This window comes from Lates calcarifer, linkage group LG20, assembly GCF_001640805.2.
Source record: "Lates calcarifer isolate ASB-BC8 linkage group LG20, TLL_Latcal_v3, whole genome shotgun sequence".
Lineage (NCBI taxonomy): Eukaryota > Metazoa > Chordata > Actinopteri > Centropomidae > Lates > Lates calcarifer.
The window spans coordinates 14,584,875-14,645,822 of NC_066852.1; the positions used below are offsets into that span (position 1 = coordinate 14,584,875).

Genomic DNA, 60,948 nt, shown 5'->3' on the forward strand with positions numbered 1-60,948 from the left:
CAGACAGTAATAGATATAGATTTGTATAAAATCAGAAACTGTTATTTTTGGCGAAAGCTTCAAGCTGAATAGCTGCAATTTGTACCAATTTACAGTAGCCTAGCTCTGACCTCATATCACAATACTATATAATTAAAAAGTGAGGGGGGCAAAACAACCTATACTTTAAAGATTTCATATAAAAGAGGGTGAAAAATCATTTGACTATACAGTAACACTAAAAATGTGAAGGAAATGAGACATATGACTTTTTCTACAGGTGGGTCACCAGCTCCTTGAGGCAAAATGAGTCTGGTGTACACACTGACACCAGTTAAGAACATGAAAATGAAGGGATCGCCATCCTGCTTGACGCTGACAACCATGTCTAATATCTGGTTTATTTATTCATTTATTTTTTCCACTTGAAGGCCAGTATCATCCCAGCTCATCTGCAATTCATCGGCCTTACCCTTATTCTACTGACCACCAGCTGATTCTGGGTAGGCCTCGGTTAGTTATCCTTACAGCACAGAGAGGCCTGCATAAAGCAGCGTGTTAAAGCAATGTGTGAAAAAAAAAACCCCAGATCTTCCTCTTTGCACACGAGATCCTACTTTATCTGTCGTCCCGTCCCCTCGGTCCAGCTGTCAGATTCTCAGAAATGTCTGACTGGTGCGTCAAAACCTCGCCATTTGCTCGTTTTATTACATTTTGCCATTTTGCTTTGCTCCCACCTCCCCTACCTGCCCCTCCACCTATACCACCCCTTCTCCCCTCGAGCATCCCTCCATCCTTGCTTCCTACACACCCCTCGCTATCCTCCATTCCTCCAGAGGTAAATGCCGGAATGCTCCATCAGTCGTTTCACCTTCACCGCCGAATCAATAACATGGCCACAGCGGCTTTGCGCGGTCGGACGCTGGCACGCGCGGCGCAGCTTACACCAGCCATTTCTCCCCCTCAGCACCGCCGCTCCTATCGAGCATCCGTCATTTTAGCACCAGAGCAAAGGGAATTACACGATTCGCCACGGCCGAAGCCTCACAAATTCACTTGAAGGCTTGCGATGCACAAAATGTGAAGGACACAGCCATGCCCGCGCCGGGCTGCTGATGCAACCCGCGATATATACCCCATCTGTCGGTTTTATTCGGTGAATGCTTTAGGGTGATGGAGTGTCGTATGCATGAAAAATGATGACGGACATGGAGTCAAGCAAGATACGGGACGTCGACATCACCCCAGCCGCACTCTTGTAATTCCACTCTCGGGCGACTGGCCACAATGTCAGCGCTGCGAAACCAGACGGATAAACGCGCACGCATTCTCCCCTCTCCCTCTCTCCCTCTCACACACACTCTCGCACACACGAACACTCTCACACATGCACACACAGCTACTTACAATTCCTTTATGAGCATTTTTTGGCGGTGCAGTATATCCCAGAGGGAAGCAGCTCAATACAGGTCCAGAAACAGGGTCGATCCCTCCCTCCGTTAGTCTCTTCTTTCTCCGCTTGCTTCTCTCCCACCTCTCCCCCTCTATGTCATTCTACCTCCACAGTCGCTTATTTTCTTCAAATTCACTTCCTGATCGGGGCCGCGGCGCGGCGTTGCTGTTGCGCGCAGAGCACAGCGGCCTGTGCAGAGCAGACTACACACGGAAAAGGATGGTTCACCAGGGGGTGTTTATGGTCGTTGACATGGGTCCATACAGCTTAGACATAATGACAGACAGAGCCAAGCTGAGCCATCCAAAATTTTACAAATAGAAAATCAAATTTAAAAAATAATTGACACTGACAACAAAAATGTATAAATGATAACTGGCCAGTTCTGCTGGTTTAGGGGGAGCTCACACTGACACCCAAACTTTACAAATTAAAAGATTTGGGAGCAAAAATAAACTTATAAAAAAATAAAGTTAAAGTTTGTAATTTAAACTGTAGGTTAGTACAAGTTTTTTTAGGCTGAAATGAAATTTAGTTTCTATAAGAACAGGGTATGTAACACTACATATCCTAAATTTATTCAAACACAAAACAGCAGCACCAGAGTATAACTCATAGGTTACAAAATATCACACTTATAATGAATTAGACAATCCTCCTGCTGCTCCTACGATCCTGCCCAACACCTGCTGTTACATTTAAAATTATTAGTCTTACTTCCAGTCTTATTATTATTATTACTACTTTACATTGCTATGTGGAATATACATTATGCTACGTTCACTTTCTTGTTCATCTGTGTGCTACGTAAATAGAATTAACTTGAGAGAACAATCAATGATTATACAACACGTAAGATCAGGATAATATCAGGCTGATGTTAACAGCCATACATATACACATCAGAGCAGAAGGATGCCATTTAACAACAGCTGGATAGTGGATTGAAAATATATAAAAACCCACGAAACATCAGACAAATTTTAAGAAATAAAGGACTTTAAATAAATAGATAAATAACACAAAATATCTACGCTTCTGCCATGGTACAGGCCAAAATAGGTTTCTATGAACCGTTTTTCTTGTGAGTGTGCTACACCCTCTGCGTCATCGCAGTCCCAGTGACGTAGAAACGTGGTTATTCACCATCAGAGTATATATGGGCATGACACGGGGACCACCACCGATGGCACAGACGCACGGTGCGTCAGTTCTCTAAGCCCTTAAAACAAAATCCACCGCATCAAACGTGATTATCTTCTTCCAGAAGTTCCAACCACCCTCCCACTCCTGTCCACCAGATACCTGTCACTGGTGACTTTCGTGACATCATTTGTTTTGCATCGCAACGGCTTTCAGATGCATTTCCAGTCACGATCACATACAGTGTGAACTGTGAGATGTAATAGTGGAGGGGGGCTTGTGCAGCCATCCTCATAAATCCACACAGGAAATTACAGGCAGATCGAATCTGTAATTCATTCAAGGACCCCTGGAGGTCCCTTGGCCACACTTTGGTCCACCACCCACGGGTCTATAGGATGGTGTTGGCGCACAGGTCCCTAATCCAGTCCTATGTCCCGAGGATCGCCGGATGCTATTGCGTGTGTGTGAGTCTAAAATTATGTAACAGCGCGCTGCTGTTGTATTTATAGCGCATCTGTATCCGTCTGCCAACATCCGCTTATCGTTCCCCTGTCTTTTCATCTTCTACTGCTTCTAATAAATATACAGTGTAATATAATGCAGTGAAAGCTATCTATCTATCTATTGATCTATAAAGTGTGTTATATTACAGTATATTGCCTAGTTACCTTTTATCTTTTCCCACTATTTGTCTCATTGGATTGTATAATCTGATAAAGCACAACAGAGAAAAACATAATTTATGGTCAAATTGTTCAACAGAACATGCTGTGACTGATGACTCCTCGTTTAACAGCGAGTTTAGGAGGCAGTGGTCTCATGTTGTGTCTTTGAACTGTGTCCCTGGACAAACCTCCGGGGTCATCCAGCCAACAAACAGTTGCTTCTCCAGCAACAGCAGCACCAGGCCAGGCAAGAGCTCCACGAGCTGCTGTCCCTGAGTGAGAGAGTCCCTGTGAGTGACGTTCTCTCAGATCTCTTCTCAGGTGATGAGAGGGGCTGAGGTGTCAAGTGATAACCATCTGCTGGAGTGTGGTATCAGATGGCGGAGCAGTGTGCTGACAGACCAGCTAAAAACCAAACACATAGTGAGAGTGTGTGTGGGAACATCTGGTGTTAAAACGCTGTTCAGAATTAGTCTTAATCTCACCTCCGAACAAGCTTCCTGGGGGACGTGGAGTCAGTAGATCAGTTCTTAAACACTGTTGTTAAAGCAGATTAGCATTTTTGAATGTGAGCGCTTTCTGGATGATTAAATCGTGTTTTACAAATGTAAACTGCAACACAAGAACTGTGTGTGCTGAAAACAAAAATGCACATCAATTAAGATCAGAGAGCATGTCTTATTTTCCAGGTTTAATATAAATGTTTGGGAAAGAGTTTCTGTCATCTGTCAGTGTGTTTCAAACTCTGATGTTTGTGCATCAGAAATGAAGTAAAATGTAACTAATTCAGTTGCAGTTAGGCCTAAATGACAGCATTTACCATGGCTTCGTCATGCAGTGAAGATGGTAGGGCCCATTAAACGCAGGCTGCTAACACTGACCTCTGGTGGTTGGTTGAAGAATGACCGAAAACTCAAACAGCTGCATTCTTTGAACACCTTTTCTGGCATTATACCAATTTTCTAATTCCTACAAACACAAACTTCAAACACAGGCACAAACTCTACATTAAATCACAAGCCTAATATGTGTAACAGTGTAACAGTGGATGATTACAGAATTACAGAGTTATTGATTAGTGGATCATTTCTCATCAAACTTCCTGCTTATGAAAAAAAAAAAACAAGCAAACCCTGTGCTATCTGGTCTAGGTTAAGATCTTCTCTGTTATAATGTCACCACTCTCAGAATGACTGAGTATTAAATAGCCACAGTTTCTTCAACCAGGTAAAAATTACACAGATAAAGTTACACAGAGTCATGTAATGTAGCCTGGTGAACGGTGAAAAAACAATGAATGGGAACAAACATTTAAAGAGATCAGTACATCTTTATTAACCCCCACAAATTCCCCCATATTAAACAGGAGCACCTGTATAACAAAACATTGCTACATTAGAAGAAAGAGCTCTATGCAAACAACACAGTATATGACATGTGTGGTCGCCAGCACAACAAAATTTAAATACATCATGAAGGTTTATGATGGAAAAGTGAGTTTGAAATAAAATAAATACTCATGTGATGAAAGGAGGAGCTCAAAATCAAAGTGGGACTATTTCTCAAGAGAGGCATCGGGAGAAAAGTGCTGAAATGAGCAGATGTGTGTGATGTTTAAAGGGGTTTACTTGGAATAAAGTGCTGCATTTCACTTAATACTAGGCAGACTGATTGAATGAAATACTGACTTTAAGCTAAGGCAACTGAGTGAAGATGGTTTTATGGATACACTTAATGGACACCTTTAAGTATATCTACATGTTAAATGTACTGTATGTGCAAAAGGTTCAATAGAACATACTGCCCAATTAACAAATATTTTCTTTTATATGAAAAACCTCTGGTAAACCTCGAGTATAAAAAGGAAAGTAAAGAAAGCAGGAAATAAATAAAATCTAAACATACATGAACATTTTGCTTTTAGCAAAACATGTCACTGTCTGTTTGATGTCCCTCTTACAGAATACAGTCATAAAAAAACTGACATTCATCCAATACTACAGTATATTCTAAGCTACAGTAGTAGTAGTGATAAGATGTTAGCCTTGTAAAAGAAAAAGAAAAAAGAAAAAGAAAATAGCCTCACAATCAATCATTATGACTGTTTTTTCTTCTTGCTCATCATCAGCAATAAGGCTTGTCTCTCCTCCCTGTCACTCGTTAATGCCACTTAGTCCACACTTTACTCACACCATCTGTCAAACAGTCCAACTGATGAATAGATAGGTAGCACTGTGTTATAGGGTTCACAATCAGGATGATTTAAAGTCAAAAAAAGAAAAAGACAAAACTCCTAACAATGGAATCGCTCTCTAATAAGGTTGGTACTTGTGATGGTTGCAGTCCTGCTGGTTCTGTGAATTTGTTAGCTAAACAAGCTTTCTTCTTCCTTTCTCTGCTGGTATAGGGAATATTAAAACAGTCTCATGTGGAATGGAGCTGCACTAATGTGCTGCTCAGAGAGGAGGGAATAAGAAGAGAAGTCAGAGGATTTGGGGGGAATGCAGAGGGCTAGTGCCTCTTTCCTTTCACAGTCTTTTCCTCTCTCTTGTTCTTCTTCTCCTCTCCATGTCTCACTTTTCTCCTCGGCAAATGTCCGATGGACCCGTTTCCGTGACAACCGCAGCATCAGTTTATTTTGGTGGGAAAAATGGAGGAGACAGTCTGTTTTTGTGTATGTGTGTAATCAATGGATAAATGTGGTATTTGAGATTTCAGTTGTCCTCCTAGATGTGTATGTGTGCATGTATCGCTGGATTGCCAGTGTTTCTCAGTGAGAAATCTTCATTTACTCTTCTCTAGACGAAGGCCTCAGGGATGTCGCTGCCATTGATTTTGATGTAGATCTTAGCATTGTCCTCCTTCTGCTGCTGCTCTCTGTGGAGCGTCCGTCTGTAGCAGATCAGGTAGAGGGGCAGCAAGAAGCCCAGCATGCTGAGAGCAAAGAGTCCGACATTGACCTGGAGGACAACACCAGAATTAGCCATGCCTGGGGGGGGGGTATTTGCGTGTGAGTCTGTTTCAGTGTGTGTATTCATACCCAGAGTGGATCTCCCTTCAGGGGTCCCATCATAGCCAGAAACAGGGGTTGCTGCAGCAGAGCAAATACAGCACTGACCAGAGACTGCATGCCTGTTAGACTGCCAAACTGGGAGGAGGGATACCTGGAGAGAAAGGAAAGGTAAACTTAGTCTCTCAGTTTGGACAAGACCAGGATGATGATGATCATGATGTGTGTGTGTGTGTGTTAATGGTACACTGAGACTTACACAGCTGCATACAGGCCACCAACAGCAGAATGAATAAATCCTCTCACCACAGTGTGTAAGACAAATGACACGATCTGAAATAAAAGATGAAAGTAGAAGGAATCAATATTCATAATTGTTCAGATAGCGTGGGGCAGCACGGTGGTGCAGTGGTTAGCGCTGTCTCCTCACAGCAGGCGATATAGGTAATGGATGGATGGATGTTTAGATAATGCAGTCATAAAGTTTAGAAGGGCCTTGAAGGAACTGTTCAACATTTTGAGAAATATGCATTTTTAGCTTTCTTGACTTGTTAAGATTAATATCAATCTCATATCTGTCCATTAAAAATGAAGCTGGAGTTGGTTAGCTTAGCTTAGCATAAAAGCTGGAAATGGGGGAAACAGCTAGCCTGGCTCTGTAACAAAATGTAACAAAATCCATCCATCCATCCATTAACACGGTATATCCTATTTGTTTAATCTGTATCCACTTCATGCTAAATTTACTTGTAACTGTAGCCTCATATTTAAGAGGCAGATATGAGTTGTACTGATCTTCTGAGCTTGTTTCCCCAAAGTGTCAAACTATTCCTTTCAAAGTTCTACATGAGAGGTGAATGTCACTTATTGCCAAGTCTACATTAACAGTATGTAATGTTGAATGAACTGTTAAAAAAAACATTGCTGAATAACTGAAACAATAAAGATCTTGGGTTTTATCTCATTTTGGAACTGGATGCTGTAATTACACACACTAATGACGTTAAACACATTGACTTTTACATAACTGACTGTCTCTGCTGCCAACAGCCTGTAAAACGTGGCTAATCAGTAACTCTAAAGAAAAACTCTAAAGGCCACAAAGAGACACTGATAACTTGTAATCCTGAAACACTTGTGTGTAGCTCTGACAGCTGAAGTGGACCACTCACCTGCAGGGGGAGATTGGGCACTAGGCTCGTGATCCCAAATCCTACCAAAAGGACATTTGTGAGGACGAAAGCTCGCAGGGCATTGGTCACCTTCTGGGTCTTTTTGTCTCTGCGCTTTTTCTTGGTCTCCCCCCTTGTGAATGAGGAGAAGTCCGATTATCAGGCACTGATAAAACAACTCTATTTAACATTAAAGATTAATTTCTTGCTTCTATTCACCACACAGGCAAACACTGTAAATATTAATGCCTGGGTCTTTAAATGCCAAGGGGTTGAGACAGAGGGTTCATCCTTCATTGTAAGGGATTGCTCGAACTTGACTCACGTGCCGCAGGGTTCCTTTTCCCCCTCTCCATCATCACAGTCCTTCAGCTTCCAGTCCATGATCTGACCAATCACAGGAGTGGTCATCAGGCAAAGCAGCTGCAGCACGCCAAAGATAGAGGAGTATAGACTCACTGAGAGAGAGAGAGTGAGGACAAAAAGGTTGTTAAAGAAAAACAGAGAGCACAATGAATTCTAGAAATTGGGGGAAAAAAGTAAATAGGAAGGATTAGAGGTATGGATAAAAAGATGACAGAGATGGTGGCTTCAGGTCTGTGTTCTACCTTGTTAATGACTATGATGGTACAGTTAATTATTAGTCTTAGCTGTTGGAGCCATATGGAGAAAACAACTGTTCAAAAGTCAATATGATGCCATCACGAGGGAGATTTTTAGCCTCAGGAACTAATAGCAAATGAAAAATGTGTCATGCGAAAACTACTCAGATGATGTGTTCTCCTTGCTGGTACTGAGGGGCAAAGTTAGTTAATGAGTACATTAAATGGTACCTGTTGTTTTCAGATTAAAGCTGAATGACATCTGAAGGACTGGGTTATTGACTTGGACGACAGCCAAGGTCAATTGATGATTTAACAAAAAACTAGCTAAGACAGTTTTATAGTGAGTAGTGGTGGTTGATCTAGTAAGCATTACACAGCGGTGGCAGAGCCGTACAGGGCTAGAGGTTAAATTCTAATTGCTGATAGTTAACAGTCTAATGGTTCAGTAAACTACTGATACAATTACAGGCTTCAAGTCTTACCAACTTCCATTCTCTCCACTGAAAATTCAATTAAAACCAAGTAAGTCAGGCTGTTTTTAAGTCATGAATCAAAGTTACAGAGTACTCTGTGTCATATTTTAGCAAAAAAAAAAAAAAAGCCCCAAAAAAATAAAGCAACAAAACAGACCTGTGTTGAGGTCTCCATCACTGAGAGACTCCAGGACGCTGTTCATGGCCCCCATGTAGAACAGGAGACGAAGCTGAGTGACAGACATGGTAACCAGACTGAGCAGAAAGATAGGGCTGATGATACTTTTCAAGAATGACTGGGCTACAGGGGAGAAAGAGAAATAAAGGACGTGCATTAGAATCAAAGATAGTTTACTAAAAAGTTCACATTAGGAGCGTTTGAATTCTGCTCTCTTACACTCTTCTTGTGGTTTGCACTCCATTTCCAGGTCCATGGTGGAGAGGCAGAGCTTGTGGCCGTCCTTGGTGGCCAGCTCCTTCTGCTTCAGGCTGTTGCCCACGCTCAGACGACGGCCCACGGTGGTGACTTGGCGGTAGAACTGCTTCCCTGTGATTTTGTGGTCGAAGCCCAACCAGCTGAACTTGATCTTCACACTGAGAAAGCGGAGGAGGTAAGAGCGAAGTAAGTGTGTGAGGGAGGACAGAGGATAGTTAAGGAGGGGGGTCGTGGAGGAATAGAAAAGATTTTTAAAAAATAAGTTAATATCATAAATAAAAGATGGTAATGATGAGAATTGATGTGAATCAGTCTAGTGGAAAAGTTTGCTGCTGAACAATCGAAAATATGACCTTTATTAACAGGGATTTACCACGGGGATGAGTTCAGGTGATGAGTGTGATCATTAGCAGATAGACTTTAACCTGGCTGCAATGCACTGTGTATGTTACATAATTATTTGTCAAACAGTGTCAATGAAGATGACTACTTCATAAACTTTGGAACCTACGTCTGGCTGTTATTACTGCATTAGTGCAACTAGTTTTGTCTCTAAAACCATTTAAGGTCCAAAACTTATTTTTAGCTTTATTAACAAGAATCCCTGTTTCAATGCAGTGCAAATTGGAGTGACACTAAAGAGTGCAACTACATATGATAATATAATGTATCTGTGGCACTAACGTGTAGTCCATGTCCTCTGGTCCTGGGAATGGTTCCAGTGGCCAGTTGAAGAAGCAGTTCAGGAAGACCAGTCCAGCACAGGCTGCCCACACCACCAGAATAGTGATGAAAGGTATGCCAAGGTCATAGATCACCTGTGAACATCCAAACATGATCAATAAATACACAATACAGAAGAGAGAACGAATCCAAGGAATACGAAAAGCTTTCAATGTGGGGTGGTGAAAAAACAGTGCGTCAGCAACATGGCATCAGTGCAGGTGTGTGGATGCGTGCGGGCTGATTCAGTGATTGTTACCTTGACGCCAGGGAAGGTGACTGCGGAGGAGGCATAGGAGCCAATCATCAGGGCAATGAAGGTGGAGCGAAGGTCCCCAAACATGTTAGGCAGCTAGAGAGAGAGAGGAAAAGAGACAGACTAGAGATTATCGTATTATATTGACCTTTCCTTTTTATACCTTTCTGAGCCAGAACTTTTTGTGTAAACCTGCGTTTTAACAAGTGAAACAAAACATATTTCATCCTAAATATGAGTATAAAGGTTAAACCATCTACTGCCAAGATCATGGTGATCTCAGCTGTGCTGTAGTTGCTCTAAGCTTGAGGCCGGGGACAGATTGGGGACACTATGAGGATGGTGCCTACTGACACCAGGGGTCAGGGTGGACAGTGGGAACCAATTAGCAAGCGGACATGGCTCTACAGAGGGGACATCAGAGAAAATAAAAGCACAACAAAAACGACACGAAACACAAGCAAAAGCAACATAAAACAGCATCACATAACACACACAGCTGTCCACAAACGCGGTGCTGACGAATTCTATACAGCTGGAACAATGAGAGGGGGCGACTGAGGTGAGGTGACATTCAAGGACACAAGAGGATATAAGGCGACAAGAGATGAGAGTTCATACATGCTTCACTCCAATCTGAGGAGAAAGAAAAGAGAGGTGGGAGATAAAGCAGAGAAAACAGGAGACAGCGGGTAGCAAAGCACCCAAACACAAAGGCATTCACAAGCTGTTCTGTTTTCAAGAGACTGAACAACAACAAGCACATTCAATTACATAAGACTGAGGAAGCTGAGGAAGAGGTATGTGTTTGTGTCTACTAAACTGAGAAAGCATGCACACTGAAGCAACAAAGTTACAGTATTTTCCAGCAGTTTTATCAGGAGAGATACAGGAAACACTGCTTCAATAAATATCTATTTTTTCAAACATGACAGATACATTAGCAGCTGCTGGGCAAACCTGGAGTGGAAAGGTGACCCGGCAACTGACATTGGCAGGGAGCCAGTGGTGGCCGCTGAGGGCAGCTGAGTGTTACCCAACACCCTTCAGATGAGAATGAATGTCTGTAGGTCTGAGGTGGAGTCACAATTAAGGAGTCAAGGAGCAATGTAGAGTCTAATTATTAACCCAGCACCGAAGCTTTCGAGTATAGTACGTCGGGTTGCGAAAGAGATGAAGTGAAAGGAGGTGTGAGGGGGCAACATGGTTTTATACATAGAATCTGGAGGCCTCCTATGGGTTGAAGCCTACAGGAAAAGAGGAAAACAAAACCCTAAAGCATGATTTTACTACCTAACTTATCACTGACATTAAGGACAGTAGCAGCAACTAATGAGAGATTTAGGTGGATGGAACAAATACCACAGGAGACGAAACATGTAGCCTGTGGTGGTGTAGAAATGGGGTGTTTTATTGGGGGGGTTTAGAGTAGGAGTAGAGCCCCCTCTCTTGTGAACAGCATCACCATGGTACAACGCAGGACTCCTGTGTGTGTGTGTGTGTGTCAGTGTAGGCTGAGCTGATGGCAAGGGGAGGGAACAGGAGGATGAAGAATGGCAGGGAAAGAATGCAAAGGAACGGTGAGGGACTGACCCTGTGAACTCTGTGAATTCTCAGTTGTTTTTCTGTCCCTGTGTATTTGTGTGTTCCGCTCAGTCTTAAAGGGGAAGTCCACCAATTTTACACATCACAGACTGTTTACAGGTCTTGGGAAGGTTAGCTGCATATGTGGAAAAAGTTGTGTGATACTTGATAATACGGCCTGCAATTTACAGTGTTATTTTGTTATATGAATTGGGAGCAAATGAAATAGTTCCTGTTTCCTACTGGTACAATGGAGGAAAACAAGACAATGGAGGACAAGTGAGTAACAACTGGGCATTTTAGAAGGAAGGAGTGATAAATTCAACTCTTTTTGTAAATATTGAGAACCTACAGCCTAAAGTACTGGAAACAAAACTGTTTCCCCTAAAATGTCCAGTTATTACTCTATTGTTCACCACAGTCTTGTTTTACTTCCACTTTAAGTACAGGCAGGAAACAGTAACTATTATATTGGTCAAGCAATGAAATTACACTTTAAATGACAGGGTGTATTATAAAGTGTTACCAAAAGTTGTATAAGGTTTTCTATGGCTCCAAAGGAAGCTGTGTGAAATCAAATGACATCACTTGAGTCAGGTTTGGTTGGGTCTGAAGTGTGAAAATGAAAACAGTCTGGAGATGGGAGGTTAGAAAAAAATGAGCTTACCAGACCTATGTGTATCAGCCTAGTTACTAGCATTAGCAGTATAACACACCTGAATCTCTGGCTGAGCTGTCTGTGGTTGAGTTGCATTGTGGGTAATGTAGGCGCCAGTTTTTTTTGAGTGGGCAATGAGAATGTTATTTGAGTGCAATGCCAAAGTACTCTTCCCTGTAAACACAAGCTCAACCCCAAAGGGCAAATTCAGTTCTGAAACAAGAATGGGCAACTGACTGACTGGTCTTTGTGATTTTAGCTTCTGCTTGTTATTCTTTCTTTTTCTTTTTAACTCACAACACAATGTGAAACTGCAAATTAGAGCAGTAGCTCTAATGGTCCCTTTCAAGATGGATGTCGATTTTCTTGTTGTGCTCGAGTACATTTGTTTCCCAAATATGAATTAATACGATTAGTATGCTATGATGTTCTTGCCGAAGCACAATAACAAATGCAGTGGAAAGTGATAATGAACCATTGCATTACTCTCTCTCTCTTCAATCAGTCCCTGCTTCCTGCTGTTCAGAGTTGAGCTCAGTTGTCCACAGGAACACAGAGTGCACAGTGTGAGGAGCCAAAGAAAACAAAAAAAAAAAAACCAAAAACAAAACAACAACAACAAAAACAAAAGCAACACAGACCAGGAGACAGGGTGGAATGCCAGACAAGAGGGGAGGGAGAAGAGGGTGAACAGACTGGGTGCCAGCAAACTATTATAACAGCACTAACACTGACAAAAAGACCTATGAGGATAGAAAATTATGCATCTGGACAAACACTATGTGGCAGGTGCAAAGTTTCTGCAGCAGGAGAAATTTAAAGAGCACACAACCATGCACACACTTACTGTGAGAGAGGTGAAGGTCATGCACATGCCCCCGAAGCCATTGAAAGTCAGGGCAATGAAGATAAGGACAGAGAGTTCTGCAAACGATACATGTTAGGTCATGAGTTTGTCAAGAAAAAAAACACTGAACATTGTTTCAAATTGTTTCAAATACAATAAGGTGCATGTGTGTATTCTTCAGGTATACTTACCATTTGGTCGATAGGCTCCATAAGCAATGAGCAGACAGGATAATCCGAAGCATGTGCTGAAAGTAGATGAATGTGTCAAACACTTTTAGTGACAGTTGAAGTTGCAACATATCCTTTGAATTGATCTGATTGGTTAGTCTGGAACGTTTCCTCTCTTCCTTGCTCACCTGCCCAGTAGTCGTAGCTTGCGAGGCCCGTACTTATCCATGACGATCCCCAGTGGTAGCGTGATGGCTGAGAGCAAGAAGGAGCCCACGGTGAACGCCAGGTTCAGCATCTCATCCTGTTCTTTACAGATCAGCCAGCCGTTCATCCTCAGGGGCCCATCAACGGGGACGAGGGGCCTCATCTCCACTCCGTCTCCCAGGCCGACCACGGCACCCTCACTATCGTAGTAGTCAGCATACTCATCAGGTGTCGGCGTTGCCACGGGTTGGGAAAGGTTGTAGCTGGAGCTGTTACCTAATGAACATAATGAAAGGAGATAGAGTTAGATTTGGCTCAGGTTGCTACAGCATGACCACATGTCTTATTTGATCATGCTGATAAACAGTTACATCATCCACAAAAGCGGAGCGCTGTGAATAATCGTATGAGAGTGTAAGGCTGAGTTCAGCTGTGTGCTCCTATATGTGGTTTAGCGTATAGGGAGCTGTGGCTTCTTGTCATACAGATGAAATTTGAAGGTGGCGATTCTGCTCATTCACAGTACCCTGATACATCAACACGTAGTGGCTACATATCTACTGAGCACGTGCAGAGTTAGGTGTATGGAAAAACCCATATTAGAAACCTATAACATCATATCAGGGGCAGAGGCAGAAAACACGTGCACACATTTCTGCCCGTGTTCAGTTCAGAAAGATTAAAACGTGCCAACCTGCTTTTGCTGAGACGCTATTTGGATTTTATTAGCATGTTGAAATGCCAGGGACAAAAAGTGATAAGTGGCAATAAACTTTGCATAATCATATGCAATTAAAAACCTGAAAGGAGATAATGTGAAACAGTACAAAGGTTCAGGGGAAGTTTCAACTGAGGAAGCGAGGGGAGAAGCAGTTTGGGAACTTATTGGTCATGTATGAGCTGCTGTTTTCTAGATCACACTCCCTCACTCCTCCGTGGTGTCTTTGTAGTCGTAGGAGGAAAGCATGTGCGTGGCATCCCTGTGTGAAACACCATGACGTGCTTCATAACAAAGTGCCAAAGTCTTCCTCAGGAAACTAGATCACACACTCTGTTGCTCGGCGTGGAGCGAGGCCGAAGGGGACTAGGGCTAGTTGGCAAAGTGTATGTCTGAACATGCGCATAATATTTCGTGTGGTCTGGCATGCGTCGCAGGAAGGTTTGATCGGGCAGGATGGTGCAGAATGAAGAGCCTTTCACTGAGTGTTCAAAGACATGTGTTCTCACCATCAGCCTCTGACAAAATTAAGACATGCATTCAGCAATTGGCACCAAGTTTAATGGTGTCCGTGGCTTTGTGTGGGAATGGAATTCTTAAATAAAAAAGATTTAGCAAGAACACTAAAAGACTCATAAATCCCTCTTCTTGCATGCGTTCCTCACTGGCTGTATTGTGATGTCTAACTGATATGCTGCAGCACGGGGCAAAAGTGGTCAGAAGAGTGCTGAATCATATAGTTGGTTATATGGTGAAGGTGAACAGAGACAAATGGTGGTCGATGAGGGAGCAGTTACTGTGTATGAAGGATTGAGGGAAACAGAAAAACTCTTGTTTCCGTTCAAAAAAGATTCTGTGCAGCTACACGTGTACTAAAACCTGAAATGCTTGAAAAGTTTGCTTAGTGTAAATCCCAGGAGCTTTGTTTAACTGAAAACTTGCAAACCTGTGAAAAATGATAGAGGAAGTGATCACTGACTATAAAACCAAGCTTTAACCACTCCACCTCATATTTCTGCTGCATGTGCACAAAATCTCTGTCTGCACCACCCTATTTTTTTTATCTTTCATTCCGCTTTTTTTTTTTTTTTTAAACTCTCTCCCCCACCGGTTGTCTGATTTCTAGTGTTCATCACTTTGTAATCAGTCCTCTCCCCCTCCCTGCCCTTTATCAGTGGACTTTAAGCTTCTATATTACCAGTAATAAAATCCTACTGTGTTCCTACTTAGTTCCTCCATCACATGTCACATGCCTGAAAAGAGCTGAACTGGTGCTGCTGTCCTCTGCCTCTTATATCATCAGAACAAGATAAGACGGCTGTGGCAGCACTCCAGGTAGTCACCCACGGTCGTGGATGCTCAACTGTTACCTCAGTGGTGGGCGTGTTTCTGTGTGCAGCATCACAGATGAAATATTGTTGTAATGTCCTGTAAAATGGTGTACTTTTGGTGGTAAATGCAAGTGTTGCTGGATGATCCTAAGCATCAAGTTAAGTATCAGACAAAGTTGCATCACTTGCTTTTGGGATGAAGTTGGAGGAGTCTCTCAATTAAGATTAACAGAAGGAGACTGGCTGGAAATACATCTTCCAACAAATCACCAGTTGGGTAAATCAATTGTGTAAACTCCCTAGGAGACAGGACGGCCACTGGTGAGAGAGACAAACTGAATCTAACCAATAGTCTAGTGTCTTTTGGAGTCAGCAGTGCTCACCACAGTCAGGCCATGGGACACGACACAGTGTCACCTCGGGTCCAAAGGATAAGTTTGGCCTGATCCTCCCCCACCCTCTCTCTTTCTCTCTCTCTCTTTCTCTCATTTCCTTGTGCCTACTCTCTTCTAAAATACCTGACTGGAGACATTGTGTGCATCAGTCCCACCTTTGTACTTAAAAACACAAAACACTTGCCTCAAGACACTTTAGAGAAGGAAGAAGAAGAGAGGGCGAAAGGACAGCCGACGTAGTCCATCACTGCTTTGTCAGTTGCCTCTCAATAAGTCTGCTGCCACTTTAGCTGGAGTCACTGTAAATTAAAACACTCCGAGGGGCAAGCAGAATGAGACACTCTGTCATGTTTATGAGACACCGGAGCTTTTTACTCTTTTGACTTTGGACCACTTTGCCTACCTGCTCTCTCTTCAGTTTAACTTATCAGGTTTAATCTCCAGGGGTCTCTGAAAAAAAAAAACAGCTCATGACCCCTTCACAGAAAACACTTATTCTTTCCAGAGAATAGAAGAGGCAAGACGGGAGCAGTGTTGAGTTACATCTCTTAAATAAAAGCTTGCTCCCTGCTTTGGACCTAAATCAAGATGACACTTACTGACTGTCACAGTACCCATCTAGTACCCAATGGAGGTCATGTCCCAAAAAGTATGAGTTCTGCACCATAACCTCATGAAGACAGACTTCCTAGGCAACTGCTCAACCATTCGAGACAGAGCTAGGCAAAGGTGTGGAGATGAATAATGGAACAGGTGATGGAAAAATAAAGACTTTTAGTCCACAATCCCTTTGTCAACACATAAAAAAAACAACAGTTGTGACTCACCCTCCTCATTGCAGAGGTAAGAGTAGAAGCCCTCTGACTTGAGCATGATGAGGAGCGACCCCCATCCCAGGAGCACGGCAGAGAAGAGCAGATTCTCAATGATAGCGGTCACTGCCATCCACCAGCGCCTGGCGAATGCTGTGGCCAGGGTCGGAGCCATGGTTGGAGGGGAGAGAAATTAAGGGCAGAGAGGAAAGAAATGAAAGGCAGGGCAAGAAAAAGACAGAGAGAGAGAGAGAGAGACTACCAGAGAGGGAAGTAAAAGAGCAAGCTGGAAGCGCAGAGAGATCCTCCCTGACTGAAACACGGGATGAAGGATCGCTGACCACTTATCTGTGAAGAGGAAGGCACAAAGAGGAAGGGGGAGGTTTTATACTTAGCCTATCACTGAAGTCACTGAAGGACAGGAAGGTTCAGTTTTTATAAGATCACAAGATAAAACCTTTTAACTTTGAACCTTACTAGAGATAACATGTTGCACTGTACGAAATAAGAAATCTATTATATCTGCAAACTAAATACATGCTCTGTTGTTTTGATTAATTGAAAGTTTTCCCTCTAATTAAACACAAAGGGGAGGTAATGACATTTGCACTTAATGACTAATAGCAACAATGAATGGTGAATTATTAACTCCCCTGCTGGTACAAGGATTACATCACGTCACTGCTAGGACAAAGATCTTTCATCACACTTCGGGCACTAATAACTGAAGAAGCATCCATGATGGAATCACAGAGTTTCTGGTTGTTTGGTGGAAAAGAGGCAAACTGGTCCAAACTGGACTTGGAGAGCAAAAATGGGGCTCTCTCACTGCTCCCTCACCCTGCGCCCCCCTATCTCCCACCCCTACACAACCCACAACCCCCCTGAATGTCCTCTCAGACTCATCCAAGCGCAAGTTTTCCTCTGCAATTAACTGGTGGTGCATCCAAAACATAAAGGAACTGCCAGACAAACAATAAACAAATCATCCCCACACAGTCGACTTCTCTCTGCCTCTGTCACACACAATACTGTACGTGCACCCACACACAATCTGTCCCACCGGTATGATGAAAGTCGCTGCAGTGTTAGCTGTAGATCTCATGAAAAATAAATAAGCAAGTGAACATATAATCAATGGTAGCCTGTTTCTGCATATTTGTTTTTTTCATTTAATTAAAAAAACACATCTATTCCCATTGGTCCCTTAGTTCTCTACAATGCTGAGTAAATCACAGGCGCTCTATAACTTGCACAGGAAAATTTCTTTACCTCTTAAGGCTGTAAGCAGTACCATCCAACTTCAAACTCCCAGATGGACTTAAGTAGTCAGCTTTAAGTGACCAGTTATCTGTGAAAAGCCAGGTTTATATACTCAGGCTGTCCTCATATGGCGCCCCCTATTGACCATGGGCTGTCTGATGTCTGCACCTCCAGCCCACCAGCACTGAACAACAACAATAACAACAACAACAACACACACGCACAGGCCTAACACTGATATTTCAGCAATGATGAGGTTTGAAGATTGGGAGAGATTATATTTTTCTAACATGTGTTTAAACAGTAGCTGTACACTTGGAATAGAAGTGAGGATCAGATTTGAAAAAAGTTTGCGTTTTTATGAATGACATAGTTTGATTTTATCAAACTCACTGTGTAATGGGAAGTCCTAAGTGCTTTAAGTGGGTGAGTGGAAAGGATTAATCAAAATCTGGTTGAAAACATGCTTTTTCAGATAAGGATGCGTCAACAGCTGTCTGGATCAATAACGGGCATTGATAGAGAGCAGGAGGCAGACTGGGACCGGCTGTTACTCCTCTGTTTCAGCTGTTGCATAAACTGTTTGCTGATGTTTACTGTGCTTTGTTTAGTGTTTACCGAGGTATGGTCTGCTGAGGTCATACACACAGACTGGGGGAAGCAGTTGGCCAATTTAAGCCCCCACAGAGTCCATCCTACCTAGATGCTTGAATTGGGTCATTTCTGTTCACTTATGTGATGTTGTTATGTACATGTGCTACAGCTGTTTAGGGTTTAGGGTTAATCCCTAATGTTGCATTCATGTGAAGCTGAATTTTCAACATGTATAAGTTTTAAACGGAGTTTCCTTTTTTTCATTTCAGTATGTTAACACTGATTCAAGAGACTTGATTAAATCACCCACAGAATGGAAACTTCTTACATTAAAAATGTAGCTCTTATCATAACCATTTCACGTCCACTGTATCTACATTTAAACTACCTTAAGCTTTGCATGCAGATCAGCAGCCCATCAAACTCTATGTGTAAGTTAATAAACTGTTGTATCACAGTAAGTCTGCAGTGGTAAATGTCAATAAGTAGTTTATAAATGGATTTTGGCCCAGATGTCCTGAAGCCCTTTACCAGAGGGTAAATTGTAGAGACCTCCTTGATGAATTGAAGAGCTATAAGGACAGAAAGTGTTTTGCTAAAGGAAAATTCTCCACAGTAATTACAGCTAAAACTTTTTTTAAATGGCACCTCATCACAAAGTGGTACCTATTTTATTTCTATAGGACTGGACGTAAATTTGCATGAATTCTTTTTGAAAGTGAAGGTCATATTGTCGGCAAACTGACAGTGAAAACCTGTTTTCCAGGTTGGAGGCCACTGATTGTCCACTTGCAGCGTGTTATGCTGAAACTATAATCAATATGTAAATCAATCCCTGAGTGAACAGTGAGTGAACTTATCAAAGCAAACACTGACATGGTAATTTGTGCTGTTACCATGATCAATGTCTCAGATTAAAGGAAAAAAACACCTTGTTTGAAATTCAGATTTGCTCTCAATCTGGCATTTTATAGGAACATTTGTGTTGATCTGTCAGCCCTAGATAAACCAATCAGGCTGTTTGAGTGTCAGACATTAAGTGATCAACTGATCTCACATTGTTGGTGATGCTAAAAGTGCATGTCTCATGATTTAACAGTTATTTACAATCTCATTGCAAAATGCACTTAACTAATCTAGTACAGTAGTTTATTTCCTACACCTTATCAAAAACATTCATTGATCTGGTCAGCTACCTTGCTTCATACAGGATCCCACACATTTTCAAGACATGATTCAGTTGTCTGATATGTAACAGAGCTACCACAGTAAATCTGTGTAAGACAGTCAACTCTCAAATTTCCTATATGAGCTGAATATGTCCAGTTAACTGTCATAAAAGATACAAGACCTAAAAGAGCTCAACAGTGCGGCAGAGGGTCACACACAATATGACAAGGAGTTACAACTTGATGTTTTCAAATTGAATTACTGCCACCTTGTGGTGTTAGATGATATTAGCACATGAAAGAAAAATGACATCATACAGAAAATAACCACGATACACGAATATCGCAATGTTTTATTGCACATTCATCACCAGAATCAAATATTTGGTATAACAGCAAAACTAACAAAATCAACCACAGTGCAACATGACAGAAAACAGAACAACATAGGAACAGTCCACAAATATAAAAGTCATTCACTTTTGACATCACTGTACAGATCTTGGTATATTTGAACTGGCCTGATCATTGCCTGGCATTTATATACAGCACATAACCTCCACCAAACACATACGCAAAAGTGATTTTGTCCCTTGAATTTTTAAGTGCATTATTGTGGTTACACACATAATGTCCAGTGTTAGAGACCTCTCATCAGTGCAGTCCACCCGCAGCAATGAGAGCAAGTGCCAGTGAAAGCAGCAGCACCTTTATGGAGGTTTCACTTCCTGGTGCTGTAACAAGACAGATGAGGAGATAGGAAAGAAGAAAAGGAAGTGAGAAAGAATTTGTATGAGCTTCACTACAAATCTGTTAGTCCACTAACCTGAGTGTCTTTGATGCATTTTACACAAAAAGCTCTAATCCTCACCTATACCAGCATTCAAGGTCGCAGTTATTTTTTCTTTGTATAAATTCATATGTTTTGGTCTGATTAGGGCTTTAAAACAGGTAGCACTGATTTCATCCATATCAAAGTTCTTGCCCTCAAGAATTTGCACTGCATCTTTCAACAGTGTCACAGCATTAAAGGAATGCCTGACTCAACTGATATGTTTTCCCCTGTACACAATACTAGCTAAACAAAGATAGCTAACATTCAACAAAACATTCAATGTCTATTACCCAACAGCATAGGTAGGGAAAGTCCTACTTTTGACCTGTGTTGAACTAGATAAGAGACTATGCTATGGTAGTGACCAAACCAAATGAAACTATTAATGGTCCTCCAGTGGTTATGCATGTTTTACCCTATTCACTACAGATCCACAAACCACACAGCTGCGCACTCTATCAAAAAATGTAATATATGCTGTATTTTGTGCGCACTTCCATTCAACATTAGTACATCACTTTTGTTAGGGTAATGAGATTGCTGACTTTTGAAAGTAATTTTTACTGAAACTGCATTTTGATGCAGTAATAATGTAACGTAGACCAAACCTAGCAGGCATGATGGACTACAAAACATAAGCAAAAACATACAAGATTTGCAGTAATGGAATTAAACTTGTGAATACACTGTATGGTCCTTTATAGTAACATTAAGGCAAGATGATACAGTGATGTGTTTCATGTAATCACTACAGTCGTCACAGTATTTAAAAGACAAAACATCTGTTTAAAAATCTCCCTTAATATCAATAATGAAAGAAGAATTTTGAATTGAATTGAATGTAGTTTTAATAGCATGTGATGTTAAGGTGCTTACCATGTGAGGACTTTTCTGAAAATGAAAAAGACAACAAGTGAGATGTTAGACACAATCCTCTTCAGTGGATGTGTGTAAAATGTGTGAACATACATGCACGCATACACACCTTTGATGGTGAATGTGGTTTCCATGCCAGCATGGATGTGGTCAGTCACGTGACAGTGTAGCAACCACGTTCCTGGGTTCCCGGCCACCATTTCCACAGTCTGAAAAGTCCCGGGGAAGAGGTCAAAGACGTCTGCTCGGTGCACGCGGTCCATCTGAAACACACATGCAGTGCGACAAAGGGGAACAAAGAACAGGAAATAAACACTGGGCAAGGAGATTGCTTTGAGAAACTTCCTGTGTGAGCACAGAGAGTTTAAGCCAAGGACAACCACACCTAGATTCAGAAACGCATTATCTGATGAAACATCCCACCCCTCCATATGGGATGTTTCATGGGCTACAGCTCCACTTCCCAGTAAACATTGTAGTGCTTGTCTAACATTTTGCCTCGTACTGCTTTAATTAAAAATAACAGTTTGCTTTATTTGTGATGGCTAAGGTCACCTTGTAGGTAAAAGTTTCAGCGTGGAAGTGAACTGTGTGCATGTCCACTTCGTTGCCCATGCCCAGGAGATACCAGTCGACTTTCTGGCCCTGCATCATCTCTAGTCCATGGAGGTTACCGTAGAGCCTACCATTGATCCCTTCAACAGAAACATTCACATACAGAGATTACCACACACTCACATCATCACACATTGAGTCAGACACAGAAGTGCAGATGGGGTAATAGGAAAAACACTACTTAGACTTCCCTTTATGACAAATGTAAAAATCTCTTAAAAGATCTATGCAACACTTATTTAAGGCAAAGTGCGTAATGAATGACTAATATTGGCTCTAATATTGGATTTCATTGTGTGCTGAGGAGTAGTGGTATGTTCTGCCCTGTTCACATATTTAAATGATAGGTTTCATCTGTTTTATCTGAGCTTGTGTGGTAGATTTAAACATTTGTTTTACAATCACAGAGCACTTCATTAGGAACACCACACCAATATTCGGTAGGGCCACCCTCTGCTCTCAAAACAGCCTCAACACTTCGTGGCCTGGATCCCGCAAGACGTTGGATGCTGACTGCATCTCATCAGTTCTGCATATTAGTCAGATGCTGCCACTCTCCTGTATTACCACATCCTGTCCCCAGGGCTGCCGTTAACTGGATGTTTTTGCATTATTCTGAGTAAACTCTAGAGACTGTTGAGTGTGAAAGTCCCTAGAGATCAGCATTCTCAGAAATACTCAAACCAGCCAGACTGACACCGACAATCATCCCACACTCAAAGTCACGGAAATACATTTTTTTCTCTATTCTGATGTTTGATATGAACTTAAACTGAAGTTGTCAACAGAACCTGTTGGATAATTGAATGATTAAAGCAGGAGTACAAGTGTTCCTTATAAAGTGCTCCATTATGTTTTATGTATGGCAAGGTAAATTTCCTCTTGTGGAAAATAAAGTTAAAGAATAAAAGTATCAGTAGTTTTATTGTATTGGTTTACCCACACGTTTCTATCTTCCTTTTTTATGTCCACTCCCATCCTGACACACTTCCTGATGGGATAACCCCAGTAAATCTAGACTTCAACTCTTTCAGAAATCAGAGAGGTTCACGACTCCCCCTCCCTCCCTTCTTATCTCTCACCGTGCATCATGTTACTCTCTTCAAATTCTTCGTCCGGCTTGAAGGTGTCAGGGTCGACGCCAAGGTACTCCTTTATATTGTCGTCCAAGTACCAGGACTGGTTTTCGTCGTGCACCATGAAGAGCAGCGCGAACTCCTTCTCCACGTCACCCCTCTGTCTGTCGGGCTCCACACCGCGCCGCAGAATCCCGCGCCTGCATATAACCAGAGGTCCCAAAAGACCACTGTACAGATCCTGGACGTAAACAAATGAACATCTCAACTACCGAAACATGCAAGTCAACTAAAAACACACAAACACTGTGATTTATGTGCTTCCATGTGACTGTCGCTGCAGACAGACAATATGTACCTTAATGAAATCGACGTTGGAGTAGTAGGCGTAAGAGATGCAGTTAGGATCTGTGACCCCTGGACCAGAGCTTACAGGAACATCCCACGTCAGCTCGAGTATGTGACCTGAAGGCAAGAGTACAAACAAATCTCACTCCTGCTGTTTCTGTGTTTCGTAGCTCAATCATTTTGTTAGAAAACTGCATGCTTTTCATTCATTTCTTTTTCAAATTTGATTCTCACCAGGTTTGACATGAACATGCGCGCCACTGGCTTTAACTCCATGTGCACTGATCGAGTATGACCGGGTGGCTTTGTTCTTGAACGTGATCACGATCTGCTCTCCTACCTCTGCTTTGATTATTGGACCTACAGGGGACAAGAAAACCTCATGTTGTCCTCAGTCTTTTCATGGCAAAAACAACAACATATAGAGCAGCTAAACTTACCCATAACTCCCAGGTGTTGTTCGCTGGGCTGCCGTACCTTCTGAACTCTGAAGGTGTCATCGGTGTATTCTCTGTACACCACCTTCTTATAGCGTGAGCCAATTTTGTTCTTCCCTTTCTCCACAAATATGCTGCCTGGACTGGGAGTACATGTACCAATTTGCTTGCATTAACAAACAGTAATAAGTTATGCCACTAATCACAGTCTCCGGCTCCATCGCTGAAATACATCATCCTACAATTATCTTACTCACACACCTGTCCTCTGATGTGGCATGGTTCTCCAGCTCCCAGTGTCTCTCAGGTGAGTAGTCCCACTCTATTTCTTCAGCGCTGATGAAATACTGCACGATCTTGGTTGGTTGTGTTTGCGTGTTCTTCACTTTCTTTCCTGGGCAATAATCCACTCTGTACCGCTGCCTCATGCCAGCTGAGTAGTGGTCTGTTACCCTGCAGCTCACCTCGTACACACCTGTCAGGAGGAGGAATAGGGGTTAAGGAGTTGGACACATGACTGGATGAATAGTTTCGCTCCCAGCTTGACATCTCATGAGCTCCCATTTGAAGTTAAAGGTTAAAAGGTTAAAATTAGCAGTTTTTTCTTGCAAAGCTAAACTGAAGTTCAGAAGAAAACTTTTTGCAGTGTGTTAGCTTGAAACATGTAGACAGGATATTATCACACCATCGTTGTGCTCTGTGCATTAACAGCAGTGTGTTTTGTGCTATCTGAGCAATTTTAACCCCGGTCCCCCATTTTTATTTTTTGACTAGCTAATTTTTTTTTTTTTGAGTGTCTTAAAACATGCCTGTAGACACACCAGACGTATCCTGTGTACCACACCCTTTGTTATAATGAACTGTGTTCACAGTGTTTTTCTCTTGATGCCTAAAACAACTGTCTGTAAACTCTGGTGTCAATGATTTTGTGAAACAGTATTTTTCTTAAAAAAGTAAGATTCTGTAAATAATATAAAAACTACAAACAGTTATGACAATTCCTGTTTATCCCGTTGTTACTGATGCTTCCCGTGTTTAGGATTGTGTGCACGTCACAGGAAAACATTCACAAAAGGTTATCTAAACAGGCTTGTCGAGAATACATCTCCCTGTCACACAAAACCGGAAGTATGGATGAGCATGAGCGAAAAAGGATGTGGGTTTTGGGTGTCTGCACTGTATGCTGCACATGTGTGTGCATGTAAAGAGTAGTATGACACTAACCAGGAGTGTTTGGCTGCATGAAGGCAGTAGCAGTGGTGTGAGGGAACACGTTGAGAGTGTCGCGCGTCGTGCTCTGCTTCTTGAAGGTGTTCCCCTCAAAATAAACACCATGGAGGTCCACCTCTGTACCGAGCCCGAAGGTGTACCACCAAACCTTGTCCCCAGCACACATCTCCAGGCCGGCGAGGTTCCCGTACATGCGTCCATTAACGGCTGTAATGAAAGGGAAGATTTAAATGGGAAAATATAGATAAGAAAGAAGAAAACATTCAAGCAACACAGCCTAGAATTAGTACCAATCAAATGCTATTTAAGTGAGGTAAAACTACACACTCTTTACCAAACACACTGATTACCGTGCATCTTATTGCTCTCCTCGAAGTCCTCACTCTCTGGATTTGTCTCGTTGCTGCCAAACACCTCAATGTTCTCCTCCAAATACCAGCTCATGTTTTCATCCATAACAGAAAAAAGGAGGAAGAACTCCTTATCCACACCTTTCTATTAAAACAATACACACACAAAGTCTTAAGACACATCTTTGAGTGTGCAAATCAACGATGTAAACTGTTTTGTTGCCATAATCAACTTCGTACATTATCTTCTGTACAGTGTATTTTGTTCTCATCCTTGCTATCTTATCTGCAATGGCCCGGTAAGGATTATATATGCGTCATTTAACCTGATTTAATCCCAGTAGCACTGAAACAATCGTTCAATTAATCGACTGAAAGAAGATCAATCAATGACAATTCAGACTTCACCTGTTTTCCATTCTCCCCCAGCGTTCCTTTCTTGCACACGAGCAGAGGCCCCACCAATCCAGAGTTGGTGTCCCAGGCAGGATCGGTGCCAGAGTAGTACAGGTAGGGGATACAGGGGGGATCAGATGAGGACGGACCTTCTAGGACCTGCCAGGTGTAGACAAAGCTCTCATGTGGACCAATGTGGGCGCCAGGCTTTTCAGCACCTACAGTATCACACACAAAGTGAGGTCTGGTGTCAACTCAGTCATTTGTTCATTTGCGCAGACAACAATCAGAGAGACTGTTTGATGTTTCCTGTTGCTTTGCTTAGCTCCAGTGTCCTTGTTTCTTTCAAGTGTTTACTGATCATTGTTCTACTAACTACACTAGTTGCTGTTTTTCTTTTAAAATTTGAGGTATTCTGAAACTCAAACATATTCTATTGCAGGACAGCTCATGCATAGCTTTTATTTTTTGGGTCTTGGGTCAAATGAAATAAATTCAGCCAACACTAGAGGCACAGATAGGGATGTTCTCTTCAGTCTTGAAGCAATATTCATGCAAACTTAAGTCAGTCTGAATTGTTGAACATTGGCTACAGCTTCTGTTTATAGAATACAGTTTAATTAATCCTCTCCCCTTGTTATCACTCAATTTGAGTGCCAAAAAAATTAAACAACTCAAAGATATCACAGCTTCTTAAGCTGGCTGCTTCCTCACCGTCCTCATAGCTGCTTCCCTGGAAGAGTTTATCATAGTGCAGGCCATGAGGCTGGATGCTGTAATTTCTATCAGCCATGTTCTTGAATGTTACTCTGAGGGTGTCTCCTTCCTCTCCCCTCAGGACTGGACCTGGACAAATAGAACGGAACATTATAACCAGACAAAAGGTACTGAGAGAACCTGGGTGATAGACAAGATATCAGTTTATCAGTAAATAAAATACAAAAGAGGGAGCGTGATATCTGGCAAATCAGAAACAAAAACGGGAAGCCTTACCTAAGATTCCTAAATCATTTTCTGGTGGTTTTTTGGTGGTGAAGGTATCATCTGTGTACTCTGTGTATATCACTTTCATGTACTGACCTCCGATTCTTCCACCATCTCTGCCAAAGAACACCTCTGATGCACTAAGAGAGAAAGGGGTGAGAGGGAACATGCGGGAAGAGGGATATGGAGGAAGATTAGGTAACATAGGTAGCAATTCGTTGGTGAATTGGGTGAAGCAGCGTGTGGAATTTCTTACCACAGGGAAACTGAACAGAATAAACAGCTGGCCAGTCAAAGGGGTTTCACTGTGTCAGGTCAGGGAACAATAACAAAGACACAATAACAACTGTGTCACTGTCCACTCTGTTTACTCTAGACACCACAGAGCCGCCTCACCGCAGGAATGAGCAGCTCATGTATAATCAGCCCTGTCCCGAGGCCATCCGCACAGACAGACAGCAACTTTGTTCGGAGGTATTGCAAGCCTTAAAGGGATAGTTCACCCCTTAATAAAACAATTATCTGTAGAGTCAGTTAACTCCTGTACTTCCTTCTCCAAAACTACTGAGGCTGTGTTTTCTAAAGAGATCTGTTCCAGTCGCATCATATAACTCGTTTTGTGCTGACTGATTGTGAAGAACACACCAGATAAGGCAGTAAAACAAATGACCCCTGATAGCCTCAATAGCTGGGAGAAAGCTGGCAGGAAATCATGTGCTTCCAGCTCATTGTGTGTTGCAAAATACATGAATACTTCGGGCTAAATAATGTTTCACCCATTATTTGGCAGTGACCCACTCTGTTACAGTATGCTATACGCTCCTGTATATTGCTCATGTCTGCCCACCTGCCGACCTCGGTGAGGGATACATTATTGTTAATCAGATCCTTTTCCGAGGGAGCATAGTTCCACTCTACTCTCTCTGCTGCCAGGTAGTAATTCCTCACAACACCAGGCATTGCTGTGGCGTTGGTCTCACTGCCACATGACCTCACTTCATAAAAGGCCTGCATCCCAGCTGCAATAGATGTGGAGACATGCACAAAAACATTACAACAGAACATAATTCACGTGTACAAAGCCACAGCTTGAGGTTAAAGTAGACCCACAGAGGAATTTTAATAGCTGACATTCAAGGGTCATGTTTAATGCTCCATAAAAAATAAATATCCCAGGGTGCAGTTTAGACTTTGACCTTGCTTATCTTTTGTCAGTTGTCAGATTGAACCATTTCAATCTAAGAGGATCTACAATATGTAAAAGTATCAGAGGTGCAATTTCCAGGGTAAATAACAATGTCACTGAAAGGCACAGGAATAACAACAGACAATTATGAAAGCCTGGTATGATACAAAGGATTAGTATTTCACATATGTCAACATTATTTATAATATGCTGAGCAAGTGTGAGTCATTCAGGTTTTCTCTCAGTGGACTTAATGCCATCTTAAAATACAAGTCCTGGCATGTTTAGAAGAGAAATACAGGCTCTGCTGTGGAAAGACTCATAACATCACAACAATGCTTTCTCCCCCTGCCATCAACTCTGCACAACCAGTAAAGTCTCAGAGCAAAGAGGTCAAAGGTGACACAAAGGTTAAAGGTCAGGAGCCCTACCCTGCAAGTGGTCATTGACCTGGCAGGTCAGCAGCCACTTTCCCGTTGCTTTCGCAACCATGTTGGCGGTAGCGAACGTGGCTGGGAAAAGGCTGAGGACGTCGGTGCGGTGGCCGCGGTCCAGCAGTGTATTCCCATGGAAGAAGGCAGAGTGAATGTCTACCTCGTTACCCATGCCAAACAAATGCCAGGCCACAGCACGGTGCTGGCACAACTCGATCCCGGGCAGGTTACCAAACATGTACCCGTTAATAGCTGTCACACAGAGAAAAAGCACACAGAGAGAGGTTAGAGGAAAGGACAAAGAGAGCAAAATTAACCTTTAAACCTTCTTTTAGACTCTCTGTTTAAGGATAAGGTTTGATGTGAAGTGACTTCACTGTGAAAACATTTGAAGTAATTTCATGGCGTAGACAGCTCAGTTGCATAGACAGTACAGTCATTTGTGAAAAACATGAAACAAGCACTTCATTTTACAATAAATTATATCCCTCTTGTTAACCAGCTTAGTGCGTGTGTAGTCATTTTACTGTTAAACAATCTTCAAAAAGACTTAAAAACACTTTTCTCTCACCGTGCATCAGGTTTGATTCTTCAAAGTTGGGGTCTTCTACGTCGACTCCGGTGGCATTAGAAAGGCTCTCAATGTTGTCATCTAGGTACCAACTCAGGTTCTCATCCACCACGTTGAACATCAGGAAGACGTCCTGGTCCACATCATTTCGAACTGAGTCTACGACAGACCCTGGCTTTGTTGGAACCGGTTCATTAGTCTCCTTCAAGATTCCTGCATTCATACAAAAACATAGTAAAAAGCAGTTTGTTTAAGGAGGGTTTGAAGAGGTTCTTCGTGACTGTAACTATGATTAAGGAATATACAAATACATTTGATTTGACATGCAAATAATGCATACAAAGAAATATCCTGACAGGCAATATACAGGCCAATAAGAGAAACATTTCTTCTCATCTGAAGAGATAAAGTTAAAAAGCATGTGGTCACATTATTTTCATACCTTTCTTGCAGGTGAGCAGGGCCCCGATAAGTCCTGAGGCGATGTCCTTGGGAGCATCTACGTGAGAGTGGTAGATCCAGGTCAGGCAGTTGGCATCGTCGTCCGTGGGGGCAAACTCCGGCCTGACCTCCCAGCGGTAGGTATAGCTGCCTCCCGGAGGAACAGAGTCATCCTTCTTCAAATTGCCCGATGTCCCGTCCGGGTAGAGTGCCCCTGGCAAGCAAATACAAGACGTTTACGCTGAGGTCGTTCTGTTTTCACGCTGAAGTACAGAGGGCCAGTTGAGCCTGTATGATTTCACTTTGTGTGGAAAACAAAAAACATGGTCTTAACACTGTGGTCTTAAGAAGCTCAGATTTTGCCATCATTGTTTAAAACTAGACACTTAGTGCTGCGCAATGAGAGTATTGTGAATTTATGAAAATATCATGCAGGAAATAAATGATTTGACTTCTACAGATAGGTTATCATAATTGCATTCTTCAGTGGAGTTTTTCCAAAACATGCTCATATCCATTTTCTCTCTGGGTCTTATCTCTCTCAAGCTTTCAGTCTCCAAATTTGTCAGTGAGTGTGATCTATAACCACATCAATGTCCTACACTGTACACTGACTTCTGTATCAGTTTATACTCTCCACAAGTTATGGTTTAAGGACATAATGATCTGATTTTTATCAGTTTTATGTCACCTGATGTGCTGATGCCAGTTCTCTCTCCCTTCCTGTCCAGGGAGCTGTTCATAAAAACTAGCTGAGTTATCTGACTTATAGACAGATTCTGAAAATTCTTTAGTAAAGGGAAACACAAGCAACAATGTGTTTAGAAAGAGAGAACAAGATTTTAGTTTCTGTTTCGGTTATGCTAAGTCTGGAATTCCATGGATGGGGGATGGTGGCTTGTTGCATAACAAAGATCTGAAGAGTTAAGAATACTAGACATATTTGACAGAAACCACATGCCTATTGCCACTCAGTTACTGAAATCATGCTGTGTCATGTTTGCACTCTAAATGGACTAAGTTTTAAAAAATTCTGTATCACATTTTCTAGCCATTTTTGTTTTCAGCCTGTGATTTATCTTGTTATCAGAAACATCCATTATTTCAGACTAGCAATACACAAAGCCACAGCTTTTGGATAAAGAATGGGTAAAAATCTGAATATGCAGCCACTCTCAATGTGATGTTCCTGAGGCTGTGGAGTTTAAGTGTCCTGCTGCTCTGAAATACTGCTAAAACTGTGAAGACCACTGAGGCATATCTCTTGATATTGACTCATGTGCTGCGTTATATCATGAAAAACAACATTATGTATTTTTATAGAGAAAATAAGATTCAAAAAATAAAATAATCAGTTTTAGCAGTGTCACTTGTTGAATGAATCATCTAATCCAAAGTAATATAAATATAGTATAAATAATAAAATATCAAAGTTTTTCCACATATTATATTGTTCTTGTAAGACATTAGTGCAGAGGCAACACTGACATTCAGTTTGAAAGGAAATCTCTTTAGTTTACCTTTCAGAATTAATTATTTCCTTAAACTTGAAGAAATTTGCTGTCTACTAAGCATATTTCCATCTGAAGAATTAAGGTTTTTATTAGTATGATTAGTATTATTGTTATTACAGCAACTACTCAGGTTTTTCCTTCTGTCTTAGGGATATTTAATAGATTGTGCACATCCTTCTGTGAGCAAATGTGTATGTTTCTCTGTGTGCATACAGTTGCATACATATGTATTATGTAACACTGTACCCTCTGCATCCTTCTCGTAGAAAACTCCATGGGGATGCATAGAATAGTTTCTAGATGCAAAGTTCTTCAGGTGGACCACGATAACGTCATCAACCTCAGCTCGCAGTATAGGCCCCAGGAAGCCCAACCAGTTCGGCCGGGGAGCCTGTACGGTGTAAGTAGCGTCTGTATACTGTCGGAACATAGCCTTCTTATAAACTCTGCCAATACGCTGGGGTCCTCTTTGCAGGAATACAGATGCATGCCTGAAACAGAAGTGGGAAGGAGACAGCAAGAATCAGTGATAAAGTCAAGGGTAGTGGTTACACAGAAAGAGGAGAGTGTGTAGGAGGAAGAAGAGAAACAGACAGCTACTAATCTTGTTTTGTTGGACATTTCCTACGGTCAGTGTCAGGGCACTGTCAAATTATATAATACAGGATTGAGCAATGATGTGCAGTTGCATTGGCCTATCATACCACATACATATATTAGTAAAAAAGTAGCAAGTAGTGTAAGGGAAGTTATAGCAAAAATAATGAATTGAAGTGGTATTTTAAAAAAACCACAGCAACAGAAGAAAGATACTTGTGAGCTTGTCTATAAATACAAGTGTGAGAAACAAAACATCCACTAGGTTATAAGCAAACACCATCGCAAAAAAGACTGCATTTCTTATTTATTTATTTCTTATTTGTTGGCTTATTTATTGGCAAACAAGTGATAACACAGCAAAGACTGTGCAGCAGGGGTAAGAAACCGATGGGGGCATTCCTGTGACCAACTATATAACTGTATGTAATTAATACAAAAAACAGTGCTACCGGTATTCAAAAGTAGTGAAGTAAGTGTTATGTCACTGTAGTGCAGTCTGTAAGATTTCACAAAAAGCTCTGATTTATCTCAGTAACTGACTATATTTCATTTCAAACTGTCCACAAGCTCGTCATAAAGCCACTATCTCTCCATGTAATGCTAAAGAACTAATTATATCTGGTTGTACCTCTCTAACAATTAGACTTGTCATTATTGTGATAACATGTTTCTGTGGGCTAATAACCCGTTACTGGAGCTGTGGCAAGCGCAGCGTTGCTGCTGCATATCCAGCTCATAACCAAATCAACAAGGAGGATGAGAAGCATTACTTGATCTACGCATGGATCACACTTAAAAACTCACAAGCAGTCTAATAAAGGGGCTTTTACTATGCATCCGGTCAAGGGGATTCAGTGCTCCCTGACCTATCTCCGCCTCTCACTATTTCATCCCTGCGAGACAGGACTGTCATAGATGGATGTCTTGGATGCTACAAAAGCGATTGTGCAAGCCTGGAAAGTCCAGCATTATGCAAGGGTGAAAAGCCTCTGTTGCTTCAAATTAAAAGTAAGAAAATGTGAGTCAATAACAGTGATTCAAAATATGTGATACAAGGTCTGGGGGGGGCACAATGACCAGTAATATTAACAGTATTGTCTGTGGGCTCAACTTTCCATCTATAATTTAACAGCAGAATACATAAAAGGCTCATAATCACAGTGAAAAATCCTCACATATTCTCATTGCACCCTTTTGCATTCTAGTGTTTATTCTTTAAGTGCATCTGCTTTAGATTGATGAAGTATCACAGTACTGGTGGTGTGTTGCAAACTTATCTCTCATTTACAGTATATGAGGGGTATTTCACACATACATAGCCTCTAATCGTCATTCACCGTTAGTCACTCATCCTTCCTGTGAGAATCTGCCTGACAGCCAGCAAACAACCACATCAGTCGCCTCAGAGGACTAGACACTGTCACACCCAGACGGGGTGACATAGTGCCGAACTTTTCACGTAGAAACAGTTCTGTACTCTCTATATTTAGATGATGTAGACTTTAAGGTTTCACTTTAGATCTCTCAAAATATTAACACCCACGTGTTAATTTGGAATGACGTGCACGATGAAATAAATGGGTGCTGACATTAATTTAATTACCCTCACTATCTACGCATAATTTTTCCCCCCAAATAACTTCACTTTATCACAACTCACTCATCGTCTTCGATGTTTAGTCCGTTGAGCAGGTTTTTTCCACTTGGTGCATAATCCCACGAGTCCTCAGTGATTCCTACATAGTAAATACGTTCTTTTCTGAGCTTCCCTTCCGCACCGGAGGAGAGAAGAAATAACAAACAAGTCGCAAACAGCCCCAAAGTCCTTGCCATGTTCCCAAGTGATCGCTCCGTCAGAGGCAGGGGCAGCACGGGCACGGTGTTTTAGCGGGTTCTGCTTCAAGAGGAACAAGTGGAAACCTTCGCTGACTCCTCCATGCAAGCACGTATTTACACTGAGCGAGCGGTGTTGTGCTGTACTTACGAAAGTCTGTAAAACGAAAAAAAACAAAAAAAAACAGTTGACCTATTCAGAGAGAGAGAGAGAGAGAGAGAGAGAGAGAGAGAGAGAGAGAGAGAGAGCAGCGCCGGTGCGACCGCCTACCTATTAGACGTACAGGGGTAATAACCCCTCAATGCTCTCGCGGTAATTATGATAGGACGTTACTGAAATTGCCTGCTGGGAAATTAAAGTAATTGATGTACTTATGCTCAAACGCAAACTCAGGCACTGTGTGTCGTCTCAATTGGCTGTCAATTTTCCAGCGGTGATGAGTAAGCATGTTAGTCAGCGGATGTGTGTACAGTTCAGAGATTTACGTGGGGTCACGATGGGCTGTGTTTGAAAATCAGTTAATGAAATTATGAAGATATTCACTCTGAATATTAGATTATTCTGCTCCAACTCTTCAAACATTTCGGTGACACTTTCTGATGAGTCACCCTTAAGTTTTGGTTACTAAGTCATGTACTAATGGATTATAGATCAGTTATAGGCCATTAATAAGAACTACTTGGGTTGCCAGGTTGTGATAAATGTTGTTCTAAATCTATTAATAAATAAATACTTGGAAGTTTCATTTTAGTCCAGTGGATTTTGGTCCAGATTCTTCACGGTTTTTGGCAGACAATGTCCTGCTGAAGGATAAAGCTGCTACCAGAGGAATTTTACACAACTTGGCAACCCATAATTGAGCTTTAAAACATTATTAATGGGTGTATTTAACCATGAATGAAGTCATTAGTCACAGCTTAAAAACCAATCCAAACTCAGTAAATTGCATTGCACCATGATTCAGAAATTCTAACTCAAGAAAACAAGCTGAATTTTTCCCCTAAAAACATTCTTATGGAAGCAAAAGAGATTTCTGCTGAGAAGACTCTGGGGTGCAGGGGGAACTCCGTTACACATTTCATACTCTGTGGTGGTGTCAGATAGGCTATTTCAGTGGTCTGCTGGGGCAGCAGTATCTCAACAGCAGACAAGAATAGACTGAGTAAACCAGTCAAGAGAGTGGGGTCTGTCCTGAGATGCCCCCTGGATACAATGTAGGTGGTGGGAGAGATGAGGATAATGGCCAAGCTTGTAACGCATGCAACTTTTTCCTCACTGACACTCAACATACGTGCAATACTACACTTCATGTTAACAATGTGCAGTATAAAATGTGCAATATGAAATATAAAATGAAATTTTTGATACCTGCCCTTGTCTATATCCTGCTGCTGCTGTAAAAGATGCTAATTTCCACCCATGGGATAAAATAATAAGTAAATAAAGTTTATCTTCAAAGGAGTGAAGCTGACACCTGCTGACCGACTCTGAATAGTACAACTGTAGACACCAAACTGGTGTCTACAGTTGTACTGCCCTTACAGAGCAAATGCAGGTCAACACAGTAATACACAAACACCATAACCATATTCTAGTCACTCTGGTTTTTTCCTCCTCATTTGGTTTGGTGAGTGTGATACTTTAACTTCCTTTTTCTCACAATCCCTGCAAACCTCTCAATACAATCTGCACCACAAGCTCAGCAGTTATATGGTGCAAAAACAAAGTGGGTGCTGGTTCTACAGGAAATGAGCTTTTACACTGACAAGGTGGAAAATAATTGTATTGTATTGTATTGTTATCACTCAGTTATGTTGTTGTAGATCAGTAGGTCAAGTTGCTCAGCTCAGGACTTGTTTATGTTCTCTTTTGTCTTGAGGCATCATCATGACTCCTGCAATCATAGAAAGAACACACTGTCCCACAAGATTAGCTGTTCTCTAATTTATTCTCCGTCAGGCACCAGCCCAGCACTTTACTGTGTGAATGGAAACCTGTGGAAATTCAACTTGATGTCTGCTGGCTGATTTCTATACTATTTACCTTAAACATTAGAGTAATGGTATTCAGATGAATTTAAACTGTCTGACTCCCATCTCAGTCTTAAACTGGTTTGTGGCACTGTAATGTTTGTGCTGTCACTTAGTGTTACTGACAAAAATATGCTACATTTACCCTGTAATCTGAACTACAACAATATATGTGAACACAACACTGGTGACACTGGTAAAATCATGCTACTGTTTATACACAAACCACATGCCTCCACCTGAGCACTAACATTGATGCTCAGCATCTTGTGTCAGATTAAGCTGATATCAGAGTTCGGCATTTAGTTGAAGGTTCTGAAGGGGGTTCTGAAGGTTGAAGGGGAATTGAACCTGTGACGTTTGTAGCATTATAGCAACAAACCTCTTACATCTTGTCACACAGCGACCCATCTCTTTTAGACTAATCTTGCTAAATCTGGCTTTAATGAATAATTGGCTTTTTGCCCAAACACCACTCTGAATCTAGATTCCAAGTACAAGAATTACAATGAAACTCAATATAGTTTTTAAGCAATGATCAGTAATCATTTAATTCAAGGACACACACACACACACACACACATATATATATATGTTCATATTTAAATCAGTGCTGATTAGCACTATTAGTGTTAAACAGGGGCTGGACATGTGCCGGACACAGATAACAATTCACTGATCTTCAGTAAACCACTGTTTTATATTTAATTTATTGACAGCGATGGAAAGTACCTAAGTACACTTACTCAGGTTCTGTACTTAAGTACAATCTTGATGTGGGCTACCTTACTTAAGGATTCTTATTTTATACTACTTAATACTTCCATTCCGCTACGTTTTTAGGCAAATATTGACTTTTCTTACTTCATTACATTTATCAGTTATGGTTACTAGTAACTTTAAACTCACATACAAAACTGTTGCAACACTTGCAAAAGAAACTTTTCATTTGGGACCCTGTGTACTTCCACTATCCCCTTCACTTCTAGGCCACTGCTGGTGTGTACTTTCATTAAGGAAGAAATTTGAATACTGGCCTTTTATTTGTAAAATAGTATCCCTCCCATTGAGTGTTTTCTGCTTAAGTAAAGTATAATGGTCCAGTCCTAGGGCCGTGCGCGTGCACAGCCATTTTGCGTGACCGCGTTCCCCTCACAGTGAACGCGCACGACAGCGCGTTGCTGCTGTAGGTTCACAGTGTACAGACATGGCTGTCCTGAGTAAAATACCACACAACTGCTACGAGATCGGTCATACCTGGAACCCGTCGTGTGCTCAGGCTGCTGTGGATGTAACCAAGGGTGCTCTGGAGGTCTCTTTCAAAATATACGCCCCTCTTTACCTGGTACGTTTTGCCGCTCGACCTGCAGGGCTTTTAGGCTCTGAAGCTAAAGTTAGCTAGCTAACCAAGTAATGCTAACTAGTTCTGTGAAAACGTTGTAAACATTAGCTGACATTTAGCTATCTTTCACCCAGGGTCTAAGTTCAAGTTCAGGCACTTGCACAAAACATGGTACGCGCAATGTTCCCCTTTAGAAGCACAACAAGGCACACTCATTACTGACCAGTTAACTAATACAGGTCAACTAATGACATCAATTTATAAGTTAAGTAAACCGATAGACTAGCGCCAAGCCGTTTGACCAGTTTTCTGAGTTCCCTTTGCAGCTGTTGATGCACTTAAATCGTCTTTAAAACTTTCAAGCCATCACCAGTTCCACGGGGGAAGTTCAATACATTTAAGCAACTGTTTTCATGTTTTCACATGCAGTGATTCTAGCTGTCACTCTGCTCTTATGTACTGCAGATAGCAGCTGTTCTAAGGAGAAGGAAGAAAGACTACTATTTAAAAAGACTTCTCCCTGAGATCCTATGGTCTACCTCTTTCCTCACTGCCAATGGAGGTCTCTACATTGTTTTCTTCTGCATCCTCAGGTTGGTAAAACACTGTCAGTCACACAGCTCAGCTGAGATTAAGATGCAAGATATGCAAGGATATCAGAAACTAAATTGTTGAATCTGTGGATCAGTTTGTCATCGAAACTAAAGATTTAATGGTCCACAAGGCAACATGAAACAAGCAAATTCACACAAGCCTGTAATCCCAGCATTCACTCTCTATCTATCTGTGCTTGTATAGTAACATAGGGTCTTTTGTTGTTTGTTTTTCAAAAATTTCCAGAGTTGCTTAAAGGCGGTCTTGTTGAGTTTTCTTGAAAACAAACAAAAGTTGAGTGTTACTCACTGAAATGCCTCGGGTGTATCTTTGAGGTTTAACAGTGTGTTGAATGCATTTCTTTCCTCATTAAACCTTTTCAGAATATTTCCGATTCTCCTTACTGACATCCATGTTTACTAGCTAGCCATCTTCTTCACCATCTTTGTTGGCACGTTGTTTACCTCAGTGCAATGATATGAAACCATTGACAGAAATGTATATCACAACACACACCTCTTTTTGATTAAAAAGGAAAAGAAAGGACCAAGATCTGACCAAAATGTTGCTTGTTTTTCAGTAGAAAAAACAAAGCAGTCAAAAACAGTTAAATAACTTTGTATGTTTCAAACTTTAGGAAACTTCTCGGTGGATTCTACTCCTGGTCTGCTGGGTTTGGCTCAGCACTGCCTGCCTCCTATATTGCCATCCTCTTGGAACGCAAGAGCCGGTGAGATTCTTGACTCATTATTTGCTTGTTTTTCTTACTCTCTGGAAGTGTTTTCATGTTTTGAATTAAAACACATACACCAGGCCCAACACTGCACAAAAATGGGACATAATTAAATGGTTGGATACATCTCAAGTGTCAGGGATGGCCTTGTTAATCTTTTTACTGAGAAACTATATGTCTCACTCTTTCTCCCCCCACCAGGAGAGGACTGCTGACAATATACATGACAAATCTTGTAAGTGCTGCTCTGTTTATTTAAACATTTATTTTCATACATAAAGAGATACATCTGCTTCTGCCACACAATGTGTTTGTAACAGTGTAATCTTCTTCTCAGGCCACTGAAACTTTGTTCCGCATGGCTGTGACTCGAGGCATCGTGAAACCCATCAGACATGGCGAGGTAAGATGATAGGAAGTTTTGGGTGAGCTAAAAGCGAAGGGAGTTAAATAATGGGCCTTGGAGGCTAAGTAATATAACACAAAACACTGGCGAGCCCCATCTTTGCTCAGTGGCTACTAGGTCTGCTTTCTGCCTCCTTAGATATGTTGCCTTTGCTGGGTGAATTAGCACCTCGGCTCGTTTTCCCCGGAGCTTAATGTATTTCATAAATGTGCAACAATTTCTTACGATGTTAGAGGAGACACTCTTTATTTCAAACGAGGCAGCAAGTGGGAAATGCAAATAAAACTTCTGCCATCAGGTGTGGCTGTCACAGTTGGATCTCAGTTTTCTTTCACATATTGCTAATCTCAAATGTGTTTGTCCATTTCAAGGGACAAAGACGGATATGATGGATGTGTTAGTACAGAATATGAAGTGAGTCAGTATGGGTTTGTGCCTGTTGAAGATTAAATGTATCTCACCATATCTGTAGGCAGCTGACAACTTTATTTGTAATACAAAGCTGCATTGTCATCTTCTTCACATATGCTTTGACCACATATTCAATACAGCTCCACTGTCAATAGCTGTACATATATTAAGAGTGGATACTTTTTTAGGTAGAAAAAAAATCAGCAAGTAACCACTTTCATGACAGATCTCAGCACTTACTTAATTTCCTTGAGGGAGTCATCCCAAAGGGATCAATAAAGTCTATGTTAAGTCTAAGTCTAAGCAGATTGTACTATGATGATGATGTTTATGTTTCACCTGTTGTCCTGATTTCCTCTTTCTGTCTGTGTTTCCCATCAGGTGCTCCTGTTCTGCCTAACTGCATCGCTCTACATGTTCTTCTTCAGGTCAGAGCAGCGCAGTGAACAGATTGTTACAGTGACATATGTAACATTGCTTGACCATAAATATCTTTCACATACTAAAAACAAGAGTGAATGTCAAACGTCTGAGTTAAATTTTGTGTTGTACACTGCAGGAGTAAAGATGGTCTCAAAGGCTTTGCATTCTCTGCATTAAAGTAAGTTGTCCCTGTTCCCACTGATGGTTTAGATGACACACTGACAGTGTTTTGGCAAGGCTCACAGAGGTGGCGTGCATTTTCTGTCACAGGTTCATCATTGGGAAGGAAGAGATTCCAACTCACTCTGGCATGGTGGAACATATCTGCACAAGGCCTCTTGAGAGGACAGCTGCTATAGAGTCTGAGGATTCACAGCTGTCAGCTAGAAGGCCCAGCTCCAGGAGGAAAACTCTGATAGCCTGCACCAAGGAGCTGCTAGAATCAATGTGAGAGAATACACACTTTTACACAACCAAGTGTGAGTTTGTGCGGAGTGTTGGCTAGCACTGACTTGACTTTTTTTTTTTTTTTGTTAATAAAATCCAGATGCAAACAGGGTCCAAGACACAGATGTTGTAAACATTACCAAGACAACTGCATTTCATACTGTGTTAAGGTAAAACACATTATTTACTAGGATGCTACCTTTTGTGCGATTGTTCTCATTAATGTGATGATAGATTTAGAATACTCAAACTCTATATTATTAAATGATATTAAAACTAATACTAAATTTCTTTCATTGTCCAGGGTTTTGTCAGGATGTTCAGCATTGGCTACCTGATTCAGTGTTGTCTTAAAGTCCCCTCAGCGTTCAGACAGATGTTCTCCAGACCTTCGCGACTCCCCTCCCTCTTCTACAACAAAGAGAACTTCCAGCTAGGGGCATTTCTAGGATCTTTCGTCAGTATCTACAAGGTACATTTGATACTTGCTGTTTTTTTTTCTATGACATGCCTGTTTTTAAACTTTTTTCCTTGCTAAATTTTACTATTTACAAACAATTGTGCCAAAGTAGTAGAACATATCAGCTGTACCACACTCCCTAAAGACACATCTGATTTGTAATCCCCATGATTCCTCACACATCTGGTATTATGTTCGCTGACATTTCCCATCCTTTCCTATCTTTACATTTCTTGGTAAGCCACGTGAGTATTACATTGTTAATTTATTTGTATCTCTCTTTGACTCAGGGAACAAGCTGTTTGCTGCGCTGGGTGCGTAACATTGATGATGAGCTTCATGCACTGATAGCTGGTAAGGCAGGAATGTGTAAAATGTCAAATGAAATCCTGTCAGAGTAATCCTCCCCCAGATTTTGTCAAGTCTCAGCTGGTTTGCTCTGTTTGACAGTTGTCTTTTTCCCCTTTCTCTTTCAAGGCTTCCTGGCCGGCATCTCAATGTTCTTCTACAAAAGCACAACAATATCCATGTACCTATTCTCTAAGCTGGTGGAGGTAAAGAAAATCTCTTTGCAAATGAAGCTATAAAAATCACAGTGAAAAGAAAATTCCATTGTCAAGAAAATATACACACCAAAGTTAGACGTCATCCCCTTAATTATTAATACTGATAAATACCGCGTGTTCAACATATTCCAGACATCCATACACATCTCTCTGCAAATAATCAAATTACCCATCTGGTGTGGCTTCTTTTAATCACACTAGAGCCATGTAGTAATGTTACAGAAATGGCAGCAATCCCTAAGTGACTTGTATGATCTAACATGTTGCTATACATATCTGCTTATCTTGATTGGCTAGTTTATCATTAACAGTTAACATGTAATAATCTGTCTTTAGACCATGTACTTCAAGGGCATTGAGGCTGGCCGGTTCCCATACTTTCCGCATGCAGACACTGTTCTGTATGCCATCTCCACTGCTATCTGTTTCCAAGCAGTAAGTGACACAAAAATGCGTACTCACTCACATAAATATGCTGCGCACACATTTTTCTTTCCCTGCTGAGCAAGGATATAACGTATGACTCATTCTTGTTACACACAGGCTGTGATGGAAGTGCAGAACCTCAGGCCGACATATTGGAAGTTCCTGCTGCGTTTAACTAAGGGCAGGTATGAATGGAATGTGTGGAATCTCAGTTATCAAACAGTGTTTTGTTTGAGAATCCATTAATAGAACACTAAGTGTATCTTACTAAGAGAGTTTTATTTTGAAATTGCATCTCCCTCCAGAGAGAAGTGGCTACTGTATTCAGTGCAGATAACAACATTCTTTAAATTTTACAAAAGGGGAACAGACAGTTTTATTCACAAGCACAATTTGATGAGGAAATGGAGTGAAAAGTTAAACCAGATTGTTTGTGTCCATGTTGAGGTAATCTGTTAGTTAAAGCTGTATTTTTCATAACAGTCAAGACATTATTTCTTGTCTCCTCCTCCTAGGTTTGCTCTGATGAACCGACAGTTGCTAGATGTGTTTGGGACTCAGGCCTCCAGGGACTTTAAGGGCTTTGTGCCCAAACTAGACCCTCGGTTCACCACAGTGCTTCCACCAGGAGCCGACATCCAACTGGGATGACTTGGGACCAGGCTCTGTGGAGAGGGGCTTTAGGGTTACCTCAACAGGAAAGGAACAGTTGGCCTGTTCTTTCTTTTTTTTTTTTTTTAAAGGTGTTACAACAGCTCAGAAGTGGTGATGTTGTTTTAGGAGATGGAATATGCTTTGAAGGATGTACAAGCCCAAGATCTGTCCAAAGCAGGGTGTCATGAGTATCAAGTGTGTTGTTTCATGAGTACATTTACTGATTGCGATTGTATGAATACAGGTAACTGGTGAAATAAATTAAACATATAATTTTGTTCAATTGGCACTAAAATTAAAATTGACAATTGATAAAAGTATTTTAAGACCTAATGAAACCCATAACCATATAAGACAAATGATTGGTGATAAATGATTCATTTATGTTTTGTCAAGTTGTAAATTTGCATTTGGCAGGATCATATTAACCTGTTCTACAAGGTATGGATAGTATTAGTGAAGAAGTTCATCCAAATAACAAACAAAAAACAAAATTGGTTTACAGGAAAATTAAAAAAAAAAAAGACTCCTCAGGATGCAACAACATTCCTTTTATCCTTTAATCAGAAAGTTTCTTCTTTTTGCAGGTTACCTGTAAGTTGGTACTGACTGAACTCACTTTGGTTACTTTCATGTCAGGGTGAAACTCACTAATCTTTCTAGAGCAGGCACAGTGATACCAGATTTTGACTCTGGTTTAAGAGGAGAGAGAATGAATGTGTGCTTTTACAAGACAATGGGTACAACTGATGAGATATATAATTATGTAGCCTTATCAAATATTTTATTGTATAGTAGACAATGGGAGATGTATTTAGTTCCATGATGTGAAACACACAGGTGGAAAGTCACCATGTTTTATGTATCTTAATTGTTTTTTTTTAAATGGAGTTGAGCATTTTTTTTTTTTCCAAATCTCTACCTTTACTCACATTAGAGTTTTTTTGAAACTGCACTTGACGGTAGTGATTTGAACTGAGTCACCTTTAAAGATGCTTAATGGGGTAAAAGAAAGCACCAAGGACTGTGCCAAATTTGGAGGCCAATTTTGTGAACAAAATTGTTTGGTGACGTATCTGTTATACAAGACTTGTATCCACTGTATTACACTTAATTAACAGAAAAGAGTCCCATAATTTCACATTGAAGATATTTAAATTTACAGAAAATATAGTTAAGGAAACACAGTCAGATTTTTTATTTTTTTTTATTTTATTTTTTTTTACAAGAAACCAGATTATTGGGTGAAGTCATGTTTTGGCAGGAAATCAGAGGATGCACTTGCAGTACATACAGAGCATTGACCTGATTACTTTAAACCTTCATTTACAGTTTGCGGGTTGTCAGTAATCACATTTCTCCTCCACCATATTTTTGCAAAGAGATGGGTTTATTATAAATATATTAAAGGTTTATGGTATTTTAGAAAAATGTAGTCATATATCAGGCTACAGCCTGAAGAGATTATTTGGTCCCAGGACTTGGAGCTGTGCAAACCAATTTATTTAGACTCATTTACTTTAACTTCAGTTTTAGTCTGACTTTGGATTGAAATATTTTGGTCACAAGTATTTTTTTTTTTTCATTACTCCCTCCACCCTGCCATTACAATGACACTTTCCTTATTGTCAAAGTTTGTGACATGTTTGAAATCAGATACTTGGTACTCCTTCAGCTCTTCTCTTTACAGTGAAATGCATATGTTCTCTATATTTCATGCAAAAACTCTTTAATTAATGTAAGAAAAGACTTGATGAGAGAATCAGCCCCTAAGTTTAGAAACAACCTTTTGATTTTCAAATGTATCACGTGACCTATATCATTGTAAAACACTTTGAAATATGATGCATAGTGAGATATGCAATGGAGAAAAAAAATTAAAATTCACTTGAGTCAGCCTAAGCCATCATTTTCATTTTACTCCCTGCGGGTGTTTGGGTTAGATGTAACTGCAATATTTAATATTCACTAACACAGGCCAAACCCAAACACAGTTTGAATTAACGATTGATGTTGTCTCAGCTTATAAAATATAAAGAAAATAGTGTTGGCTATTTGCATCTTAATTAATGCTTACTGGCAGTTCCAAGGTGAACCCTACTGCTTAAAATCCACATTGATTGAAACATTGTTTACTGAGGAATTTGGTGCGAAGCATTTGCCTGAAGGTTACAAGGAATCTGTTTCTGTGAATAAAAGGGGGCACAGCTCAATCTGCTTTTGTTTTTGATTTTTGTTGTTGAGAGATAAGGAGGTTTGCCAAAAAGATGATTTGAATTTTAAACCTTTCATGTTCTCTGAAAAGTGTGAATTACAACTCTTACTAAGTCATAGGTGGTCACAGTTTCTGAAATAATTAGGAACGCTCATGTAATATTTCAGCCTTCAACTCAAGTTACACTATTACACCTTTATTTTTTCAAGTGGACCATTCATAATAACTTCATTCCAGATGTGAAATTGTTACATATAATAAGAGTGTAAAATTCTTACATTGTCTTGTAGAAGTCTCACTTTTCTGGCAGTTATTTGAACTGCCAGTTTGTTTACTTTATATTTTGAATTCAGTTGTTCAACCCAGCTTTAGACACATCTGACCTCCATACCAGAAGCCATGATTGTAAAAAAAAAAAACATAAAGAAAAATAAAAATAAGTGCAAAATTCATGTGTAGACTAAAGTAGAAGTGTCTTAAAAAATATATATTAACTAAATCTATGGTATAGAATTATAATACAACTCCCTGGAAATGTATTTGATTTGTGTAAAAAGGTGTATATTAAAATATTTTTTGATTCCAAGTATGTGACTTGTTTGTTTGAGCTCATTTGATTTTAATATTAAGGGAAAATATTCTGTGAAGATCAATACCAAAGAGCAAGTTTATTTGATTTGCAGAAGTTCTCAACATGGGGTAAATTAATGATTAATTGGTAAGGGGGGAAGAATACTCAATACTGTTGCTCTATTCATTTATTAATTAATTTATTTGTGAACTTTACTGAGTAAATTTAGGCTTTCCTGATCACACTTAAAGAGCTTTCCATCACCATCAAGCCAAAATGAACTCACTCCTGTCTGTCAAAAAATCACTCATCACTTACTCCATATGGAGGGCAGTGATGAGCGCACAATGCTTTAACCTCACTCCAAATGGACAAGAAGAAGAAATACAAAACGGAAGTAAGCAACTGTGTCAAGAGCAAACACGTGAGCACTTCTGTTTTGTGATTTCCCATTCAAAATAAAAGTGTGTGACCTACCTCAAGCGTTTGATTCACGATCAGAGTGGCCTCCATGACTATTTTGGAGAAATTAGACTGACTTAAAGAAAGTTCCTAGCACCGAGCAATTTAACTTAAAGTATTTTGTGCTTGAGTCCTAAAGTCCTGCATACACTTCTCTTAAAAGCTTCTATCAGTTTCCTTTTGGCTGTTGATAAATTTACACAAATCAAATGGTCATCCTGGCTAAATTATTGTGTTTCAAAAAAAAAAAAAGATCTATAAGAAGCTAATGGATTTGAATGAAACACTGATTACAATCATGAAATTAGACACGTCTTATTCTGTTCTGAATAATCAGAAGACATCAATGTGCACTGTTTTCATTGAGATGTAGAAGGTGAAAAAAAAAATCTAAACAGGTGCATCGTCAAATGTCACCACCATTGTACTATGACTGACTTTTAGGGTAATAAACTTTTTTCTAAGCTTTACTTTGAAAGGTTCAGACAGGAAGTCATTAGTTCCATAACGTAAGCACGATCAGCAGCTTCAACTCTGAATCATTTAATAGTACCAACGCCAGTGACAAGTTACTTCAAGAAACGGATACTTATAAGAGTAATACGTACCCATGGGGGGTAAGAATAAACAGCGAACTAAAGGAAATGTTCGGGTAAGTACCAATTTCTATAAGTTAAATGAGAATCTTAAAGTAAAATTGCTAGCAACAAACAAGCTAATGTAAACTTCACGTTAAAAGCTAGCACGCTACTTGTGTCGGTTCGCTCCCAGCTGTTTTACAACCACAGCGTTTCCGTCTTGTTCACGTAACTTATTCTGTCGGATTTTTCAATCACCACGTTTCTCTCCCGCTGCTGCTTCTAGCCGTCGAGTAGCGGCCGAGCGGCTGAGGTGCTGACGCGGGAGGGTGGTGTCATTCCGGGGTTTGTGGGCTTTGACACAACGGTCACATCGGAGCTGAGTTATGTCCCTGCTGTCCACGGCGCGGAGGAGATAGACAACCTGGTGGATGCTGACTTCCGCCTGGTGCTTCGAAAACTGTCGAAGAGGGATGTTGTTACCAGACTGAAAGTAAAATTAAACTTGAACTAACTTAATCTAAATATTTTAAGTGACGCAAAGTTCAACATTACGTGCATATTATGTGTTTTTTGGTTCAGGCGTGTGTATTGATAATCTGTCCTCTTCACAGGCTGTGCAGGACTTTGGGTCCATGTGTCAGGAACGGGATGCTGAAGAGGTTAAAGGGGTTCTTCCATACTGGCCGAGGATTTACTGCAAGATATCAGTGGTGAGCTGACCTCACATTAACCACATTTACTTTCATGAAAGTACTTTTTTTTTTTTACTTTGATCATTCTGGAGTTAGAGCATCTTTAATGCTTAAGCAAATACTCAAAACACACAAAAGGATTTATTCATGATGGGAAATATCTCTGTGTGGCTGAGAACTTTGTCTTCATCATTATGTCTGTCAGGATCATGATCGTCGCATCAGGGAGGCCACGCAGCAGGCTTTTGAGCAGCTGGTGCTGAAAGTACGTCGCAGCTTGGCCCCCTTTCTGAAGAGCTTGATGGGCCACTGGATTCTGTCCCAGTGTGACACTTACACGCCTGCAGCCTCTGCTGCATGTCAGGCCTTCCAGGCTGCTTTCTCACCAGCTAAACAGCCTGAGGCTCTCAGCTTCTGCAAGGATGAGATCCTTAACGTGAGTAATAACAGTGGCTCTAATGTCAGCAGAGTGATCTGTACTGTAAACTAATGAGCTAAATCTAACTGAATTAAATAGTTGTTATTTTTATACTGCAGGTGCTGCAAGATATTTTGTTAAAGGAAACGGCAGACACGCTGAGTGATCCACAGTAAGTTTAGCTCATCATAGCTTCAGTGTTCATTCATCTCATTGTGTATGCACAGTGATAATATATTCTGTCAGCGTCTTTACTGAGGCACCGGTTCCCCCTGTTCTCTAGAAGTGTGACAGAGGAGGAGAGAGAAGCCAAATATGTGCGCATGCTGACCAGTTCGCTGCTGGGAGTGAAGAGACTGCTTTCCCTGCTGCTCCCGAATGACAGAGAGGCCTTGGAGCAGAGACTAACACATCTTGTTAACTCTGGGAAGTTCTGGAAGTACAGCAAACACAAGACACCTCAGGTACTGGCATTGAACAGCACTGCTCTGCTAATAACAGATGGTGGAATGCATATGCCTTTAACTAGGTAAATCATAAACTGGTTTACTTGGTATATGCACATATTGAAGTTTTACTCAATGTTTATTCTTCCACTTGAATTTGATGTATAATAACCATAAAAGCTTGAGTGGATTTCTCTTTGTGTGAGATTAGATAAAGCATGTGAATTTCTATTTGGAGCTCTACTGTGGCTGTGTTTACATGTGAAGGCGAAATGTTAAGGAGAAAACTGTCTTTCATGTTTTACCCTATAAAGTTAATTAATTAGTTGTAGTTTATATTTTGTCAGCAGATCTATCCCACATCTGTTTGTGCCTAATATACATGCTGCTCCACAGGTGCGAGGGGCATTTTTTGAGATGGTGTGTGCTCTGTGTGAGTTCACTCCAGCGCTGGTCCAGGCTGAAGCAGCGCGACTGTGCCCTGCTGTTCTCCTCAGCATCGATGACACAGATCCTGTCGTGCTGCCTCCTGTATGGGAAGCTCTTCTTCATGTCGTGTCTACGATTCCAGTAAGCTTGACCTCACATACGCAATAATGCCAATGCCATTGTATTGTCACATGTTTAGTAATGTTATCTACACTCAGTGTTATTACAGAAGACTTACTGGTTGAAAGAGTGAGTCAGATACTGAAGTAGATATTCTTTGTTGAGCCAATTTGTAGTGGAATTGTTTCTTATCTTTGATGTTTCTGTTCCCATTCCAGGACTGCTGGACACATGTGAATGCCAAGAAGGGCTTCCTACCTAAACTTTGGGCTTTACTAAAAGAAGGGGGCAAAGGCATGGCTAAAGCACTCCACCCTAACCTAATGCCGCTCCTCAGCAAACTGCCCCAGCAGGTCACTGATCCAATCTTGGACTTCTACACCACCTTCTTCACTTCCCTCACACAAGGGTAATTTGTTTGTGTGTGTGTGTGTGTGTATGTGTGTACGTACACTTGGTCTAAGAGATAATTCAGATAATCCATTTCAGCTGTATCAGAATTCTTACACTGTCTGTCTGTCCTAGCCTTTCTAGTGAGCGTGCAGTATCAAGTCCCTCGGAAAGTGCAGTTATAGTGACCTCTGTTGTTGAGTGCTTGAGGTACTGCATACTGCAGAATGCAGAGAAAGAGGAGGACCAGAGAAAAATAAGGACCATGCTTATTTCACAGCAGGTGGGATCACACAGTGGCGCATACTTTTTCCCCATCTACTGAAGTCTCTACCTTTCTTACATTGTTGTGTTGTCTTTTTTTTGTAGCTCCTGCCACAACTGGAAACGGCTCTTGGAAATCCCTCCCTTCAGAACGGTCCTCTCTTCCTTTTGGTCACTGAGATGCTCGTTTCCTGGGAGAAGAGGGCAGGTTTACACAGTGAAGGTGACACGAATGACAGCAAGGATGTCTTTCAAGGGCTTCTGGCAGACTTCTGGGAGGAGCTTGGTCTTCTCTTTGTGCGTTACGTTGACGACGAGGAAGCAGATCCACAGGCTTTGGAGGGGGTAGCCACCTTGCTGCAGGTGAGTTAAGTTTTGGAGAATCTCTTGTTCAGACAGATTCTCCACTGAAATCTCCATGTTGACACTGAGGATACAGCAAATCAATATGCCTGTCAGAGCCATTTATGTCTTAAATAGTAGCCAAAGTGAAACAGAAAACACAATGCCTAAATGAATCTATTCTCACTTTCTCTTATGTCTCCAGGTGATGCGTTACCCTGAGAGAGTAAACAGAAAGCACATCCAGAAGAAGAAATCTGTCAAGATCTGTTTCTCTAAGCCAGAGGACAATGAGAAAAGTGGAGTTGAGGGGGATGGTGTTGAGAAGCCTGTGCAGACAGTGTCAGAGCTTGTGAATGAAAAGGCATTTGGATCCCTACAGACCCAGCGTTTTGAGGATGTAGTGTGCCAGCTGGCGCAACTGTGCCTGGTGCATGTGAATGAGAAAAACTCAGAGCGACATCTTGTTTTCCTCTCCCTTCTCCTGCGGTCCTTCCACACACCTAGGGTCTTCAGTGTAAGTCTTACTTGACACTGAAATACAATTATATTGACAATTTTCAGCCGTTTTTGTCTTTGCACAGCGTGCTCTGGGTGCAAGCAGTTTTGGTCCACCATTTTTACACCCCATGATTCGTCTTTTTAATGGACACATCTGTGAATATTTATGTTTTGAAAAGGAGGAGTGCTTGGCGGTAATTTAAAGTATTTGCAGTTTTTAATTAATGAACTCATACATATAAAAACACTGGTATGGTCTTTTTAGATCAACAGTTTCAGTACAGTACAGTTTCTTGATGCAGCTGACTTTTTCCCTGCACTGTGCCCGTCTTAGACGTTGGTGGAACTGGATGACAGGATAACAAAGGACGGTGAGCAGAGAGACGACCTGAATATGAAAAATTCAGCAATGCAGTTTCTGCTGGAGCGGGTGGTGGTGTGGCTGGCTGAGAAGGGGCGCAGGGACACTGAGCATGTGGTGGAGATGGTCTTCAGCTCACTCTACTGCTGCAGCCGACAGGAGACCACCCGTATACTCAACCACATCACCACGGTAACATTAAATGCAGATGTCAATAAATACGCCCAGGTGCTGATTTACATGTGATGATCCCTCTTTTATCGTAGCCTCTAATTTTGCTGCTTCTTTGCTGACATACATGCTTTTCACTCTGCTTTCCAGATGGATTTACAGTGGGGAGTTATCCTGCAAATCATACAGAGGGTATGTGTCATTCTGCAGAGCTTTATCAAAGTGTATTACCTTACCTGCACTGTTAAATGTCTGTGCCACTCTGCTATCTGTCCTGTTAGGCATGTGCAGATCCCCAGACTCTTGAGAGCTGCAGTGATTGGCTGAAAGGTTCAGTTCTGGGCGAGCAGCTCCTGAGATTGACTGAGGAGTTGTGCAAGGTGGGACGCTGCTCCACCAGTTCAGCCTCTTCTACAAGCAGCAGCAGTTGGAAGCTCATCAGCCTGGTCCTCTCTCAACACCACAACAACGGTGAACAGAAATACACACACCAACCATTATTATTTTTCTCTAGAAAAACACCTTTCGGCTGGACTCTAAATGCACATTATTTGCAGATTTTTATTTCAGTCGCCACACTACGTAATAATCGTTCTGATGTGTTTTCCATGTACAGAGCCTCTGATAGGGGAGGTGTACATGGAGAAGATCTTAGAGAAGCTCCACGCCACTCTGTCTGAGACCAAGAGTCTGTCAGACGCAGGCAACATGGAGCCGCTCATCTCCTTCATCTGTGACGTAGCCTCCACATTCTTCTCCTCTGTACAAGACTGTCTCCTGCTACTTTCTGCCGAGGAACTCTTGCTCAGTGTCTTCCAACTCACTGCCCAAGATCGAACACACACTCACCTGTCTGGTAGGTACTCACACAGTGCTCAAACCTTATACACATATACCCGCCATGTAAGCCGAGTAACTAATTTGCGTTGCTACTGCTTTGAAAGACTCGCTTTTAGATAAGCTGAGGAAAGTGTGTGTAGCTGGGTGCCAGTCATTGGTCCAACACTCTGACTATGAGGTCAAGGAAGGTGGTTTCCTGCACAGTGCAGCCATTTGGGTGAGAAACCAACTACTCACCATCTCCCTGGACGTTAAAAGGTAAGAAAAACTTTCCTCTGGTTTAATTTTCTAAAACACTAGTAGTAGTAGTAGTTTCTGTTCATTGTGTCTGACTTGGTGCAACCATATTATAAGAATCTGTCCGAAAGGCTTTGTTGTGATTCTAGTTAACTCTTCTTGCTGTAATGTTTTAGTTTACAGGTTCTAGTTCTGGCTGTACAGAACCTAGTGGAGACAATCATCTCCGTCTGTGATCAAAACTCCTCAGTCCTTGTCCAGTTCTTTACCTTACTGACACCTAGCCAGACAGAGTGGACAAGAGTCAGACAAGCCTTACCTCCTCAAGTGAGTCAGCCAATCGATCATCCTTCCTACTTCTACTCCAGGCATTACCGTACATTGCTTGTTAAGATTATGCATTCATTACATCCTGCACACAAAATACTTGACATTCATGCTTTGTCGTTTTTTTTTCTGTCCTCTGCAGTGGATCAAAATACCCTTACTGTCCAGTCGTCACAGAGGAGTTTGTGAAAAACCCTCCATGGACATCTGGAAGTTTAAGGTGCCAAATGGGCTGCCAGCCCACCTGTGTGCCTGCGCCCTGTTAGGGAGGGTGGCCAAGACTATTGGAGCCATTCCTCAAGACCAAAACGAGGCACAAAGTCCTTCTCACCTGCCAGACCTTAAGTACACAGGTACACACACACACGCAACATTAATGATTTTTTCTGTAACTTGGCCCCTTTAACTTTTTAAAGTTTTCGATGATCCTTTTTAATATGTTTGTATGTTTCTGTTTAACAGTCTCAGAACTGCTGTATGCACTACAGTGGTGTAAGGAGGTAGAGTACAGTCCTACTATAGTGTCTGCCTATCACAGCCTGCTGACTGACTGGGGGCTGACAGAAGGACTCCACAGCCAGGTTCCAATGAAACGCCTGTTGGAGACGCTCTACTCAAGGTGAGGCTCACCGGTTGGTTTTTGACAAAGAAGAGTAGTAGGTGGAAGCAAACCTGCACAATGTCAACAAATGTTATGATTTCCTACATTAAGTGGGTATTTGAAGCAATATTATTGTATTGTATTATTACCCTGTAGGTCCTTGGAGGATGGTGGTCTTTGGTCTCTGACTCTAGAAAACTACATCCACACCAACAAGATGGCAGCCACCGGCAGTGCAACTGTGAGGAAGCTTTACAGCAGTGTAGACAGGTCAGAAACGAATGTGGATTTGTATGTAATTTTCAGTGCTTTGGATTTCACATTCAAAGCTGTTATGTGCCCACTGATATCACTGTGGTGTTGTATGTTGAAAATTGTCTGTGTTTGGTCAGTTTTTTCCCAGTGTCTCAAAGCAAACTGAGCACGCTCCAGGTGCTCTGCCCCACAATGACCAAAAAAGACAGAGAGAACCTCGTCGCCCTGGCTACTGCTGGAATAATCAACTGGCAAGAGGATGACGGTGAGAATATACACATGCATACACACAAATGCATGAGTGGACATTTTTTAAAAATGTAATATAATCATAATAATAATAATTTTGGCCTGTGTGTCGCAGATGTGTATGGGTGTCTGGTGGTGCTGCTGTGCTGCCTGAAAGCTGACACAGATATAGAGGAGGAGGTTGTGCAGGCTATCCTGGCCACGGTGATGGAGTGGAGGAACACCAAGGAGGACTGGTTCCTCTTTAGCAGGTAATGTAGTCATATAAACCACACAAACATTTACACACTGCTTTTTTAATGTTCATTCTATCCCTTTAAACACTGTTTTGATATAGCAACATTCACATCTTTGTGTTTCAGTGACCTGTCTAAAGCAACTGCAGAACAGTTGAACCTTACTGTGGAAATGATGCGTTTCCTTTCCTGGCTGGTTGCTCATTGTTCGACAGTTCTAGGCAGCAGCCAGTGGGACTTCTTGCTCTGCTCTATGTTAGCCTGGTTGGAGGTGAGACATAAATCATGTTTATTGTGCTGTTTTGTGACTTTGAGGTCGGAAGCCAGGGTCAGCCACAGAGTAATGCCTCTAAGAACTGGTAAACAGTTTCCAGGACACTGGAGCAGGGTGGATGCTTGTCATCGCAGGGTGCTTTTGTTTGAACTTCTAGCTGTAGCTCACAATGCTGCTTTGCTGCTTCTCATAAATAGTAATATTGTTTGGCTAAATAATTACTCCACTGTTTCTTCTCCTTTTTTCGGCTATTCGTTTTCATCAATTTATTCGCAGTCACTCATTATCTTTGACTTTGCTTGCTTCCTATCTCAGACTGCCAGTGAGAATGTGAGCAGTCTGTGGAACCCATGGGTGCAGCTATTTGTGAGCGAGAACGCCACGCTGATAGTGAAGCTCAACCAGTTCTTTGCATCATCCTCTCCTGATGTTCTGGAAAAGCTGCCGTCAGAACTGGCGACTGAATGGACAGACTTCTTTGTAGAGGGAATTTGCAACCTGCTGTTGCCTCTGCCTGTCAAAATTACAGGTGCGTGTGTGGATTTTGTTTTCAGGAGGGTTTGACACAATCTCTGGGAAACAAGTGTTCTCTGAAAAAGGAAGTATCAAACCTTACCTAATATGAGCTTTTCATTTCATAAGGTATTTGCTACATGAGGAGCATTTACATGTGTTTGACAATGTTCCGGATGTGTCAGCGTAGTATGCAAGCAATAGAATAAGTGAGTCTGTTAAAGTGCAGTATCTAACAATCCTGATTTCACATCTCCTTGCTGTCTACACGAAGATGCCTTCCCTGAGCCAGATGACCCTGTGTTCCCGTTGGCGGTACTGCAGTCAGTTGGTATGGCTCTGACATATGTGCCGGTGCAGCAGCTCAACCAGAACTCCCTGCCGCCACAGTTCATAGCGGACCAGAAGACAAACCTGCCAGAGCCCCTTCAAACACTCCTCAACACCTTCTGTCCTCTGCTGCTGTTTAAGGCCAGGCCTCTGCAGATCACTGTCTACCACCTTTTGGAAAAGTAAGGATTCTGTTTAAAGTGTTAAAGTGATCTTTAGGGCCCCTGCAGGAAGCTGGGAATGATCCCCTCATGCTTACTGCAAGGTTTAAAACCTACAAAGAAAATGAACATACATGCTTTATGTAAATGCAGGGTCATGCCTCAGCTGCCTGAGTGTGATGGAGAAGGAGACAACAACAAATCTGATGATGATAGAGATGAGCCATGTCTGTAAGTCAAAAGGACAGGACCATATTTCTTAGTATAAGTGATATTTTTAACTGATTCTCTCTCACATTTAAGTTGTGTGTTCAGTTCCCCTCCAGCTTCTCTGATGGCCTTCCTGTCAACCTGTGAGGAGCTGTGTGACAATATCCTGGCAGGGGTTCAAGTAGGAGAGTTTGCGGTGGTCCAGCCTCTCAGTGTGGAGTACTCCTGCATCCTCGGGTACCTGCTTGCCTGGAAGCTGCTCCTTACTTTTTTCAAATCCTCACCCTCCCATGTGAGTCATGACAAGTTTTATTTGTTTTTGTTTTTGTTTTTTTTGCTTAAGGTTTGAATATATGAAAGAGCATAGGAACACACAAATTTCTTCGTTTGATGGTGAGGGTGCACTTTGATGTCTGAAAAGAGCAGCGTTAATATCAAAATATTGTCAGAGTGTTGACTGCTCCTCTGATTTATCTCTAGCTGCGTGCTCATTATGCCCAGTATCTGAAGAGAAGCTGCTCCCTCAACAAGCTCCTCCTTCACCTCTTCAAACTGATGCCTGAGAACCCTGTCTACCCAGGCCAGGGGGCAGAGACAAAGGAGACCAAAACCTTCTTTACAGAGAGTCTGTCTCTAGCTGTTGACAGTAAGTACAGCGAACACACCTACACAGTCCTTGTACATGACTGTGAAATGTAAACAAGCTTAGACCCACCCCCCCCCCTTTCTGTTTTTCTCACCTGCAGAAAGCGACAGCGTTGAGTGGGAACTCCCTCACCTGGCTTGCAGTGTATACTACAGCACAGTGCAGGACCTGCCTGCCATGGTGCGGCTATGGTGGAACAGCCAGGACAAGAGAGTGAGCGCAGCTGCGGAGAAATTCACGATTAAATATGTCAGTCCTGTTCTCTCAGCTCAGGAGATCTCATCTGTCCACTCCAGCACTCAGATGTTTGACAGCATGACGGTAAGTTAGCGGTTTCAATGTTTGCTCTGTGTCTGTAACTACAGCTTGTTCTACTTTTTGGTTCTTTAAAATGTCAGATCTAATGAAGGATGGATAAATTATTCCTGCAATAACAGAAGATGGCAGGTTGAGTAGTTTACCAAATTCTATTTTTTTTTTTACACACATTTTATGTCAGAAAAAAAATATTCTAGGGAGTATTTTTACGCAGTATAATGAAGGACTGAAGGAACTGCAAATTCAAGACCTCTTTTTCTTGCCGACTTTGGCACAGCAGAACTGGAATAATGAAATGTAAAGAGTTCTGCTTTTGAGTTCTGCATTGTTAGATGTTTTGAGTTATTTTTCTGAACATTTTGGGTGTTAAATAACAGCAGGTTCACAATTTGCACTCCAGATGGTCAGCTTTTCTGTGATGGTTGCCAGGTCTTTTTTTTTTCCTTTGGAATTGCTCTCATTTCTCGTCTCATCTGTGTTAAAATTATTTAATACAACTTACCTAAACTTGCAGATACTGTCCTCTTAGGGTGGGATAACACTTGAAACCTGTTATGGGAGGTGTCCCAGCATATCTGATTGCTAGGAATGGCAGGAAGGTTAATAGGTGTAATAATAATTTAAATCCAACAAACCCTTTGGTGCAATGCCTGCATCTCATTTACAGTGTAATGATGTAGCAACAATAGATCCTATTCATTTGAAATCATTCAGTGTGATCCTGGCATCAGCTTATTAAGCAGGTGTCTGAGTATTTGACTGAAAGACCTCCAGTAGCACAGGCCAAACAGTGTATTTATTTATTTATCTTATTGCCTCAGGTGAAGGCCCGTTCAGCAGCACGGGAGGTGATTGCTACCTATTCTGTGGATGACATCTTCATCGAGTTGGTGATTCAGCTTCCGCAGAACTACCCTCTAGGCTCTATCACTGTAGAGAGTGGGAGGCGTGTTGGTGTTGCTGTGCAGCAGTGGAGGAACTGGATGCTGCAGCTGAGCACTTACCTCACACATCAGGTAGACACAAAAACACACAATGCATATAAATGTCAGAAGTTGGTGCAGTAAGTCGGGATTGTTCTTCACCCTGTAGCCAGACTATATCCCTACCAGTGAAGGTTTTTTTGAGCAAAATAGGCCAAAGGGGCTTTTAAAGTACTTTCCTTTAAGAGGATGAAACAATTCCAAGAAATGTAACTGTGTGTGTTTGTGTGTTTAGAATGGCAGTATAATGGAGGGCCTGGCTCTGTGGAAGAACAATGTAGATAAACGTTTTGAGGGAATAGAGGATTGCATGATCTGCTTCTCTGTCATCCACGGCTCCAACTACTCCCTGCCCAAGAAGGCTTGCCGTACCTGCAAAAAGAAATTCCACTCAGCGTGTTTGGTGAGATGTATATCTGATCATGTTACATCCCTTGGTGGACTTCCAAGATCTTCAATGCCTTGAACCATTTACATTGATAAACTTAGAGGACATTTTTTTAAATCTATGATTTTAAGCGAACGTTGCGTTTTGACATTTGTTTTGTCGTTGTTTTTCTCATCTCTCTACAGTACAAATGGTTCACTTCCAGCAACAAGTCCACTTGTCCACTGTGCAGAGAAACTTTCTTCTAACACAGTCTCCTCACCACTCTGTTGACATTTCTTCAATCAACCAGGACTTGATCGATGTGGTAATATGCAGAAAGTTGTTAAGAAACTCATTTATATCAAGGTCTAATTTATTACATTACAATATAGGTTAAAGTTCTCTCTCACAGATTTTCTTTGACTGAAATAATGGCCTTGTCTGGCTCAGAAAATTTTGTGTCTTCTCCTCAGTGGAAGTATCATCCAAAGTACAGTAAAATCTTGCCTGAACTGTATTTTGGTTACTTTTATGTCCATACACAGTGTATGTATGATGATGACAGTAATAAGCTGTCAAACAATTTGTTTGAATCAGTGCTTTGCTGTACTATATATGCGCAGCATCAGTAGCATATTTTCTGATTTTTGTTATTAATTAGTTGGTTTTTTTTGTGAACTTAATTTTTAAATCTTTTGAAACACACAGTGTAAATGAGGTTGAATCACAATGTTTGGAAAACCAAAGCTTGCCAGGTGCATTAGTCATGTATAAGCGCCTGCTGAAATAAGTAATAATACAAACTAAAAAAAAAAAAAGGATGGTCTAAGTAATGCAATGCCCAAGACAGGTTTCACAAATATTTCCTAATATTTAGGAGTGTAAAGAGATTATGTCTGATTAGTGACATGCCTTATACCAATTGTGACATGGTGGGATCACCTATGAAGAGCAGGAGGGGGAACTTCTTTAGGTTCAGCTTTTAATTTCAGAATGGCATTACTCACAAAAATCAAAACCTAATGAAATATTTCTTCCCCTGTGCCTGCATAATGCTGTAAATGATGCTGGAAAGTAAAGTAGTAAATAAAGAAAGTAAATAAAATGCAACAGATAATATGATGGATAATATTAATGGGTGCAGTTATTCATGGATGCATGGCTTTGATTCAGCACTTGGATAGGGGTCAAACACAGAATATGCAAAAAATGTAATGCACATTCCACATAGAAACTGGTTTTTATATAAACATAATGTGTCATTTGAACCTTTTTGCATGTCTTGCAAACAAACACAGATATTTTTGAGTGCTCATCTGAAGGTGACAGACAACAGTGAGTAACATCAAAGCTTTATAGATATGTGTATTATTGTCAATAGACTGTAATTGCTTAGTATAAACACAGGAAAATTTTCACAGTGACTGAATTGTTTAACACAGAACAGTGCCTAAGCAGCAATATAAGTCTAGCACAAAGTCTGCTCATGCACATTTTTACTTGCATATGCAGACTCTTACTCTTGAATCCACAAAGTTTTATACATGTGGCCTCAGGTGTATTGTTATGCTCATGAGCCATTAAATACCTTTGCCAGAGCTAGCCTCTTTTATATGTTAATGACAATCATTATCTAGGATATTGCAGTTTCCAGTTCTTAATTCTGTTAGTATAACGTCTTAATGATCACAAAAGAAACAGTCTGAGGAAATGTATACATAGCTTAATGGATAAACCTGTAGGGAGTGAACACACAGTTATAGAGTTCATTCATCTGGGACCTGCCCTGCCCCCACCGCTAACAACAAATGAGTGGATGTGTCATGCTATCACTTAATGTTAGATAACTTTACTCACAGTCAACTAAACCCAAGTGCTTCCATGAACTGTTTTGTTAACCTGAGCCTCCAATTACAGTTATACGGTATTTCCACATAACTATTACTGTAAATTAACCTGTGCTAGTTTCCCAAAAAAGACTGTAATTAACCTCAACCTGTGACTGCTGGCACCAGTCTCCCATGCTCATTTATCTTGGATCCACCTCCTCCTCATGTTGAATAATTTATCTGTTTAATGGAGGACTGCTCTCATCACAGTTGTTCCTATGGAATTAATTATGACAGATTAAGCATGATCAATGAATTAATCCCTATCCATTGGTCTGCCGGCTATGTGTGTGTGCAAGCACGTGTCCATTTGTAATTCATTATAGCGGTCAAAATTTATCAATACATACAGCCAGCAATCCATCATCATCTGCCCTTGACCTTTTTAATAGCCATTGATCTGTTTGCCAGGCATAAATATTTATACTGAAATCCCCGTCTGTCACAAGTTTTGACACACACATACTTGCACCGGCAGCTTCAGATCTTATTGCTCATTATCTGCTTGATTAAGCAGCGGTGCAAATGTTATGAACTACAGTACAGTCTTGTGTGCAGCCTATTCTTTTTAGAATATGGGTCAATCCTTACCAGAAGATGGCAGCATTATCACAAGACATCGATTGGACAAATAAAACCACTATTTGAGGAGATGTTTACATATTAACCTGAGAAAAAAAGGATTACTGCTTCTGGCTCTCTAGAGAGATTAAATTACCTACAAAGATCAAGTTTTTATTGTTAAATATTCTGTCTCATGTGGCTTTTCAGACAAATAGTTTTTTGTTTTAATCCAAATTATTAATAGGGAATTTTAAATAGGAGTTAATCAGGGATCCCACAGGGGTTATTAATGTGCCATCTTTAATTACTCAAATGATTTTGATGAATAAATTCAGCCACAATGCTGATATGCCCATCTGATATGACAGTTGGAGACCCAGGTTAAATGTTGCTTACATACTTGACTGAGAGGATGTAACTAGTTTTCCAGGGAGAGGTGCCAGTCAGGATGGAAATCATTGACTTAAGCCATTCTGCAAACAACTGAAAACCAATATTAATATTGTAAATATGAATTCATTCACTCACACTGAGTGTCCTTAAAAAGACTTGACTAACCACTGTGTTGATCATGTGATGAAGTTTTTTGGTGGAAAACACAGAGCACAGATCACATTCTGTATGAGTCTCCTTCTTACACTGAAATCCATCCACTAGCCGTCCTCTTACACTGACCCACTTGCATGAAAGTGCTCTACTAGTACAAGCTCATTAGCAGTCAACCTGTCCACAACCAGTCACCTCACTGGCCTCTCTGGCCTTCAAACCTGATTGGTGGAGGCTTGGTTACTTCATAATTAGCCGAGCCTAGTTAGCTCTCATTTAGCTCTCCCTGACCCATTTGTGAGCCTATTAGCATTCCAAGCCATTTGTAGGCGGCTGGTCCCATCCCAGTTGCACAGCTCCTCCACACTACAGGCAACTGCTCAGCTCTGGAAATGGCTTCGAATTAGTCTGTGTGCACGCGCATGTTTTGTGCATGTGCATATGCATGTGCCTATCACTATGACTCTGCTGATATTAGTTCTATTGAAATGAATCCTGCACAGTCATTTTATGTGCCTCTGTGTAGCCAGTCTCCCTCACCTCCTCCATCTCTCTCTTTCTGTGCCTTTCTCCAATGTCCCCCATCATATGGCACACTGTATGAAATTACACACAGCATACAATCAATATCTGAATTTGAAAGTAATCCTGGGAATTTATCAGGTTCATTTATCCTAAAGCAAAGCAGGGAACTTTACATTTCTATTGGGGCTATTTCCTCAACTGCACTCCACTCAAAAGCGAAATGATCAATTTTATTAACATTTGCTGTTTTCATATAATGAAGGTAATAAACAATGATTATTGACCTCAATCTATTGGCTCCTAGACATGCATTTGTATTAGTCATTATGGCTGGGAAGGGCTGCCTGGTCTGCCACAGTTTAAATCTACTGTTATTACTCTGTCATCACGTACAGGCTTTTTATGGTTTTCTATTACTGCTGCCATGTTATAGCAGCAATGGAGGACACCAAAGACCAGGTGGCTGAGTGTGCTGTTTTCAAAAGACTCTGGCTGTGATTCAAAACCACAGTGAGTAGATTTAAAGTGAAAATTCTATATTTTAAGGCCATAGAAATAAAAAAAAGTCAATAATAGAACATGTACATGAACATGTAAAGTCTTGCCATCTTTCACTTTAAAATGGTTTAACTAACAGGTGCAATTGTGTGTACATTCTATTTGTATGACTACTACATATTTATAAAAGAGTAACAGTTTATTAGAATAACCTCAAAGAGGCTAATCCATCCAATATTGTAGAACCACAGCCAAACGTTCTTTAAGTGACCTAAGTCTTTTCCATGATGAAACTTATCAGCCCAAGGGGCAATGCATGTCAAAGAACTATTTAAGTATTCTGAAGCACTGCCTAAGTTCACATTCAAGCACCTGCAGCACAGGTCTGCCTACAAATAACAGGCTGTAAACTTTTCTGTTCTACCAAATACCCCTCTGCATGTAGCGTCACTCAAACAAAGTGAGATCCTGGACTGGAAAAGGAATCTGAGCAAATCCTTACAGATGCAACTAGGACAAATACATGAG

The 60,948-nt window shown here is 41.1% G+C and overlaps 5 protein-coding genes across 5 annotated transcripts in view; 2 read left to right on the forward strand and 3 right to left on the reverse strand.

Moving 5' to 3' along the window:
* Window positions 1-1,617, reverse strand: part of pitpnab (phosphatidylinositol transfer protein, alpha b) — a 17,812-nt gene extending 16,195 nt beyond the window's left edge. The window contains exon 1 of the mRNA XM_018691807.2: window positions 1,387-1,617. Coding sequence (XP_018547323.1) covers window positions 1,387-1,403 — 17 coding nt within the window. The 5' untranslated portion in view covers window positions 1,404-1,617. The remainder of the gene's footprint in view (window positions 1-1,386) is intronic.
* Window positions 1,618-4,553: 2,936 nt separating this feature from the next.
* On the reverse strand, window positions 4,554-17,976 carry slc43a2b (solute carrier family 43 member 2b). Its single transcript, XM_018691639.2, has 14 exons — window positions 17,913-17,976; window positions 16,656-16,988; window positions 13,366-13,660; window positions 13,199-13,254; window positions 13,008-13,084; window positions 9,922-10,014; window positions 9,624-9,757; window positions 8,901-9,097; window positions 8,661-8,804; window positions 7,751-7,883; window positions 7,426-7,558; window positions 6,513-6,586; window positions 6,284-6,407; window positions 4,554-6,203 (listed from the first exon to the last, which is right to left on the reverse strand). The coding sequence occupies exons 2-14, from the start codon at window positions 16,813-16,815 to the stop codon at window positions 6,042-6,044; spliced, it is 1,782 nt and encodes a 593-aa protein (XP_018547155.1). The 5' UTR covers window positions 16,816-16,988; window positions 17,913-17,976; the 3' UTR covers window positions 4,554-6,041.
* A 2,025-nt stretch (window positions 17,977-20,001) lies between these two features.
* On the reverse strand, window positions 20,002-33,589 carry hephl1b (hephaestin-like 1b). Its single transcript, XM_018691638.2, has 20 exons — window positions 33,220-33,589; window positions 31,206-31,450; window positions 29,447-29,659; window positions 29,005-29,217; window positions 28,431-28,685; window positions 27,661-27,832; window positions 26,823-26,953; window positions 26,544-26,675; window positions 25,842-26,047; window positions 25,434-25,578; window positions 25,078-25,290; window positions 24,115-24,328; window positions 23,857-23,996; window positions 23,651-23,776; window positions 23,427-23,533; window positions 23,075-23,309; window positions 21,933-22,072; window positions 21,487-21,640; window positions 21,378-21,392; window positions 20,002-20,400 (listed from the first exon to the last, which is right to left on the reverse strand). The coding sequence occupies exons 1-20, from the start codon at window positions 33,390-33,392 to the stop codon at window positions 20,321-20,323; spliced, it is 3,309 nt and encodes a 1,102-aa protein (XP_018547154.1). The 5' UTR covers window positions 33,393-33,589; the 3' UTR covers window positions 20,002-20,320.
* Window positions 33,590-36,580: 2,991 nt separating this feature from the next.
* tmem135 (transmembrane protein 135) lies at window positions 36,581-44,689 on the forward strand. The gene is made up of 15 exons (XM_018692548.2): window positions 36,581-36,768; window positions 37,231-37,358; window positions 37,997-38,089; window positions 38,294-38,327; window positions 38,430-38,495; window positions 39,291-39,337; window positions 39,469-39,510; window positions 39,603-39,779; window positions 39,880-39,949; window positions 40,084-40,251; window positions 40,530-40,593; window positions 40,717-40,793; window positions 41,142-41,240; window positions 41,349-41,416; window positions 41,747-44,689. Exons 1-15 carry the CDS (start codon window positions 36,631-36,633, stop codon window positions 41,880-41,882), a joined length of 1,407 nt encoding a protein of 468 aa, XP_018548064.1. The 5' UTR covers window positions 36,581-36,630; the 3' UTR covers window positions 41,883-44,689.
* A 958-nt stretch (window positions 44,690-45,647) lies between these two features.
* Window positions 45,648-57,520, forward strand: ltn1 (listerin E3 ubiquitin protein ligase 1). The gene is made up of 32 exons (XM_018692335.2): window positions 45,648-45,785; window positions 45,998-46,204; window positions 46,326-46,424; window positions 46,612-46,842; window positions 46,944-46,996; window positions 47,108-47,288; window positions 47,667-47,840; window positions 48,038-48,228; window positions 48,345-48,492; window positions 48,579-48,836; window positions 49,021-49,332; window positions 49,651-49,869; window positions 49,999-50,040; window positions 50,130-50,319; window positions 50,465-50,704; window positions 50,793-50,946; window positions 51,102-51,252; window positions 51,395-51,605; window positions 51,715-51,871; window positions 52,010-52,123; window positions 52,246-52,373; window positions 52,473-52,608; window positions 52,720-52,864; window positions 53,183-53,396; window positions 53,655-53,892; window positions 54,025-54,102; window positions 54,187-54,373; window positions 54,562-54,727; window positions 54,828-55,048; window positions 55,867-56,061; window positions 56,264-56,431; window positions 56,602-57,520. Exons 1-32 carry the CDS (start codon window positions 45,744-45,746, stop codon window positions 56,662-56,664), a joined length of 5,313 nt encoding a protein of 1,770 aa, XP_018547851.1. The 5' UTR covers window positions 45,648-45,743; the 3' UTR covers window positions 56,665-57,520.
* Window positions 57,521-60,948: the final 3,428 nt, after the last annotated feature.

What these genes read in the sequence shown, in the direction of transcription:
- slc43a2b (XM_018691639.2), bottom strand. Translation starts at nt 16,815, where the DNA reads ATGGCTCCGACCCTGGCCACAGCATTCGCCAGGCGCTGGTGGATGGCA. An exon ending in TGCCCAATCTCCCCCTGCAG is followed by an intron (nt 6,587 to 7,425) that starts GTGAGTGGTCCA and finishes CTTTTATTTCAG; the next exon opens with ATCGTGTCATTTGTCTTACA. An exon ending in TGAAGGGAGATCCACTCTGG is followed by an intron (nt 6,204 to 6,283) that starts GTATGAATACAC and finishes GTTGTCCTCCAG; the next exon opens with GTCAATGTCGGACTCTTTGC.
- hephl1b (XM_018691638.2), bottom strand. Translation starts at nt 33,392, where the DNA reads ATGGCAAGGACTTTGGGGCTGTTTGCGACTTGTTTGTTATTTCTTCTC. An exon ending in AAATGATTTAGGAATCTTAG is followed by an intron (nt 26,676 to 26,822) that starts GTAAGGCTTCCC and finishes CTATTTGTCCAG; the next exon opens with GTCCAGTCCTGAGGGGAGAG. An exon ending in GCATGTTCATGTCAAACCTG is followed by an intron (nt 23,534 to 23,650) that starts GTGAGAATCAAA and finishes TCTTGCCTTCAG; the next exon opens with GTCACATACTCGAGCTGACG.
- tmem135 (XM_018692548.2), top strand. Translation starts at nt 36,631, where the DNA reads ATGGCTGTCCTGAGTAAAATACCACACAACTGCTACGAGATCGGTCAT. An exon ending in GCATTTCATACTGTGTTAAG is followed by an intron (nt 39,950 to 40,083) that starts GTAAAACACATT and finishes TTCATTGTCCAG; the next exon opens with GGTTTTGTCAGGATGTTCAG. An exon ending in CTGCGTTTAACTAAGGGCAG is followed by an intron (nt 41,417 to 41,746) that starts GTATGAATGGAA and finishes TCCTCCTCCTAG; the next exon opens with GTTTGCTCTGATGAACCGAC.
- ltn1 (XM_018692335.2), top strand. Translation starts at nt 45,744, where the DNA reads ATGGGGGGTAAGAATAAACAGCGAACTAAAGGAAATGTTCGG. An exon ending in AACACACACTCACCTGTCTG is followed by an intron (nt 50,705 to 50,792) that starts GTAGGTACTCAC and finishes CTGCTTTGAAAG; the next exon opens with ACTCGCTTTTAGATAAGCTG. An exon ending in GACTGGTTCCTCTTTAGCAG is followed by an intron (nt 52,609 to 52,719) that starts GTAATGTAGTCA and finishes TTTGTGTTTCAG; the next exon opens with TGACCTGTCTAAAGCAACTG.